The 69,598-nt window shown below is 33.0% G+C and overlaps 4 protein-coding genes across 4 annotated transcripts; 1 reads left to right on the top strand and 3 right to left on the bottom strand.

The window, feature by feature from the left end:
• The first annotated feature begins 16,400 nt into the window (after positions 1-16,400).
• LOC134728213 (protein pelota-like) lies at positions 16,401-42,653 on the top strand. Its single transcript, XM_063592728.1, has 12 exons — positions 16,401-16,558; positions 25,774-25,866; positions 26,331-26,481; positions 26,854-26,944; positions 27,354-27,517; positions 28,293-28,353; positions 33,261-33,301; positions 34,118-34,238; positions 35,475-35,595; positions 36,439-36,510; positions 38,947-39,053; positions 39,686-42,653. Exons 1-12 carry the CDS (start codon positions 16,518-16,520, stop codon positions 39,766-39,768), a joined length of 1,146 nt encoding a protein of 381 aa, XP_063448798.1. The 5' UTR covers positions 16,401-16,517; the 3' UTR covers positions 39,769-42,653.
• A 6,795-nt stretch (positions 42,654-49,448) lies between these two features.
• LOC134681558 (complement C1q-like protein 3) lies at positions 49,449-52,803 on the bottom strand. The gene is made up of 2 exons (XM_063541203.1): positions 52,566-52,803; positions 49,449-49,903 (listed from the first exon to the last, which is right to left on the bottom strand). The coding sequence occupies exons 1-2, from the start codon at positions 52,801-52,803 to the stop codon at positions 49,449-49,451; spliced, it is 693 nt and encodes a 230-aa protein (XP_063397273.1).
• Positions 52,804-54,486: 1,683 nt separating this feature from the next.
• On the bottom strand, positions 54,487-56,967 carry LOC134681621 (uncharacterized). The gene is made up of 2 exons (XM_063541275.1): positions 56,595-56,967; positions 54,487-54,951 (listed from the first exon to the last, which is right to left on the bottom strand). The coding sequence occupies exons 1-2, from the start codon at positions 56,908-56,910 to the stop codon at positions 54,710-54,712; spliced, it is 558 nt and encodes a 185-aa protein (XP_063397345.1). The 5' UTR covers positions 56,911-56,967; the 3' UTR covers positions 54,487-54,709.
• A 3,417-nt stretch (positions 56,968-60,384) lies between these two features.
• Positions 60,385-61,527, bottom strand: LOC134681557 (uncharacterized). The gene is made up of 2 exons (XM_063541202.1): positions 61,197-61,527; positions 60,385-60,839 (listed from the first exon to the last, which is right to left on the bottom strand). Exons 1-2 carry the CDS (start codon positions 61,525-61,527, stop codon positions 60,385-60,387), a joined length of 786 nt encoding a protein of 261 aa, XP_063397272.1.
• Between the last annotated feature and the right edge of the window lie 8,071 nt (positions 61,528-69,598).

Here is a 69,598-nt window from a genome sequence, read left to right as displayed (position 1 = left end):
CTTATACATAATGCTTATTACAGATCAAGTTTAAATAATTTTGGGGTGTCCTTGTTACTGTTTTAGAGTTGTGCCACTTTACCAATTGAAAATTGCTGGATTTTTTGCATTGAAATTTTATGAAACTTCTACGCAGTACTTATTACCACAAAACTCCAAGCAAATAAAAATTTGGGTAGCGTCACATTCACAGTTCTTCAGTTTTTTCCCTTTATAAGTTTAAATGATATGCAAGCGTAAATTTCTCACTTAATGTGAGTAATCGTATAAACATATTTGGTATACAAGTTCCTTGCCAGGTCTGCACGTATTAGATATGGTTAATCCTGACCTCGGGTAATTTTATGGATTAGTTATGTTATATGATTAGATTCCTTTCTCAGATTCTCTTCGCAATAGTTCATTGATGAAAACTACATTTGGTGTATAAAATTATTGTACGGGTACATGTCAGTCTGATAGGATCGATATGGTCTTGACCTCACTTTCAGTTAATAGGTCAATGTTCAGGTTAAGTAGTTGGGTCCGTTTTTTTCTTGTGACAAAAGCAATAGGTCAACTTAATTTGGTATAAGAAAATGACCTCATTTCACGGTTCATTAATCAAGGTTAAGATTCAGTAAAATTGAGAATGGAAATGAGGAATGTGTTAAAGAGACAACAATCCGATAAAAAAATTAAAAAACCCGCACCCGAAGGCATGCATCAGCTGGCCCCTGAACAAATTGTGTACTGGTTCAGTAATAATGGACGTCATACTTAATTCTGAAATATATAAATGAACTATAAAAGAGTAGGTCCGGTAAGGACCGATTTTGGCCTCAAATTTCAGGTTCATCTGACAAAAGATTTTGACCACTTTTTAAACACTTTAGTGTCTATTTCATTTGAATCAATTAGTGTATGTGAAAGATTTTCGCTGATTTAATCATTAAAAACGATCCGATTCAAGCTTAAATATGGAAAATCTACCAAATATGCATAAAAATGTCACTTTTTAGATGGTTTTTGTCCAAAATGAAAGTGACCGCGTCCGTGTTCATCCTCAACCTTTATATATGTTATGTATTCTCATCAAATACAACTTACGTCATAAAGGATGAACATAAATGCGGCCACTTTCGTTCAACACGAAAACCATCTTAAATTTAACTAAAATGCTGGAATTATGAAGATTTCAGTAATTTAGCATGACTTGATGGTGCTAGGACCCGATATATGTACATTGTATTGTCAAAAATAGCCCAGATTTATGTAGCAGAAGCATTCTACTAGTACTGTTCAATAAATAAATAAAAGATTACATTTTAACAATTTTGTAAGACTGCTATATTTTGGGGTCAAAAAGGGGACTTACTGGACCTCCTCCTTTAAAAATCATACAAGACCAGCAAAGGCCAGAGGCTCCTGACTTAGGACAGGCGTCAAATAAATGTGGTGGGGTTAAACATGTTTTGTGAGATCCAAACCCTCCCCCCTATACATCTACCCAATGTAGAAAAACAAACACAAAGCAATACGCACAGTAAAACATGGGACTATTATACTAATATAATAGTCCCAGGTAAAACTCAGTTTAAAAGAAGCCGAAGTCCGATGTCAGAAAAGGAACAACAGAAACTACACAAAATGAGAATGATACATTAATTATCAAAGGAATACTAGCAGTTGCTGACATGCAAGCTACAGACCTCAATTAAACCGATTGAAAGATTGTGTCTTCGTCATATAACTATCAAACACATGTCCTCTCGTTAGGGGTTTGGTATCATTGTATCTTTAAATAAATGAGAAGAATATAACCTTTATCATGCTTGTACGCTTATATACTATAATTTAACAAAAATCTAACAAGTGAATGGTTCGTTCTGGTAAATACATTGCATACAGGGAAACTCCCGAAAAATATAATTTTCTCCATAATTTTATAATGGATCCAATTTTTTTTCCACTTCATTTCGGTCGATAATTGATACTCAGATCCCTTACAGGACAGGCAATTTACGGCCCTGGAAGCAGCCTCGAGGATGTAGCATACTACAATGTTGAAATCTTTGGTTTTACCATGTTTGTCCATCATATTTGAATATATTTTCGGATATCTCCTGACCCATAAACAACTGATTAACCAACTCAACTTGATTGAATAATAACCAATCTACTTAGTATATGAAACGTTGCCAGTGTCACCTACTTGTAGTTAATAAGAGAAAGTATCTTGAATAAGTCGTTACTGGCAAACATATAAGAGAGTCAGACATATACATGCCCTGAAGATAGGAATAATTTCATCGTGAAATAAAGCTTCCCATTAAAATTAAAATCAAAATATATGACCTTCAACTCCTATTGTGTGCACTTAAAATTTGAGGCACTCGTTATGATGTACATGCATACCTGTTACTGATGTATTTAACTTCTTTTAGCACACCATGATAGATCTCGACAAAGGTCGAGCTACATTCCATGTTTCATCTACTTTGATTGTGTGAAGCTAGTTGTGCAGGAATTTTATATAACTTACTGACTAATATGTGTATGCTAATAAATCTTTATAGAGTCTCGTGGATCCTCTGTATGAGGGTATGGGAGGGGTTTACAAATTTAGAGTATAGTGTGCAAAAAAATAGTTTAAAATATGGGCCAATTTAAAAAAAACAACAAAAAAACAATAGTTGAAATCAAATAAAGAATAAAGTATAAGGGTGAGTATGCATAATGGATAGAGAATAATGGACACAAAAGTAAAGCATTCAGAAGGAGAAACCCCATTCATTTCATGTGTCTGAAAACTTTGAAAGTCAGGCCACATACATTTGGTTTTCTTGACTCGTACTATATCAGGCTTCATTTATGTCAGGTCAGTATTAAAATTAAAGTGACTGTCTATGATGGCCTATTTGTTCGTAACTTAATATGGGAATGCATCTTATTAATTTATCTATTACCTATATTAATCTCTGAAGGATGGTTGTAATGTTTACAGGTACCTAAGTTGTTATCTCTCATGAGAACGAGAAGGTTACTCTATCTATACGTATATTAATCTCTGAAGGGTGGTTGTAATGTTTACACGTACCTAAGTTGTTATCTCTCATGAGAACAAGAAGGTTACTCTATCTATTACCTATATTAATCTCTGAAGGATGGTTGTAATGTTTACACGTACCTAAGTTGTTATCTCTCATGAGAACAAGAAGGTTACTCTATCTATACGTATATTAATCTCTGAAGGATGGTTGTAATGTTTACACGTACCTAAGTTGTTATCTCTCATGAGAACGAGAAGGTTACTCTATCTATACGTATATTAATCTCTGAAGGATGGTTGTGATGTTTACATGTACCTAAGTTGTTATCTCTCATGAGAACGAGAAGGTTACTCTATCTATCTATTACCTTTATTAATCTCTGAAGGATGGTTGTAATGTTTACACGTACCTAAGTTGTTATCTCTCATGAGAACGAGAAGGTTACTCTATCTATACGTATATTAATCTCTGAAGGATGGTTGTAATGTTTACATGTACCTAAGTTGTTATCTCTCATGAGAACGAGAAGGTTACTCTATCTATACGTATATTAATCTCTGAAGGATGGTTGTAATGTTTACACGTACCTAAGTTGTTATCTCTCATGAGAACGAGAAGCTTACTCTATCTATACGTATATTAATCTCTGAAGGATGGTTGTGATGTTTACATGTACCTAAGTTGTTATCTCTCATGAGAACGAGAAGGTTACTCTATCTATCTATTACCTTTATTAATCTCTGAAGGATGGTTGTAATGTTTACACGTACCTAAGTTGTTATCTCTCATGAGAACGAGTAGGTTACTCTATCTATTACCTATATTAATCTCTGAAGGATGGTTGTGATGTTTACACGTACCTAAGTTGTTATCTCTCATGAGAACGAGAAGGTTATTCTATCTATCTATTACCTTTATTAATCTCTGAAGGATGGTTGTAATGTTTACACGTACCTAAGTTGTTATCTCTCATGAGAACGAGTAGGTTACTCTATCTATTACCTATATTAATCTCTGAAGGATGGTTATAATGTTTACACGTACCTAAGTTGTTATCTCTCATGAGAACGAGAAGGTTACTCTATCTATCTATTACCTTTATTAATCTCTGAAGGATGGTTGTAATGTTTACACGTACCTAAGTTGTTATCTCTCATGAGAACGAGAAGGTTACTCTATCTATACGTATATTAATCTCTGAAGGATGGTTGTAATGTTTACACGTACCTAAGTTGTTATCTCTCATGAGAACGAGAAGGTTACTCTATCTATACCTATATTAATCTCTGAAGGATGGTTGTAATGTTTACACGTACCTAAGTTGTTATCTCTCATGAGAACGAGAAGGTTACTTTATCTATTACCTATATTAATCTCTGAAGGATGGTTGTAATGTTTACACGTACCTAATTTGTTATCTCTCATGAGAACGAGAAGGTTACTCTATCTATACGTATATTTATTCAAATTTTATCAGCATACCCCCAATCTACGTACGAAGTAGAACGGAGGTATATAATTTTAGTCCATCTCTCAGCCAGTCCGTTAGTGACTGTCCTTTTCATTTCCGGATGCGATTAAGTCCAATTATCGGTCGTCCCACTGTCTATATCACTCTGTTCAGCTCTTAATATTATTCCGTATCATGTCTTTGTGACGTCAAATACGTTGACCCGGCCTTAATAACTTTGACCCGGACATATCAGCGACGTCATAATGTTTGAACCGACGTTAATAACTTTGACCCGAACTTATCAAGTCATTTTTTGTGTGCTGGTGAAACAAAGAAAACACTTCTGAAACACGCAAATATAGCCCGATAAATCGATTATCAGATTATCTGCATATTGATATTGTAAAATATCAGCTGCTTGACATTATATGAAGGCTTTTTGATCTCGTTCGCTACGCTCACTCGACAAAAAGCTTCATATTATGTCTCGCAGCTGATATTTTACGATATCAACATGTAGATAACCTGATAATCGGTACTTATGAATATCGAATTGCTAAATTCACTCATTATATATAGATATGAGGACTGAAATTTTACATATACGTCAGTCGCGTTTCGTCTACAAAAGACTCGTCAGTGACGCTCGAATAAAAAAACGTTAAAAAGGCCAAATAAAGTACGAAGTTGAATAGCACTGAGGGTCAAAATTTCCAAAAAGTGAGTCAAATACAGCAGTATGGTAACAAATTCGGATGTAAGGTCACAAGGAATGAGCGGAAGATCCCTATTGATTTTGAGGTTATTGCTTTTAGGGTCAATGTTATAGTTATTAAGAAAATTTTAAGTCTTTTGCAGACTTTTCCCGGATGCTTAGTCAAAAGCAACATGCAGGATTGCAATTTTGTTAGATTTTTGATCACATAGAATAAGAAGTACAGTATTGTTTAAGAGGTCACCATTGTTCAATGCCATTGTAAATAATGATACTGCTCGAATTTTTACCGAAATATCAATTATTTCATGTAAAAATGCATTGTAAGAAGGTTTTTCATCAGAGTAGTCAGTTAATCCCGACTAATGAGCTTCGAATGTTCCCGTGGTCTCTTTTGTTCCTTTTTTTCGTGTATGTGACATGAGTTGAAGGCAATGTGACTCATGAATGAGAGGGGATAGGACCTTTATCGGGACTTCGGGATCGGGTGTTTTTAAGCTCGGGATTTCGGGATTGATCCTTTCGGGATCCGGGAATCCTTTTTTTCGGATTTCGGGACGTCGGGATTTAATTTATTTATATTCGGGACCTCGGGATTTCGTTTTTTTATGTCCGGGATTTCGGGATCAGGACCCCTCCTATCCCCCTCAATGAATGTGTAAAATATCACTGACGTTGCTAACGGTTAGATTCATGTCAAGTCAAGTTGTATGTCGAAGTCAACTTTGACTGACATTTTTTCAACTTCGTTAACTTTGGTCAAGCGCTGAATGTGACTATGTTAAACATATTATCGCCTATCATTTAACCAAGGATAGTTTTGCTAAAATTTTTGCACATTTTCTCCTTCAAATTATAAAGGGCGAAAACGCAAAATCGCGAAGTCTACAACACGGAAACACGAAAACTCGAAAACGCAAAGTTTAAAATTAACATAATTTAAGACGCAGCAAAATAACTAGCTTCTGTCTATAGAAATGGCTATATAATAAATTTGTTGAAAATAATTTATTTTGGGGCAATTAGGTAAGCAGAAGCCAAGTTAAAAACTATCTTGTTTATACATATGGGGCAATATGCGCAATTGTTTCTCCATAGGCCGTAATGGTAACGTTTTCTTCTGTTGCTCAGTCCATATCGCAAACTTGTATATGTATGATGTCTTGTTTAGAAGCTGAGACATTTTTACATATGTGGTTAAATTTTCGGGGTACGAAGTGCGATTCATTTTTCCGTAATTTAGGAAACCCCGAGTATCCTTTTGCGATGTGGCTCCTCATGGTAAAAAATCCCATTTTTAACACAATAAGTTCTTTGAAATTTTAATACTTTGAACACATTTAATAGCTCCATGGTTTTTACACATTTATTCTGTGTTCCCTTACTTTCTAAATTAACACTAATGGTTCAGCTCAGTCAAATGTGTCAAATATCACTACACAGAGATTTTTTGTTTACACGTGACTTTTGTGTTCCTCATTTCAAGGCGCATTAGCGGTATTGTCCCATATGCAATTCAAATTATTGACTTTTATTTCAAAAGCAAGTTAAATTTAAAAAAAATTGAGTGTTAAAGCTGTGATTGACTTTAATTATTACATTGTATATAATCTTTTATCAAATTTATGATGCAATGAGGTTAAATCTGAGATTTTATTCTTATGCATACATGTAGTATAAGACTGTCACTGACTGATTTTAGATATATAGTCTTAATAACATGTTTAGATATGACTTTATTGCATCAAATGAATGCTCAATATTTATATTTTGTTATGGCCCCGCAACTAAATTGTCGGTTCCATAAAGTTTTACCCTTGTCCCATTGTCCGTCATTCCGTAATATTCCGTCATTCCGCAACAAATCATTTATAATACGGATTTTTTTTCTAAACGCCTTGAGATATTGGGCTATTATTTGGTATGTGAGCTAACCATGATGAGTTACAGATCAAATTTAAGTTTCGTTCCGCTTCGCTATTTTTTGCCGAATTTACGTGCTTTGGACTTTGATAGATTGTTGAAAATCAGTTAGAACATACTCACTCCTTCTCGTCCACTGAAAAGTCAGTATTTTGCCCTCTAATTTTCATAGTACATCGGAATTTCCATGCACTATGAAATGCTATACATGAATGACTTTTCATTGTCATTTAATTATGAAAGCGAACTCTAAGACTTAATAACTGCACTAACAAAGTGTAAAATACGCTGAGGCATTTCCCCTGGAAAAAAGTCTACTGATGAAAGGTGAAAGAGCAAAGACTTAAGATTAAAACAAAACATTTTATATTTTGCAAATTTTCATACAGTTTCTAATGGCACACATACATTATATAGAATATATATACAATTATAAACAAAAAATAATTGGAGTAACTTAAGGATATAGGTAAAATAGTATTCATTTAATTTATATATCTGACATTTAATGGATATTTTTTTCTTTTAAGAAAACAATGCCAGACTGCTGATATATACAGCAAAGGATTTTTTTCAGAGAAACACAATACATGTAAATTTATCAATAGAAAGTAACCATTTAATGTCGAATGGTCTGAATTTAAATATTTATAAGGAGAGTTTTATATTTATAAAAAAAAATCAAATTTCAAAAAGGGAATTTATATAATATTGTGTTGCTTTTTAAAACAAAAAAATCTTAAGATAAATAAATATTCAACTTTACCTGAAGCAGAAGAAAAACAATTTATCCGTTTGGTCCTGACAAACTATGTCAGAGCTATTTCATTCCATCCATTGAATGATGATTACCTATGTTTTACATTTGGTTCATTATAAAAAGTGAACTCTTCTTTAAGTTTGAATATTACAATGGGAAAGGATCCATTTATAAGGTCACTCGAAAGTGTGAATATGTTCTAAATTGGTCAGACAATACTTGGTCATGTTTTATGAAGATTTAAGCCCTCGGCTTCGCCTTGGGCTTAAATCTTCATAAAACACGACCAAGTATAGTCTAACCTATAATTATACGGAATTTTCAGTTTCTAAACGCCTTGAAATATTGGGCTGATTTTTGGTTTTTTAACCAAGTTGAGTTACAGATCAAGTTTAATTTTAGTTAAGTGAAAAGTTCAAGACTTTGAAAATTGTTGAAAATCACAGTTATATGGACTTGTTTTCTACATGTTCTATGCGCTTTCAGATTAAGAGTGATTTTTTATATGTGAGACTACCATCATGTTTGTGGTAAGTGTGTTGTGGTAAGTGTGTTGTGGTAATTGCTAAAACTTTTTGAGACTGCATGATTCGTGTCACATCTAGTTTTTTTCTCTCAGTGTTATAACTTCGTAATAGTTTTTGTATACCTTGACTAATCAATGTTTTTAAACAATTAGATGTGTCTCAAATATAGTTAGCTGTCTTCTTATTTTACCACGGGTACATCAGTACTTATTTTACCACGGGTACATCAGTACTTATTTGATTATTTTATGTTGACACATTTCATAGATCTTTTCAAACTTAGTGAATATTAAATCGTTATTCACTCTTTACAAAGAACCTACAAAATAGCAAATTCACTATCATATATTATGTCGGTAAAATATCAATTTCTTTGTAATAGGTTATTTCTCCACCTTGAATGAGAATAATTTAGTCAGCCGGAGCCGGCAAACTGATAGCCAAGTAAACACAAAAGCCAAGTTTGCTTTTGGGATCAACGGTACTCTCAGATGAGCAAAACAGTATTTTTATTTAGTTTGGTGCAAAAATATATTATTAAAAGTAAACGTTTTAACCCTTGATGTTAATGCTTCATCACTCAATAGGAACCAAAGCATTTCACACTGTATAATACATTACAAGAATTCATGTTTCTTTATTATTATTTTATTTTATTTTTCTCATTAAATTAAATTATTTTTCTTTTTCTTCTTCCACCTTTTTCATATTCACATATTTATTACAGAGCATGCCAGTATTCAAATTATATTTATGTATTGTTCAATAAGTATTATTCTTGTAAAAGGAGACAGATTTGTAAAAGCAAATTGCTTGTTTTTTATTCCTTTATATTATTTCATTTGCATAATATCGTTTAATGATGATTTATCTAAATAAATATTGTTTAAACTAACTGATATAGCCACTGCCAAAAAATATCAAAATTCCAAAGGAGTAGGGGCATTAAGGCCTGATTTTGGCCCAAGAAAATAAAATTTTTGATAACTATTTCAAATGAGCATATAATGTTTAGAAATGCAAAGGGTGAAGAAATATAAATGAAAAACATAAAATTTTTATCTGATGACGTCACAATTACGTCATAATATGTACGGTTTTCACAAAAAAGATGAAAAATACATAATTAATGCAGTTTTCTATCTTTATTTCTATTATGGAAAGATTGTGCGCAGCCGAGAAACAACAAAATAATCTAACAGAAGCTTTATTATAACTATTTACATAATTTCACAAAATATAAAGTTGTTTCTTGGGGGCGCACATACTTTTTCAATCTAAAATGTACGTCAAAATTTGATGAAAAACAGGTAAAATCACCAAATTTTACAAACTATGCAAATTAAGTCATGATTTGTTGCCATGGTAACTTGTTAAAGGTCATATTTGTTTTGTTTTTCTGAATACCTTAAACCTTAGTAAAGTTTTAAGTTATTTAAGAATATGTATGATAACTTTTAAATTTACAATAATTTATGGGCCAAATAAGGGCCTTATTGTCCCTACAAAAAAAAAAATTTTGAAATTTTCACCATAATTAAAATTTGAAAATCCAATTATCGTTGTGTTTGTGTTTTGTTATGTTTTTTTTAATAGTTTAGATATTTTTAAAAAAAGTTTCGCATTTTGAAACTTTTATAATTTGATGGTGTTGCAATCTACTATAGAAAAATATACACAAATAAAAAGTTTTTTGATATAGACCTTATAAAAATGAGAAAGAATGTTGTATCTTATGCTGAATTATATTCTAAATATCCAAATGACCCTTACATTCATGGTAGATTCTATAAATTGTTGAGACAATATAATAAAAGTAGAAAGTATAAAAAAAGAAAATTTCGAGAAGACATTTTAAATCAGTTAGATAATCTAGAGTGTAATAATCCTCAGGTCTACTGGGATTTAGTTAGAAAACTCAAGGAATCAGATAGTTGTGATCCCTCAGAAAATATTGCTGCTGATATTTGGTTAGATCATTTTAAGTCACTTAATTCTTTAGATAATAGATTCAAAAAGCGTAATGAATATATAGAAAAATTAGTCGAAAGCATTGAGAAACACTCGACTTCTTCTAAACTTGATTTTGCAATAACTGATACCGAAATACTTAAAGCTATATCACAGCTGAAAAACAATAAAGCTTGTGGCTTAGATTTTATAACTAATGAAATGCTAAAGGCAAGTGCCAATAGTTTAGTTCCATGTTATAGAAAATTATTTAATTTATGTCTAAATACAGGAAAATATCCTGAATGCTGGGCTGAAGGATACACTCTACCCCTTTTTAAGTCAGGGGACCCAACTGATCCCTCAAACTACAGAGGCATCTCAATTACATGTGCAATTGGTAAACTTTTTAATACAATCTTAAATGATAGACTTGACAAATATTTATTACAAAACAGTCTAATTACTGAGTTTCAAATTGGCTTTGTTAAAAAGTCCAGAACATCTGATCATATGTTTTTGCTTAAAAATCTAATTGACTCGGTACTTTCCACAGGTAAAAAATTGTATGCCTGTTTTATAGATTTTAAAAAGGCGTTTGATTCAGTCATACATAGTGGTATTAAATATAAACTATTACAGATGGGATTAGAAGGAAATTTTTACAACATTATTAAGAACATGTACAATGTTAGCTCAACTTGTGTCAAAGCTGGGAAAATTTTAACTGACTCTTTTAGAGTTAAATTAGGGGTTCGACAAGGTGATAACCTAAGCCCTAATCTTTTCCATCATATATTGATAATGTTGATGATGATCTGATTTTGGGTGATACTAATATTAATTGTTTAATGTATGCTGATGATATTGTTTTGCTCTCTACCACATCATATGGGAGGGTTTCTTATCGTCGAGTTGCGAGTTGCGAGTTAAAAAAGTCGAGTTGCGAGTTATAAAAGTCGAGTTGCGAGTTACAAAAGTCGAGTTGCGAGTTACAAAAGTCGAGTTGCGAGTTACGAAAGTCGAGTTGCGAGTTAAGAAAGTCGAGTTGCGAGTTACAAAAGTCGAGTTGCGAGTTACAAAAGTCGAGTTGCGGGTTACGAAAGTCGAGTTGCGAGTTACAAAAGTCGAGTTGCGAGTTACAAAAGTCGAGTTGCGAGTTACAAAAGTCGAGTTGGGAGTTACAAAAGTCGAGTTGCGAGTTAGGAAAGTCGAGTTGCGAGTTAGGAGAGTCGAGTTGCGAGTTAGGAAAGTCGAGTTGCGAGTTAGGAAAGTCGAGTTGCGAGTTACAAAAGTCGAGTTGTGAGTTACGAAAGTCGAGTTGCGAGTTACAAAAGTCGAGTTGCGAGTTAAGAAAGTCGAGTCGCGAGTTACAAAAATATTGTTTACACCGAATTTTCAGGTTTGATTCACATTTGATAAACAAAACATGCATGTATCCGAACTTAGTTTTTTCCTGATTTTGGGATTTGAAACAGTTATATGTGATACTTATTCATAAGAGTCTAATATAAGTTAAGTTCTGGAAGCATTAAAAAAAAATATGTATCCTTAATGGACGAGATCGATCTTATTTAATCCAATGCGTTTACACTACCACATAAAAAGAACCGATCTGACCATAAATTACCTTTCGTAAACAAATAATCCTAAAAATAGAATAGTAAAGGAAATTCTGCATCTCGGGCGGACTATAACACATTGCAAAATCATTGAGAAAATAGTTTGCTCATTGGAATTTCGTATGGACTTATTAATCATTATTTTGAATCATACATCACAAGCCATTAAACAAAGATATGTGTGTAGACTTCGCTAAATAACGAAAGGCCAATGCGTTTGAAGATGAGGATTTGCAGCAAACAAATAGAACTTATTGATTTAGAAGATAATAAAAAAAATAGCCGAATCTATGTTTACTTTTCGTATTCCATCCATCATTTTTAAACATGCCGAACATGCGCAGATTTATATCCATATCTGATAATAACATTCACTTGAAAAAAAAACGACCGATCTAAGCATTTACACTTGAAAAAATATCGATTCAAATAAGATTGATCTTTTAAAAACTACATCGATATCTGGAAGTAGACTTTTTAAGACCGATTGAAGATCGATCTTTTCCGTTTTCTTTATTCTATCCATCGTTTTAAAAAATGTGTGTTTTTGCCGCCAAACAGAGGAAGTAATTTCCATGCAATCGTGAGAGATATGTACAATAAAAGTGAATTATGTGCTAAAATAGACAATGTGCTTTTTTCCCGAATTGGAGTAAACTAAGGTGATATTTTGAATCCCAACCTTTTCAAGATTTTCATAAATGAATTTTACCGGATGCATTTAATGACACCCCAGATGCTGTTGACATAAATGACCGCAGAATTGACTGCCTCATGTATGCAGAAGATCGTGTTATTTTTTGTCTGGTTCCAAGGCAAGTCTTTCAAAAACGACTTGATAGTTTATCCTGTACTGTAAAATGGTGTTTAGGGGTCAATCTATCTAAAACCAAAGTTAATAAGTTTAACAATTTTTTTCGGCGAGGGGTCTGGGGGCCGCTCAAGAAGCTCTGAGAAAAATAACGCAAAATTGTGCATTCTGATCGTTTCCCGGACTCTTTCTTACATTGCAACGCATATAATTTTTAACTATTTTTTCGACAATATTCTGGTCTCAAATCAAAAATATAGATTTAGTGTTACTCAAGATTTTTCGGTTTTAGGGACAAGATTAAAAGACCAATATGTAGGATAAAGCAAAAATTGCAACTCTCATAGGCATTAATACCGGTCTGTCAGTTCTTGTCTTGTATTGTGCTGACTTTGGTGATTTTTTATGACTAGATTTGACTATATTGAGAGGGCAGTATTATACTTTAAGTTCTAGTCCTGCTAAGGTTGACACCAGGGACCATCTTGAACTTGTTCTACGGTATTAATGATTCTTTTATTATTGAAGACCCTCCAACAGCTATCAAGATGGAGAACAGGAATAAAAACTTTGACCATTGATCATTTGTATTTTTTCTATGCATTGACGCTGTGTGCGATTAGGTTCCATGCACTTTTACTCATATTCCTTTATTTTCTGTTAAAGTCTGACCACGACTTAATGCAAGTTTAACCCTCCAATGTAAAAGGTCATATGCCAATATGTTTGTTTTTTTCAACTAATTTGATACCGGGAAATCGGTGGTCTTATTTTGATTTAAACCATGGCAGCTATCTAGTTTTATCCTATAAGCCCATGGGTATAATTTTATGATACAAATATTTTTGTTATTTTTTATTTTGCTAATTAAAATACTCAATTTTCGATATTTATAATACATATCTATATCACTTCTGTGAATGTCTCGTCTAGTTTCGAGTGATTTAAACGACTCAGAGAAAATACCCAATTTTACCATCCATACTAAGAAAAATTGGGTATTTTCTCTGAGTCGTTTAAACCCGGGACACAGAAGTACAAACAATAGACCATTAACTCTGAAAAGCAAAAGTTAAATAGAAACATGGATCACGAAAACATGCAGGGGCGACACAAGAGAGTGAAGAGAACTTGCTTCTTGCAGGACACTTTCCGTGAAAACAATTTGAAATGAAGACAATCTTTGGTTTCATTTTTTTTTTTATTTCCAACATGAGGCATAATGCCTCATTTGCCGCAATGTAGTTACGGCCCTGATTGCCCGGCTCTGCAGCTGCCCCAAATAGCCCACTTTAAACGAAATCTGCAGAAGGGGTGTTTTACATATCGGTACTATAGTTTAGTTGCTATCTCCCTTTACGTTTAATCAGTCGGTGCTATGTATGAAATTTAAAAATAATTAAACTGCAAGCCATCTGCTGTATTTCAAAAGTCTATCTGCTTCTTAAGAAAATACTATACGTAGTTATAATCTAGTCCATTTTATTTTTACAAGAGACACAGATAAAGTCCAAACCACAAACACTATGTACAATTCTATAAGCAATCATCATTCCAAAAAGTTATACAGTTACACCAAAAAAATAAAATATTTTAGTTTCCACATTTTTACGCAATTCGACTTTTGTAACTCGCAGCTCGACTTTCTTAACTCGCAACTCGACTTTTGTAACTCGCAACTCGACTTTCTTAACTCGCAACTCGACTTTTGTAACTCGCAACTCGACTTTCTTAACTCGCAACTCGACTTTTGTAACTCGCAACTCGACTTTCGTAACTCGCAACTCGACTTTCGTAACTCACAACTCGACTTTTGTAACTCGCAACTCGACTTTTGTAACTCGCAACTCGACTTTTGTAACTCGCAACTCGACTTTTGTAACTCGCAACTCGACTTTTGTAACTCGCAACTCGACTTTCGTAACTCGCAACTCGACTTTTGTAACTTGCAACTCGACTTTCTTAACTCGCAACTCGACTTTTGTTACTCGCAACTCGACTTTTGTAACTCGCAACTCGACTTTCGTAACTCGCAACTCGACTTTCGTAACTCGCAACTCGACTTTTGTTACTCGCAACTCGTATATTGTAACTTGCAACTCGACTTTCTTAACTCGCAACTCGATACTCGACAACAAGTGAATCTCATCATATGGTCTTCAATCTAAGTTAAAAAATGTTGATAAGTTTTGCTCTGACTGGTGCTTAAACATAAACACCAATAAAACAAAAATTTTAGTATTTAATAAGAAAGGTAGACTTATCAATGAAAAATTTACTCTTCAGCAAGTTGAACTGGAATGTGTACAGCACTACAAGTATTTAGGCCTTATATTTTCGGCTTCAGGAGTCTTCTCTCATGCAAGACAGGAATTGTACAAAAAGAGTCTAAAAGGCTATTATAAATTATGCAAAGATGTTATTCGTTCACATCCAAAAATTACTACCAGTCTACATCTATTTGATCACATGATCAAACCTATTTCTTTATATTCCTCTGAAATTTGGGGTACATTTAACCCAAAGAGTAGTAAATTTAGAAATGATATAGTCTTAGATAAAATTTATTCAGATCTTGAACCAGATAAATTACACATGAAAATAACAAAATTTATTTTGGGTGTAAACAGAAAGAGCAGCAATTTTGCTGTACTCTCTGAACTAGGTAGATTTCCTATTTATATAAGTATTGTGAAAAATTTACTGAATTATTATTTTAGAATTGAAAATATGCCTGAGGACTCTTTATTATATAAAGCCTTACAAACCTCTAAAGATTTAGATGATAAAAATCACAATAGTTGGTATAGCAGTGTCAGACACTTATGTAAAATTATTGACCTGCCTAGTAACTTCATTAATTTTAGTAAATACAAATTCAGAAAATGTTTACTTAATTGTTTAAAAGTATCCTATGTTAAATCTTGGGAAAATGCTTATAGCCAAAATAGCCAAGGAAAACTAAGAACATATTGTTAGTTTAAAACATCATTTTGTAAAGAAAATTATTTAAATATCTTGAAAAATTTTGATTTGAAAAAAGCTATCACAAAATTCAGGATTTCATCTCATAGACTTAAAATTGAAACTGGGAGATATTCCAAATTAGAAGTTCATCAAAGAATTTGTGATAAATGCGATTTAAATAAAGTGGAAGATGAACTTCATTTTCTTATAGAATGCCCTGTATACTCTAAGGATAGAGATATGTTATTTGATCTGATATTTAAAGAATGTAAAAATTTTTACTCCTTGGATATGGTCAATAAATTTATTTGGCTTTTAAACTGTGAGTCTATTAATATTTTAAAACAACTTGGCTATTTCTTATCAAAACACCTGCCTTGAGTAAACATTTATATCATATATTTAAAATGTCGACCTTTTTAAAGCATACTGTTTTGTTGTTTTGCTTTATTGTATTTGTAATTGTTTGTAACTATATATTGTCATTGTCATGAATGTATATGCACTATGCCCCTTGTGGGTACCTCTTATGGAAATAAAGATATATTCTATGCATAGAGATAGGTTGCTTCCCTTAGATAAAAAATCCGAAGTTTCCATTTGAGATTTTGATTGGATGATATTGAAACTTGGACCAATTAAAACACTTGTTTCTAAGGATCGGAAGGCCGCCTGATTGCCCAACTTCCTGCAACTTCTGTCAAAAATATGATCACGTTTTCGATCTAAAGAGGATGATTATAGCACCAAACTAAAAATGAAGCAAGTTTTTAGGAATATCGATAAATACTATGCAGGGTATGAATCATATTTTACTGATCATAAAAGATTTGAAAAATTCTACTGTATGCTGACTGCTGTAAATTTTTATGTAGGCCTACAGTTTTTTTTTAACTTTTAGCTTGTGTGAACGTGGCATTAGAATAATAATATCTTTTTTTGTCCTAGATCTTAGATACAAATATAAAATGTAAATGGTACAACATAAATACACTGTGTCAAAAACAATTTGCAGAAAAAGTGTTTTAAAATATATTATCTATCTATCTCTTTATTTTTAAGGGGCCTGAATGGTCTAAGTAGTTAAAATTTACTGTAATAACTAGCCAGTCAGCACTGAGGTTGTGAGTTTGAACCCCTCTTGAGCAGGTGCACTTGTATCTAAATTATCTTAATTGATTAAGAATGTAAGTTTTACAATCGAAGGTGGGTGGTTTTCTACGGGCACTCCAGCTTCCTCCATAGATAAAATCTGGCTGCCAATAAAAAGCCTAAACGCAGTTCTAAAAAGTGGCGTTAAAACTCAAACAAATAAAATCACATTTAAACTTTTTTTAATAGGTTGCATTTTTGGGGACAACCTGTCTTTATTAGAATTCTAGACAGTTCGGCACCCAGACAAATCGGTATTTAAGTATTTGGATGAAGGCATAAAGATGTATATAATCCAAGTAGACTTATAACTATTTAATGGCGACTAGCAATACACAGTATACAAAGCATGTCTTATCATAGCACGTGTAACTCATTAACATAATGAGGTCGTGTTACTGTAGTATAAATATATAAGGTATTTATAGCCAATACTGTTACATCCTTTCTCTTTTAGAAAATAAGATAATGTCTAATCTTAAACTGTCAAATGAGTGTAATTAAATTTACTGTAATATATCAAGCTGAATCAATTATAAGAATATAACAGATATTATCTTTAACATTAATTCATTTTCAAAATCGAATGTCTATTTTCTGAATTAACAAATTACTTTCAAATTATTATATTTAGTTAAAGTCCTTTTTTCTATTCTAATCTATTTCTAAAACTAGAGTCAAAGTACATTCAGTTCATAATAAAGTCTTTGTATTTTGCTGGTCTTTCGATCTTTCTCCCGAAGCGTGTAACCATTGGGTCGGACGGTACCGATTCTGTTTCGTCTCTTGAATTGTTTAGCGTCTCGTTTTGATTGTCTTGATTGTCAGTTTTAGGAACCTCTATATTAACTTCTATGTTCTCCGGTTCATTAAACGGTTTGTATTGTTCATTTGTTGTTCGCACGGCTCGTCGGTTTCGGCGTATCATTTGTCCATTTTCTTTTCTAAGGTCGTATGATCTTGCACTGTGAGTGTTCGTGACAATTCCTTTTTCCCACTGTTTCTTACTTTCTGGCGCGATTCGGACAATATCTCCACGTTTGAGTTGTTTAAGATCACTCGCACCGCGGTTGTAATAATGAGATTGTCTTATTTTACTTTTTTCAATATTCTCGCGCACACTTTCGGCTAGTTCCGGTTTGAGTAAACTAGATTTGGTTGGTAGCAATGTTCGAGTTCTCCTATTCATAAGTTGTTGAGCCGGGCTATAGTTTGTACTTTGAGGGGGAGTGTTTCGATAATTTAAAATCGCTATTAAAGGATCGGATTGCGAATTTTTGGCTTTTTTCATCAAACGCTTTGCTGTTTTCACCGCGTTTTCCACCTTTCCATTCGATTGTGGATGTCTTGGGCTTGAGGTTATATGTCTAAAGTCCCATTTATTACTGAATTCGCGGAATGCCTCAGATGAATATTGTGGTCCGTTGTCTGAGCAAACGAATTGTGGAATTCCGTAACGCGCAAAGTGTTGTTTCAACTTGTTGATTACTGTTTTTGATGTAGTGTCACTTAATCTGTCAATTTCAAAATAACTACTAAAATAGTCCACCGTAATCAAATAATCGTGATCGTTTAAGGAGAATAGATCTGTTCCTACTTTAACCCAAGGTAGGTCTGGAATAGCGTGTGACACTAAAGTCTCTTTTTGTTGTTTCATTCCGTATGATTGACACGTTTCACATTTGCTGATGTAATCTCGGATTTCACTATTCATACGCGGCCAATATACACATTCACGAGCTCTTTTTAAACATCCTTCTATACCGATATGTGTATGAATTTGTTCTAAAATTTCTGTCCGCATGCACTTAGGAATTACACAACGGTCCCCTTTGAATATAATTCCACCTTGTATCGACAGTTCGTCGCGGATGTGATAGTAAGGCGCGATATCCTGTTGAGTATTTATCTCAGTCCATCCTTTAGCTACCTTGTCAATAAGTTTGAGTAATACAGGGTCTTTCATTGTCGCGTCGGCAATATCTTTCTGACGTTTTGCTGATATTGCAAGGTAATCCCCCATGTTGATGTTTTCAAGTTCTATTTCAATGTCCGATCTTACATGACATATCTCGTCCTGCTTTTCCGATTTGTTTTTTCCATTGTTCAGGTACGCACGCGATAAAGTATCTGCTATATACATGTATCTTCCTGGTTTGTAGTTTATTTCTATTGAATATCGTTGTAATCTCAAGAGCATTCGTTGGAGTCGTTTCGGCGCTTGAAACAGTGGCTTCTTGTAGATAATTTCAAGTGGTTTGTGGTCGCTTTCCACAAACACGTTTCTACCGTAAGTGTATTGGTGAAACTTTTCCATACCATATACAACAGCTAACAGTTCTTTTTCAATCTGTGCGTAATTTTGTTCTGTTTTAGTCAACGCTCGACTTGCGTATGCGATTGGTTGGTTGTTTTGCATTAACGTTGCACCAAGTCCGGTTTCGGAAGCGTCACATTGTAGGGTTGTGCTAAGTTTCGGATCGAAGTATCTTAACACTGGCGTTTTGGTTATTGCGTCTTTAATTCGTGCGAATGCGTTATCGTGATCATCTGTCCAGTTCCACGCATTTTCTTTGTGTGTAAGATTTCTGATCGGCTCGCACAAATCGCTTAGATTTTCCATAAATTTCGTGAGATAGTTTACCATTCCCAGTAAACGTTGAACTCCTTTTACATCTTTCGGTTTGTCCATTTGCGTTATTGCAGCTATTTTCTCTGGACCGGGCTTAACACCGTTTGCTGTAAGAAGGTGTCAGATATAGGGCTTTTCAGTAAGGCGTAACTGAAATTTGTCTCGGTTTAGCTTAATATTTCTAGAACGGCATCGGTCGAGAAATGCTTTGAGCTTAATGTCATGATCGGCAGTTGCTTCTTCTACCGTATCTCCTTCACCGTATATAAGAATGTCGTCCGCGACTGTGCGTACACCTGGTAAATTTTCTATTTCGCGCTCTAGAAATTGTTGAAAATATTCAGGGGCGGGCGAGATTCCAAAAGGCATTTTCATCCATCGGAAGCGACCAAAAGGTGTTTCAAATGTAGTCAAGTAACTACTCGATTCGTCCATATTCACATGCCAAAATCCGTTTTTAACATCACATTTACTGAATATTTTCGCTTTATTTAGCTCGGGCAATAAATCATCTATAATCGGAAGAGGGTAGTGACATCTCTTTAACGCTTTATTAAGAGGCTTTGGGTCTATGCATATTCTAAGTTTCCCATTCGGCTTTTTGACGGTTACAAGACTTGATACCCAGTCTGTTGGCGTATCAACCGCTTTAATCACTCCGTTTGTTTCTAATCGTTGAAGTTCACTTTTCAATTTCGGTTTCATCGCGATTGGAATGCGTCTTAACGGTGACTTCACAGGTGTGATTGTCTCATCAATTTCAAGGTGCAAATTTCCTTGAAAGCTTCCTTCTCCGTCAAATATATCTGCATATTCTTTGACAATGTTCTGCATTGAAAAATCGTTCACGTTATCTCCCTTTTCACATGTCAGTATGTTGTGAAACTGTATCTTGATCAAACTCATATGCTGGATTGCCTTTGACCCCAGCAGAGGTGTGTATTCATCACCGACAACTATGAATTTCACATTATAGCGTTTGTTTGTTTTAGGATTTTTCAACCGTAGCTTGCAAATTCCATACGCTGACATCTGCGATTTATTATACATCGTTAGTGTGTTATCAGTTTCTTCAATGAGAGACTCATGCACCAGTGACTTCGGAATTAGATTAGCTGTTGCACCGCTATCTAATTGGAATTTTATCTGCTTGTTTTGATCAATTAAAAGCATCTTAGCGAATATTTTGCTTTGTACCATGTTTATTTCACTTGATTCTACTGAGTTGATTTCAAATTCACTTTCGCTGTCATCTGTGTAAACATTTGCACTAACATGTTTTACTTCAGAGCGTCTTTTCATGTACTTTCCTTGTCTGCATTGAGATGAAAAGTGGTTATATTTTCCACACGAATTGCATTGTTTGCCATATGCGGGGCACTTTCCTTTCTCACATTGCCTTCCACAATAATCACAATTGTTTGCTTTCTTTGGAAATTTCTTATTGTCTGATTGTTTATCATGCTTGTATTGACTACGCTTTTGAAATTTTGTAGTTTTGTGTCTTACCGCTTTAATGTCTGTGCTTTCATTTATCCCGTTAGATCCTGCCATTGTTTGTAGTTTTTTCGTTGTTGACTCGAATGAGCGACACAAGTCTATACTTTTTTGTAAAGTCAGTCCATCTTCTTGAAGTAGGCGCTTACGCGAAGTGTTGTCTCTTACACCACACACGATCCTGTCACGGATGAGGCTTTCTTCAAGTTGTCCATAATTGCACGTTTTCGCGAGTTTTCTCAGTTTTGACACGTATCCATCAATACTGTCGCATTCTTTTTGATCACATATATTGAAAGAGTACCTTTCAAAAGTTTCATTTGTTTTTCCTACGCAAAACGCTTTTTTCTCAATTACTTTTGCAATATCTTTCCTGTCCAGTGTTCTCCCCAGGATTTTTGGATAGCGCTGTGGTAAGCGCGCGATTTTCCACAATTCTCAGTAACTTTGTCGTGTCGCGCGGTTGGTTTGTAATTGATTTTTAATGTGTTTTTCCTATATCATGCTATTGATGTTTTCTCTTGTAATGATGTCCTCATAATGCTCATGGAATTTACCCTTTGTTTGCTAATGTAATTGTCTGGATACAGACATGATAGAAGAAAAGTCTTTTTCTCCATTGTAAATTCATATAATCCTCATATTATTATCTGTCTGTAAAACCTAAGGAGAAGTCTTCCATGGTGGGTCTATACCAGACTGCCTATGTGAAGATTTCTTATTACTAACAGGTGATGTTGCAGAACATGTAGGACCAACAATAAAGTCATTGTCAGCTTCTGTGAGAAGGTTTTCAATGACAAGATTGGTATTTTTTACATTTACTTTTATAAACATTTCTAGCAAAGTGCAACTTTGCAATAAAAATGAGTATAGTATTTCTAAGGAAGAAATGAACTTGCCCTTTCAATAATATTCAAATGTTATCAAATTTGCTTAAAAAAAGGCTAAAATATTCCAATTATGAATTATAAATATAACATGTATGAAAGAAATCCTATAAAAATATTTTAAAGATATTTTTTATTTTAAAGGTAAATTACAAATCAAATACATTATGTATGCCAAGTGAAGCAATTACCACCTTTAGAGGTTGTGTTTGATAATTCTATAAACATTTGAATAAGTGCCACCAGATAAGTTGTCAAGATTTGACAATACTTCTTTTAGGTCTTTCCCTCCCAAATTATCTCCCTTACTGGCTGACATAACTTCCTGTTTACATTTGTGGCCTTTTTAGCATTAAATACTATTCCTAATCCAAGCCATCCTCTGTTTACAATAAGTTTAAACAATATTTAAATAATACATATTGAAATAATACATATTGATGATTGGTTGACAAATATCGATATTTCATATATATCTACACAAAATTTTCGTTTTGTCTTATTCCCTTATCCATTTGAAAAAAACCACGGATGGACAAGTAATCGTAATATACGGGCTTATAATGAATCCCTTGATAACAGGGTTGCCTCCTTCAAACAATTCAGGTTCGACAGTTTGGTAGGAAACGCGAAAAAGTAATGATATAGTCAGATTGTTCAAGCAATGGTCGAGACCACGTTGTCAACGAAGGGAGTAACACTTCCCTTATATTTTTTAGAAATGAACTTTTCAGCACCCGAGACCTGCATTAAATGTCTCTGTCCATTCCTTTCATAAGTAGTTTAGGTATCTTTTAAAAGCGAAAAACTCGAGGAAGGAAAGGTTAATTTGGCAGTAAAAGTTTTGCAAATGGCGCCATTTTGATCATTTATTGAACTGGTCCCTACGATATTTGACATCGTTGGGTGAATTAACGATCTCTCGGATAAATAAACCAGTAGATCACGTGATCGGAATGTGTACAAAATAATACAGGATGTTTGAAATTTGAAAAACAATAGCGCTGATTTTTGATTGGATAGCGCCGCGGTCTGCCCAAATACCACCGCGGTGAATTCAAATAGCGCTGAACATCGCAGCGCTAAAACGGCCTGGGGAGAACACTGCTGTCATTTTCTTCTTCAAACGCGAACCCATCAAAAATGTCCATCGCATCTGATCCGACGCAAGTTAAAAGTGTTGCTGTGCGTAATTTTCCATCTTTTTCTGATAGTCCAGACGCAATTTCGTAGTTGTCCCATGTTCTTTTGAATTTTCTCCAATTCGTCGCAATATTTCCATCAAGATCAAGTTTTTGAGGAAATGGAATTAACGATGGGGCGGCGGCAGCCATGTTTATTTGCGGTTCTTCAAGTTCATGTGCAATTTCTTCTCCGATGTCTGTGTCGCTTTCTGCACTTTCCGTGGACATTAGTTCTTTATCAAAGTTAATTTACCACATCTGACACCATATTTAAGTATTTGGATGAAGGCATAAAGATGTATATAATCCAAGTAGACTTATAACTATTTAATGGCGACTAGCAATACACAGTATACAAAGCATGTCTTATCATAGCACGTGTAACTCATTAACATAATGAGGTCGTGTTACTGTAGTATAAATATATAAGGTATTTATAGCCAATACTGTTACAATCGGTACCGGACAAATCGGCACCTACCATAGACAAATCGGCACCCAGACAAATCGGCACCTAGACAAATCGGCACCTCACATAGACAAATCTGCACCTTATAAATTATTTATCTTTGATCAGTATATAGTGAACCAAAAAATAAAATTTCCTGGCACTGTTTATGTATGAGGGCATGAACTCAATTTGGTGTTCAGTGTTAATAGACAGCAATTATGTTTGAGTGTTATTTATTTGCCTCCTGCACTATTTATAACATTATTAATTTGTCAATATTGTACATTGTTTCTTCGAAATATGTATCTTATTAAGAGGTTAATTCCTTTTAGTTATTTGTTCGGCACCCAGACAAATCTTTGAATATATGTATCTTATTAAGTGGTAATATTCCTTTTAGTTATTTGTTTGTACACAAGACTGTACTGCAGCTTAGTCATTTTGATAGGTGTATTATTTGTGTGAATTCTTTTTCCTGAAACAATGAACATTCTGACTTTATAGATTTTACCACACATGTACTTGGAATGTGCATGTACTAGTTTTAATGTAATCCCTAATTCTGTTATCCATTGTATCCATAATCAATAAAACACATGTAGAATATTAATAATATTTATTTATTATATCTATTATATATTATATTCAACAGTTTATGCATACAATGTACATGCATTTTTGACATGTAATAAATGTAATAAATAGTAAATAATAATAAATGATAATAAATAACCTTTATTTAGAGTCGGCAAAGTATATTTTTAACCAACAAACAAAACATTTTTAACAATACAAAACATAATACACAGCACTAAATAAAGCACTAAAAGCATGGTTCATGGTTGTAATATATACAAGCACTATAAGTCTTAACACTCAAAGTCATTTTGGTGGTGGTCCGTAAACACTGGCACACTCCTTAAGGAGATGCTGTTGTTGCAATACTCGTCCCACAAAGCAAAAAGACGGCCCTGGGTCTGTCTACTCTGTTTGCGCTGGTACCTTTGGAGCTTGCCTTCAGACACTAACTTCAACTGTAGAGGAATATCGGACACTTCCTTAAACAGCTCGGTAACCAAGGAATAGAAAGGCACTGGTCCTCTGGTGCATACTCTGGTGTTGACACTGTTGAGGAATTGTTAGATTTAAACATAACATACTGATTGATGCATAACTACAATTAATTATGATTTAATTATTATTCAATTTAATAATGTGTATTCAAACAACAACTATCAACAACATATCTAACAATCAATTATGATTTAATTAGATTATGTTTATTCATACATAATGAAGGCCGTACTTTAACCTATAATGGTTTAATTTTTAAATTGTTATTTGGATGGAGAGTTGTCTCATTGGCACTCACACCACATCTTCCTATATCTATAATCTTTAAGAGCTTAATTAAATGATGATTATTCTTTTTGTGATGCATATTTTATATACAAATTATAAAATCTATGCAACAATTCTTTAATTTTTGATAATAAGTTTATTTTTAAAAACAAGGTGCCGGATTGTCTTGGTGCCGATTTGTGCGGATACCGAAATGTCCAAATTGGATGCCAAAATGTCTTCGGACTTGGGTGCCGATTTGTCTGGGTGCCGATTTGTCTGGGTGCCGATATGTCTTGTTACCCTTTATTATGGGGAACTATACACCTTATCGCTATTTTCAGCCATTACTGGACATCACACAGGTTCCTACAAATTTTTTACATCATAAAACAAAATTCTAACTCCTCAATGGAAAAGTAATTGTATGACATCAATAGTTCTAGTGGGACAGATTCTTGGATTATCGCTAAAATGAAAGATTCTTTTTATGGGTATTTTAACTCCAAATGTCACAAATTTATTGAAAATGGCACAATTTCTTCTAAAGAACTAAAGTATATATTTTATTATTGGATTTTAGACAGTAAGAAGCATTGAAAATTGTCAATTTTTCGAAGTAAATCAAGGTAGGTCTAATCATTTTACCTCAACTGATTTATTTCTTACTACATGTCAATTGGTAGTTTTTCCTGATCTTATAATTTCCCTGAAAACACTAAAATTAATCTTAGAACCAATAACTTTATTTTATATGGTGTTATACTGCTTTAATTTTGAGATGTTCACATCAGTTTTACTCAATTAATCACAATTTCTCTTCAGGAATTCCACTTGTGTTTCCATCGCTTTTTTGTTTGTTTTAGGTCAGTAGAACTGGTCCCTGAGGAACCAGAGGACATGTGGCATGCCTACAACTTGGTGGCAGTTGGTGATACACTGAGATCTACAACAATCAGGTTAAATTTTGCATGTCTTATATCCTGAAGTATTTTGTCAATGAGGCTGCACCATTTAAAATTTCAAATAAAATATTGGACCATGAACTTGTTTAATACATATAGCTTCTGATAACGAACTGAAATTTATTGTGTTTCAGTCTTTATGCTTTATTAAAAATGCTTACTAGCCTGTTACAATCTTACTTGTCATGCCTGTAAGCCTATGGAATCTTGCTAAAAAAATTGTTCAATGTCTGGTGTTTACATTTAACTACCAAAATGAAAGGATAGTTTATTCAAAATGTATAATACATCATGTGAATTTAATATTTGCGTCCTGATTATATGTTTTACATGTTATATCTGCCATTATATGTACGCATGTTAAGTATTAACTATTTCACTACTAAGTTGGTCACAGACACATTAATTTTATTCATCCCTTTGTTAATATTTTTACAATTTATGTTTTTATTTCATAGAAAAGTACAAACTGAATCAGCGACAGGAAGTGTTAGTGTAAACAAAGTGCGGACAACTCTGTGCATCCAGGTGGAAACTATAGACTTCGACACACAAGGATGTGTTCTTAGGGTCAAAGGTCGAAATATACAGGAAAATCAATACGTCAAGGTAATACATATGGCTTCACTCTGCCATCTTATTGACTTTTACTCTGTTTCTGTGGATTATACATAAATTACTATTATACTCATACAAAATTTCTTTACTACATTGTTGCCGCAATATAGCCTTGTGTTAATGCGGCGTAAAGCAACCAACAATCAATCTTTACTACATTGTACTAAAAACAGTTTTATAAAAAAAGAAGCTAAAACTATAAGAAAACTGAGAAGTGTTAATCAAATGTTATTCATGATTTATACTTCACTTTAAGAAATCAATTTATTATTTTGAAACCACCAGCCTCTCTTATCTGAACGAAGATTTCAGTGCTGCAATAATGGGGTTTTACATAGAATCATGTATTATGATATGTTTCAGATGGGAGCCTATCACACATTAGATCTGGAACTGAATAGAAAATTTGCACTGGGAAAACATGAATGGGACAGTGTAGCACTAGATAGAATAGGTATACTGATAAATGTAGTACTTTCTTTTTAGAGTTGAACCATATATTAAAGTTAATTGTGGTATTACTTGCAAATTTGAATAAAAAAATAATGTTTGGAAATGCTTGATTTTATTTTAATCATGTTCAAGATTGAAATCTACTGACAGAGATGTACAATTAAAAAAAATCAAAATTTGTCCATCTTTCGGCATCATGACATTATCAACAGTTTGTCTTGTCAAAAGTGACAAGTTGATTTGTAGGCCGTTTGTTTTGTTTTAGACCTACTGATATATTGATTAAGACTATACTGTGACTGTTTCATCAAAGTGTCTGATTAATTTTGAGGATTAAAATTATTTCCTTACGTTATTTTAAGAAACAGGGTCTTATTTGTATCTATATGTGTCTTTTTATTTGAAATTAGATATGGCCTGTGATCCCACTCAACATGCTGATTTAGCCGCTGTGATAATGCAGGAAGGATTAGCTCATGTTTGTCTCATTACACCCAATATGACATTGTTACGTGCCAAAATAGAAACAACTATACCTCGGAAAAGGAAAGGAATGTGTGCTCAACATGACAAGGTAAACTCACCAAAAATACATGTACTTGTACCATTGATATGTGATAAACCATACAGATTTTATAGATAAGAATTTCTGTCAAACAATTTTCTTTGAAAACTGAATTGCACTGCTTTAAACTGTAAACTGTAAAAAACCCACCACACAAAATGTAATATTGCATTGAAATTACAATTTAACTAATTGAAGAACACATTTTAAAAGGGCTTTGATATCTGAAATTGGTAACTTTGAAGGCACTTAAAATAATTAAAGTATTATTTTTTGTCAGAAAATTCTTGCTACTGTAAATTTAGAAATTATTGTGAGGTTTCTATTAAAGTGAATAGTGTGGCTAGGCAAATTTTAAATTAATAAGAACTCATTTTCTGATATCTTAAACATACATGTATATCTGTGTGCAAATTTTTCCTAACATTTACAATGTACAGGTTTGACTGAATGCTAAACATGATGAATCAGATTAAATGAAATTTGGTAATCATAATAAATGAACTTTAAATTCATAAAAAATATTGTAAACAATGCTCAAACATATAAATTAATATTTAGTTCCAACTTTCTTGCAATAAGAAAAGATAATTCTTTATAAGGGCTGTTTCAAATTTAAAGGCATGGGGCAAATTTTTTTAAGTGCCTGACCATAAAATGTATAGAAAATGCAACTGTCTATATTTCATTAATTTGAATGCCACCCTCCTAATATGATAAGTTTTTTGAACATCTCTTAAGATAAGTTTTATAATATATAAATATTTTTTGTCTTTTCTAACAGGGTCTTACAAAGTTTTATGATCAGATTATACAGGCAGTACTTCGGCATGTTAATTTTGACAGTAAGTATTGTTACATGCCAATAACTTAACATTCTGTAAAAAGCTTATTTAATATCTAGTCTATATGGATGTATTACTATACTTTGTGTTCTTCCTGTTACTTTTTAAAAAAACATTTATATATCGCTTTCATAATGAGGAAAAACTTTAGAAATGTGTTGTGGATATCATAAGATTGAGTGATTTGTTTGTACTGGAATTTGTGTTCTCTTTAAATTAATAATTCAAGCATACAAGCATTTAGAAAATTTGTATCTCGTTGAACATTCTAATTTGTGTTTCACAAAAATACCTACAAAATACATGAACATTAGTAAACCACAAATGGTAAAAAACCTTCAGTAATTAAAGGAAAAAATAAAATGAGACATAATGACATTCAGGAAAGGATTGGCAAACATTTTGTCAAACATAGAACAATTTGTGATATTTCTACTTCTCAATGTCCTGTAAATTAATTAGGGTCCCGCCAATAGTGTTTCCTACAGGTGGTTTTGGCGTGTAATGGCGCCCTGCCGCGATTTCTCGACGCCCTGCCCTTTTTGGGAAAAAAAATTGGCGCCCTGCCCTAATTTTGTCGAAATTCTAGACGCCATGCCTTTATCGTCTGTGTGCCTTCATCAGCGCCCTTCTGCCCTGACGTCATTTGTGCCGTTTTGGTGAAATTTTTATTTATCGATTTCTGATCTACAAGTTAATTACATATGATACCTGTGTGATTGCCCCCAGGTTAATCATGTCATTACAATCAATTACAATTATAAAGACTTCAAAGGTGTTAATAACTAAGTAATTTAATTAGGACAATGTATCTTTTTGTCATACTTTTGATGAATGTGTCAGCGAGTGTATTTGGCTTGGGTCGGCATTTTCGATCTCCAAGTCACGAGGAGTGTATAAATGAAGACTTTCATGACTTTAGAATTGATTTAAGTCATCAAAATAAAACTATGCCGTTACAGAAATGCCTTCCATCTCGAACACAGTTAACGCAAACGTGGAAGAAATTGATTTCGGAGTTACTTCCCCTGTTTTAGCCTATTACAAATTTGTGCTCTAAAAATATTATCTAGTACCAAAATAAGGAATAAATCACCTGTTGAATGTATAACACCATAATAATATTACCTTAAAGATATTAACTGTCTTTGAACATATTGGGAAAAAAATATTGCAATTTCTACTTTATAATTATACTTTTTATTAGCAATCCATGTTCTAAAACTTATCAAATTTGAATTGTAAAGAGTTGAATAAATACTAACTGTGCAATGGCTGCATAGCCAGTAAATGACTATATAAATTCTTAATGTTGTAATGAAAGTTGTAATTCTTATATAAAATTAATCAAATCATAATCTTTGGAAAATGGGTAGAGTGAAGTTTAAACTCTAAAAACATAATAAAAATTGTATGTTGATGAAGATGTACTATACATAACTACACAAACAATGACATAAAGACTATAGTTGAAATGCATCTTTATTTAAAAAAACAACAACCTATACAGTAAAAACTGGCACCCTGCCCCTTTTGAATTCTAGCTAGAGCTAGCTAGCTAAATTGTATTTATTGTTTTAAATATTTCATGTATACACTTTTTCTTGTTTAACATTTGTTTTAATGATTGATTACAGATGTATATGTCCTTTTTATACGACCGCAAATTTTGAAAAAATTTTCGTCGTATATTGCTATCACGTTGGCGTCGTCGTCGTCGTCGTCGTCGTCGTCCGAATACTTTTAGTTTTCGCACTCTTACTTTAGTAAAAGTGAATAGAAATCTATGAAATTTTAACACACGGTTTATGACCATAAAAGGAAGGCTGGTATTGATTTTGGGAGTTTTATTTTCAACAGTTTAGGAATTAGGGGCCAAAAAAGGGCCCAAATAAGCATTATTCTTGGTTTTCGCACAATAACTTAAGTTAAAGTAAATAGAAATCAATGAAATTTAACCACAATGTTTATGACCACAAAAGGAAGGTTGGTATTGATTTTGGGAGTTTCGGTCCCAACAGTTTAGGAATTAGGGGCCAAAAAGGGACCCAAATAAGCATTTTTCTTGGTTTTCGCACCATAGCGTTAGTATAAGTAAATAGAAATCTATGAAATTTAAACACAAGGTTTATGACTATAAAAGGAAGGTTGGTATTGATTTTGGAAGTTTTGGTCCCAACAGTTAAGGAAAAAGGGGCCCAAAGGGTCCAAAATTAAACTTTGTTTGATTTCATCAAAATTGAATAATTGGGGTTCTTTAATATGCCGAATCTAACTGTGTATGTAGATTCTTAATTTTTGGTCCCGTTTTCAAATTGGTCTACATTAAGGTCCAAAGGGTCCAAAATTAAACTTAGTTTGATTTTAACAAAAATTGAAACCTAGGGGTTCTTTGATATGCTGAATCTAAAAATGTACTATTGGCCCAGTTTTCAAGTTGGCCCAAATCGGGGTCCAAAATTAAACATTGTTTGATTTCATCAAAAATTGAATAATTGGGGTTCTTTGATATGCCAAATCTAACTGTGTATGTAGATTCTTAATTTTTGGTCCAGTTTTAAAATTGGTCTAAATTAAAGTGCAAAGGGTCCAAAATTAAACTAAGTTTGATTTTAACAAAAATTAAATTCTTGGGCCTCTTTGATATGCTGAATCTAAACATGTACTTAGATTTTTGATTATGGGCCCAGTTTTCAAGTTGGTCCAATTTAGGATCTAAAATTATTATATTAAGTATTGTGCAATAGCAAGTCTTTTCAATTGCACAGTATTGTGCAATGGCAAGAAATATCTAATTTCACAATGTTGTGAAATAGCAAAATTTTTTTTAATTAAGAGTTATCTTTCTTTGTCCAGTATAGTAAGCAAGAAATATCTGCAAGAATTTTTTTAATTGGAGTTATCTTTCTTTGTCCAGAATCAACTTAAATCTTTGTTATATACAATATACAATGTATATTCACTTTTTACTACCAACTGATAAATTTAAATAATCTTTACCATTCAGTGATAACAAGCAGTTTTTTTACATCATGTATTTAAATGAGTAGTAATTGTTGCAAACTCCATTAGAATATTTTAATTGAAATTAGTTTTGGAATAAGGGAAAGGGGGATGTGAATAAAAAATTGGGTTAAATTTTTCTCATTTGAAATTTCATAAATAAAAAGAAAATTTCTTCAAACATTTTTTTGAGAGGATTAATATTCAACAGCATAGTGAATTGCTCTTAAGAGAAAACAAAAATTTTAAGTTCATTTGAATACATTCATTCTGTGTCAGAAACCTATGCTGTGTCAACTATTTAATCACAATCCAAATTTAGAGCGGAATCCAGCTTGAATGTTGTGTCCATACTTGCCCCAACCGTTCAGGGTTCAACCTCTGCGGTCGTATAAAGCTACGCCCTGCGGAGCATCTGGTTATAGCATTAAACTAGTATGTTTTAAATGAATCCATTTTATAGAAATTGCCTGTTTATAGTTAGTGCCCTAAAATTGTTGTCCATCGCGCTTAATGTGCCCTCTTGAGCTAACAATTACCCTGCCCTTTTTAAAAGCTGCAGGAAACACTAAAAAAGCGGGTCACCCTATAGTGATCAGTCTGTCCGTCCGTCCGTAACACTTTGTGTTCGCTCCATATCTAGAGAACCATTATGATTTCATACTTTCTACTTTAAAAGTTTATTAACCACCACCAGAGGGTGTGTCATGATCTATGTACAACTTCCTAGGTCAAAGGTCAAGGTCAAAAACTTTGGTTTCAGTTGACAACCCTGTGTCCTGTGGTGAAGATCGTGTCCGCTCCATATCTAGATAACCGTTATGATTTCAAAGTTGATTTCAAAGTTTATACTTGACAGATCGTGTCCGCTCCATATCTAGATAACCGTTATGATTTCAAAGTTTATACTTGACATCCATTTTAACCACCACCAGAGGGCGTGTCATGATGTATGTACAACTTCCTAGGTCAAAGGTCAAGGTCAAATAAACTTTGGTTTCAGTTGACAACCCCGTGTCCTGTGGTGAAGATCGTGTCCGCTCTATATCTTGAGAACCGTTATGATTTCAAAATTATACTTGACATCCATTTTAACCAACACCAGAGGGTGTGTCATGATGTATGTACAACTTCCTAGGTCAAAGGTCTGTTGGTCTGTCCATTGCTAACAAATTTGATTCACACTATATTTTGAGAGGACAGCTGTTATGATTTCATACTTTATACCTGACAAACATTTTCAACTTAAAAAATATATTAACCAACACCAGAGAATGTGTCATAATGTATGCATCCTAGGTCAAAGGTCAGTTCGTCTGTCTGTCCATCTGTTCGTTGTTCTTAACAAATTGTGTCCACTCTACCTCTCGAGAACCGTTAATATTTCATACTTTATACTTGGTGGGTCATAATATATTGAAGGCATAATTCTAAAAATATGTGACAAATATCAATTGGGCAGCACCTTAAAACATATTGTCCAAACATCAATCCATATATTCAGAAGTCACCTTAGAGTAGTCAACAATGAGTTCACATCATGCAGTCATATCACTATTATACTATGAAAGTAAGTTGAGAATATTTATTAGTTTTAACTTAAAATCTTAGAATAAAATCACACATGAGACTATGTAATAACTTCAAATAATGCTTCATATCAGATTATCCATACAACTTATTTACCCCACGTTATTGACAGCGGGGCCCACAGAGATGGCTCCCATCTCAATGGTATCTAGTTGCTCATGTAATTCATTGTTTAACGTTTTAGTTTTCATGTTCCTTTATGGTGAAACAATTTTAATATTTCTCAATTTTGGGCTTAATATTTAAATGAGGTGATATTATTAATCACAGATAAGGGAATACAAATTCTAATTGAAATATATTTCTATTTCCAGTTGTGAAGTGTGTTCTTATTGCAAGTCCAGGCTTTGTAAAGGTAATGTTGACATGATGATTTAACACTGAACAAATAGAATAGAATTGTTGTGAGTAATGGTATATAAATCATGTATTAATTTTGGGATCAACAGAAATATTATTATTTATAAGAAAAAATTAAGTTATGTGTGGGTGAAAAGAGGTGGGGAAGTCAAAAGTTATATATGAATCCAATGTTCAATATATATATTCTTTATTGCCTCCATGAGGAGAGTGAAGATAATAAACATGACAAACACAAAAATTAAACAATTGAACAACATAGGCAAATTAAATCAGAAAATGTCATGATCAGCTGAAGTAAGTTATTGTCAGTAACGGAAATTACAGCTATATTAATCTTGTAGTAAAGTTCCAAAATTGTCATCAAGTGAAGATATTACTTAGTGCAGTAGAAAGCAAGAAAGAGTTTTCTCCCTTACCATAAAAAATTGGATCAAATTTATACTTTTTCATATATATGCAAAAAAAATACATTAAATGAAAATAAAAAATACTTTTTCATTTAAATGCAGCAGATTTAATATTCAATTAAAGTTGTATTATGGGTCAAAAATACATGTATAAAACTGATTTCATTGAAATAATTCAAATATTTGAAAATGTGAAAAAAATGTGATTTATTTTCCATCTTGAGGTTATGGAAAAGATGTATCATTGAACTGTAATTAAAATTTAAGGATGTCTGTCGACCGATATTTGTGCCAATGGCTCTCCTTAAAAATACTTGAAAAGATCATTTGCGTTGACAAATTTTCTCTTTACTTCGAATTTTTCAAAGTAGATGTTAACAATTGATTATCTCCCTTTTTAGGACCAGTTTGCAGAGTATATGTTTACAATGGCAGTGAAGATGGATTGGAAAATACTGACAGATAATAAATCAAAGTTTGTACTGGTACACTCCTCATCAGGGTTTAAACATTCCCTGAAGGGTAAGTACTGGGAATCAGTATATGTCATGTCTTAAAAATCTTTTATTGTCCCGCTGTAGCAGAGGGGACATTAAGTGTTACCCATGTCCATCTGTAAGTCCAAGTTACTTTTTATTCTCTTACTTCAGTTTGCCTCAACCAATTGTTATAAAACTTATACACAATACAACAAAACACAAATCAAGTACAAATTTGGGTAGCATCACATTTACCATTCTTCAGTTATATCCCTTTATATAATATGCAAGCAGAGTGTTATATCTGTGTCCAATGAACACATATGTCATTTACTGTGAAAGTACTTTTATTCGTGGGGTACCAATTTTCGTGGTTTTCGTGGAAGACTTTATCCACGAATTTAAGTGTCCAATGAAATAAAACAACCATTGTCCAAATCAAGACATGGAAAGATCCCCATCGGTAGGTTTGACTACTGATCAATATGATCTAGAGAATATAGTGAATATCTTTGGATCTTTAAATTCTGATAAAAAAAATTTTTTGATCGATGAAAGTCAGATTTCCGGACTTGATCTGCTAGTATGATAAAGTGTTCATTTTTTATCCTCCTAGTTCTCGTACATATGGGAAATAATAATTTCATGCTGGGCTTGATTTTGATAAGCATTATTTGACAATTCATGATACGTTTATAGCCTTTGTTTATGTTACTGTTTTCTTTGGGTGACATGTTTATGGCCTAATTAACACCTTTAATCTGTTGATCACTTTGCCATGGGTTAATTAGTGTTATCACTCCGATTTACACCGGTCAATGTTTACTTTGCAATTTTCTTCAATCCAGACTGTTTGTAACCTTCATTTTTTATAGGTTTTAATTTATTTTACTAAAAATCCACCAATTTAAAAACCCACGAACATGTAAATATTGCTCATACCACGAAAATTGATACCCACGAATTAAAGTACTTTCACAGTATATAGGGAAAAGTCCTTATCATAGAAGACTGGATTCATATTTTAAAAAAATACAATCAGCAAAAATTAAAATAAGAACTATAACATGATGTGTACGTAGTAAAGGCAATTTCAAAGTTTATTTTGGAGAGTAATGAAACTAATTGTAGTTAGTAGCATTATCCTTGGAAATTTTAGAAAATGAAATTTTTTATATCAAGAGTGGTTCTAGTAAATAAAACTTGCATTTATTTAATTCTGGAACAGCCTTGATAAAAACTGAGATATATATGAATTATTTTCTTCATGTTTTAACAGAAGTATTACAAGACCCCAGTTTGGCTCCAAAGCTTGCTGATACCAAAGCGTTGACAGAAGTTAAAGCTTTAGATGAATTCTATCAAATGCTAATGAATGACGCAGACAGAGCGTCTTATGGGTAAACATTTTAATATCTTCTAGCTTTAGACATATTCTATTTTCCATATTTATGTAGAAATGTGCTAATGTATTATACATGCAACTGAGGTGACTACATTTGTTTATTTTCTACTTGTTGTTACAAGTGTTATTGATGTTTTCAAATTTGATTATCAAAATGATTTAAACTATTAAACATATAATGGATTTATCAATGGGAAATATTTTGCAGGCAAATTAAAAATAATGGATAACAAAACACACTTATTTTGCTATTTTCACTGGCTAGAATGAGCAGCTCGTTTAATTCTAAGATTTTTAACCAAATAAAAGTTTGGTAGAGAATATTGAATATTTGTTAAATATGAATGAAAATAGCCAATTTGATACTAAAATATAGTATAATTTATTTCTAGTTTTCCAATTAAGAAAGCACAATACAAAGATTTTTTATCCCAAATCAGACATCTTTAAACTGATGTAATTCCTTTCATTCTTCTTTTTTCGGTTTTGGAGGTCAAGTTGTGTTGTATAAGAATCTATAAAATATTTCGGGATGCTTTGAAGAACAATGATACTAAATTCATTTAAGTGTGGACATCACAATATAGCAACTTATTAAATAACAATTTATTAGTCATAAAGAAATTATCACAATTCAAAAAAATTATCTTTCTTCTTTCTTTTGGTACCTCATTTATGAAATATAAAGAAGGATGAAATGAATTATATCAGTTTAAAGTTGTCTGATTGGGAGTGAAAAAAATCTTTGTATTGTGCTACCTTAAATTGCATATAAATGGCAGTGGAATGCTGATGTTATTTGGTCTTATTGTAAAACTACTATTCTCATTAATTGCAGAGTGAAACATGTTGAAAAGGCTGTAGATTTGCAGGCTGTTGAGATCCTGTTGATATCAGATGAGTTGTTTAGGTATGTGTTGAATACAGTTATTTAATAATATCTTGCTTGGAAGTCTTGACACAAATGAATCACTATTTGAATAAGTTTTCAAAACTTCTGTCTCTAACCAACATACCCTAATTTTCCATTGACAGCCAAAATGGCCTTCATCCAGTTTCAATCTGAACATCCTTTTTAGCTCACCTGGCCCAAAGGGGCCAAGTGAGCTTTTCTCATCACTTGGTGTAGTCCGTCGTTAGCTTTTACAAAAATCTTCTCCTCTGAAACTACTGGGCCAAATTAAACCAAACTTGGCCACAATCATCATTGGGGTATCTAGTTTAAAATATGTGTTTGGTGACCCAGCCAACCATCCAAGATGGCTGCCATGGCTAAAAATAGAACATAGGGGTAAAACACAGTTTTTGGCTTATAACTCAAAAACCAAAGCATTTAGAGCAAATCTGACATAGGGGTAAAATTGTTTATCAGGTCAAGATCTATCTGCCCTGAAATTTTTCAGATGAATCTGACAACCCATTGTTGGGTTGCTCTGCCCCTGAATTGGTAATTTTAAGGAAATTTTGCTGTTTTTGGTTATTATCTTGAATATTATAAAAGATAGAGATGAACTGTAAACAGCAATAATGTTCAGCAAAGTAAGATTAACAAATAAGTCAACAGGACCAAAATGGTCAGTTGACCCCTTTAGGAGTTATTGCCCTTTATAGTCAATTTTTAACCATTTTTCGTAAATCTTAGTAATCTTTTACAAAAATCTTCTTCTCTGAAACTACTGGGCCAAATAAATCAAATCTTGGCCACAATCATCTTTGGGGTATCTAGTTTAAAAAATGTGACCGATGATCCGTCAAACCAACCAAGATGGCCGCCAGGGCTAAAAATAGAACATAGGTGTAAAATGCAGTGTTTGGCTTATAACTCAAAAACCAAACCATTTAGAGCAAATCTGGCTGAGGTAAATTGTTTAAGAGGTCAAGATTTCTGCTGAGAAATTTTCAGATGGATCAGACAACCTGTTGATAGGTTGCTGCCCATGAATCGGTAATTTTAAGGAAATTTTGCTGTTTTGGTTATTATTTTGAATACTGTTATATATAGATAGAGATAAACTGTAAACAGCAATAATGTACAGCAAAGTGATACCTTAAAATAAGTCAACATGACTAAAATGGTCAATTGACCCCCTAAGGAGAAATTGTCCTTTATAGTCAATTTTTAACAATTTCATAAAATTTATAAATTTTTACTAACATTTCCACTAAAACTACTGTTCCAAGTACACTATAGATAAAGATAATTGTTAGCAGCAAGAATTTTCAGTAAAGTAAGATGTACAAACACATTACCATCATTAAAACACAAAGTTTTCATGAATCCATCTGCCTCCTTTGTTTAATATTCACATAGACCAAGGTGAGCGACACAGGCTCTTTAGAGCCTCTAGTTTTATGCCCCATCTACATTAGTAGAGGGGCATTAAGTTTTCTGGTCTGTGCATGCGTCTGTCCCTGCATCTTTCCTTTTGTCTTCTGTAGGTCAGTCTGTCCTGCTTTTAATGAAGTTAAAGTCCAATCAACTTGACACTTTGTACACTTGTTGCTTATGATATGACCTTTCTTATTGTAAAGCCAAATTATACTTTTTACCCCAACTTCACGGTCCACTAAACATAGAAAATGAAAGTGGGAGTTTCAGGTTAAAGTTTTGATTAAGTTGAAGTCAAATCAACTTGAAACATAGTACACATGTTCCCTATGATATGATCTTTCTAATGTTGTGCCAATTTAGATTTTTTACCCGATTTCACAGTCCATTGAACATTGAAAATGATAGTGGGAGTGATCCATGTACTTTGGACACATTCTTGTTTATAGCTAATTTGATCTCATTCTGAACATGCTTAAAATATTTTACAATGGAAATAAAGCAAAATACAATGATAAATCACAGCATGACTTCATCCGATGACAATACAAATACAGTATTTGGTGTTTTGAAATAATATTGAAATAGCTGATATATTTAATGAGCCGATATCCGATTAGGTGTTCAGAGTCTACTATACTCAATATCCAGGCTAAAGATAGGCTAATCCAGTTCATTCGCAGACCCACAGTTTTGCAGGTGTGTCTAAGAAATAACTTGAGACAGAAAGTGAGAAAAGTGTTTTAGTATTCTCAAGCAAGAAATAATTTTAATATAGTCCAAATAAAAGATAAGCAAGATGCCAACAAAAATGGCAAGATTTATTATTGTTTAAAACAAACATAACAGGCATGAGTAAACAAGCACTTCTCTTTTTAGTTTCAAATAGAGAATGCAAAAAATTCTCCCAATGATCCTGAAGTAATGTTAGCGATGAAGGTCACCTTTTATTTTTTTTATAAAAACATGCTCATGTTATAATTTGATATGATTGTACTGGGGATATTCTTATTGTAGGGCTCAAGATGTACAAAAGAGGAAGAGATATATAAAAATAGTTGATGGTGTCAAAGAAAATGGAGGGGAAGTTAGAATATTTTCCAGTCTACATGTGTCTGGGGAACGTAAGTTGAAAATATTGTTTCTTTTTAGTGTTATTTCTTTGGCATAATATTTGAGACCTTCAGACAATTTGTATTTGTCATGATAAGAACATTGCTCAATGGTATCATGTTAGTGTGCAATCTAAAAGTGTTAAGGTAAAATCAATATTCAACTGCCATAATATTACAATGTTCCTCAGAAAGAAAATAAAAAATTAATCCTAGTCCAAGGAAATTAAAAGTTCAAAGTTACCTCTCATTGTCTTCAACTTTTAAACAAAATTTAAAATGATTAAATGGAAAAATGATAACGGCGTATGTGTCAAAGAAACATGTTATTGTACAGTTGTGTCCCTTTGATCATTTAAGAATAACTATACTATAACTATTTTACATCAAGTCCAGCTACTGAAATCTAACTTGTGCTTTTTTGCACATTTACATGAATAAGCTAGTGTAGTAACTACAGTGAAGTCATATTGCTAGTTATGATATAAGAGTATTTATAAGAGAAAGGTGTTTTAAATTGGTTACATGTTAATAAACCTCACTTCTTTTTTTTTTATATTATTTGGTTTTGATATGGAGATGCTATGTATCAATCTAACTTTAACAGGATATATAAATCAACCATATACTATTTATTTTCACAGAATTAGGACAGTTATCTGGTGTAGCAGCCATTTTAAGATTCCCGATTCATGATGACGATGATGATTCAGAAGAGGAAGGATGATAAAAGACTTTCAAACAATATTGTTAACCTGACCCATATCAAGGTTACATGTGCAATGTTCATTTGACCCTTTCAAGGTTACATGTGCAATGTTCATTTGACCCTTTCAAGGTTACATGTACAATGTTCATTTGACCCTTTCAAGGTTACATGTGCAATGTTCATTCAGCCCCTCTTAGGGTTACAATTGCAATGTTCATTTAACTTGCTTCAGGGTTAAATGTGCAATGCTGATTTGACCTTTCTTAGGGTTACATGCCCAATGCTCATTTTCCGGTTTTAGGGTTACATGTGCAATGTTAATTCAGCTTGTGCTGATGCCGGGGATGGCCATGATCATGCTTTATGATGTGATTACTGTCCAGGAACGGTCAAGATGAGAAGAAATATTGGTTTTAGGTCATTGTTAATTCATCAGTATACTTTGAAAACCAAATTTTGTCCCAGTTGACAGAATTCTTTTTCTGCTATCTTCTTCTCTCTCTGCATAATCTGTTTTCATCATGCTTTTTTTTTTATCTACAAATCATACATTAGACTCTTCCTACTTGATGTTATGTTGTGTAATTTAATGGGTGATCTTAATAAGATCAATTTCTGTAGTGGTACATATATCGAATATTTGAAAGTCTTTCATAGGGCATGAAAATGATAATTTACAGATATCATTGGTGTAACCAGTAAAATTAAAACAGCTGGTGAAACCCATTTTTTTCTTATACCAGTCCACCAACAAATAACCAATTTAAAGCCAGTACTCCAAAGAGATTTAAGAATTACAATAAATAGAAATGTGTATCATGTCATATTCTATAAAATAAGGCATTGGAAGGTTCTCTATTCAAATTTGATAGTTGGTTATTTTTTAATGACGATAGCTTAAACAATTGAAATTTTATTCAGTAATAGAGAATGAAAAATACTGCTTTTAGCTTTTTACTTCCTTGTTATGTTATGATTTGTTAATATAGATATTTAGTGTTGTATTTATTTATGAAATACATGGTTTAAAAGACTGCTTTTGAAATACAACATGTGAAGGATTAAATGTAAGACTATGATGAAAGAACTGTTATATATTGTATCTGTGATTGTACTATGCTGCTGAAATTTTACTTTGGTTTTGAACATACATGTATTAGGAGTAATTATAGTTTGTGATCTGATTTACCTTATAATTTTGCATTTGATTTGGTTTGATATATTTCAAAATCTCATGTTTACATTTTAAGCAAAATGATTTTACTAATTATATGTTATAAATGTTAGTCCTATAAAATCCGTAAATTTTTATTTTAAGAAAAATGACAAATTACTTGAAAAGAATTATCCATTTTTGCTAAATTTATTATTCTTTGGTGATTCAATGTTGCTTTCTGTGAACAAAACAAATTAAAATAATTTGATTGCTATTCAATTTTCATCATCTTGATATTAGCTATAACTTTTTTAATTAGATGATCAGTTGAAATCTCTACTGACACTGCATTTAACTGTTAAGTTACATATGTGCTTACTCACCTCAAGTTAAGTTTTCACACAGAAAACATTTTGTTCTATTTATATGAATTTTGGGTTGAACTATTGATAAAAAAATTGATAGTTTTGAGAAAATTTTGAACAGATGTTTTGAATGATAAATTTGAATCTTCCCAGTGTATTCATTGTTAAACTTTATACCGGTAGTATTGTTTTGTTTTGTTTTTAAAGTGCTATTCCACCATTTAAATTTTTATCTGTTGTTTAATTGTTATGAAATATAAATGCAATATTTCTCCTCTTTCCAATGTTTAAATCTTGTATATTTTATTCGTATATTGGTCAATGAAACAAAGGTTGTTATTACCATTTATATACACAACAATTTTACTTCACATGTTCATGGTAACTAAGCTATGCATTGTTTAAAAATGTAAAACATTATTATACAAGGCTTTAGATAAAGTGACGTTGCTTTATGGTCAATAAGAGTAAAGTCATTTACCACTTTTCCTGTATTGAAAGAGTCAAAGTTCATAGTGGCTGATTTTTTGATACTTCTCTAACTTGAGTTCAAATCAACTAAATATTATGAAATTTATACACAAAGCTTATAATCACTAAACCCTGATCAAGTTTGAATTGTGTTTGAGTCGCATTAACTGTTTTAGAGTTATGCCTCTTTCATTACTTTTGTTACCATTCTCTAACTTTAGTTTGCATTAACTAAATATTATGAAATTTATACACAAAGCTTATAATCACTAAACTCTGATCAAATTTGAATTTTGATGGATTCACATTAACCGTTCTAGAGTTATGCCTCTTTCATAATTTTTGTTACCATTCTCAAACTTTAGTTTGTCTCCACAAAATGTAATACCACTTATATGCAAAGCTTATTACAATTAACATACAGTTCAGGTGTGAATTTTGGAGGTGTCACTTCAACAGTTCTAGAGTGCCCATTTACAAATGGTTATATTGCTGAATTTGTATATGCCTGTTCACACTATCCAACTTAAGTTTGCCTCAACTTAATGTTATGAAACTTAAAAAGCACAATACTCATTACCACCAAACTCAGATCAAGTACAAATTTTGGTGGTGTCACTTTTACTGTTCTTCAATTATATCCCTTGATAACTTTATATGATATGTAGGCTGGTGCATCATCTGTGTCCTTTTGGGCACATTCAACATTCATTCAAACAGGTGATATAGTAATTCACAATTTTGACATAAATTGATAATTATAAATTTAAAATCAAAACATTAGGTCTAACAAGTTGTGTATGTTTCTGAATCGAGCATACAATTAATGAATATCAGGATTTTGAGGGTTGAACATAAAGGAGTTCGTTTTTATCTGGACTAAAACCCATGTTATAGCTCTAATTCATTAAAGTTATTCTTTCTGTTATTGTTGTCAATATAACTATTTATTTGAAAAGAAATAAAAATAAGATTTTTATAAAAATGTTGTTTGTTATTCATAGCTTCATGTTACTACATTGTGAAGTTACAATTTGTGAGACCTTTTAATAAAGGCAACAGTAGTATACCACTGTTCAATATTCATAGATCGATCGATAAAAAAACAAATTCGAGTTACAAACTTAAACTGAGGGAAACACATAAAATATAGAGAACTATGACACAACAGAAACACCAACATTAAAATGTAACGCACTCAAAAACGAACAATAATATAACAATGGCCATTTCCATGACTTGGTACAGGGCATTTTAAGATAAAAATGGTGGGTTGAACCTGGTTTTGTGGCATGCCAAACCTCCCGCTTCAATGGCAATGTTAATTATAACATTAAAGTGAGAACATTACATGACAGGACTACAACACAAATAAATGGGAGAAAATATAGGACAGAAACAAACGATTAATAGCCAACAAAAGGTCTTAAGTAAAACTATACACCTTTCACTTCGGTATTGTATTTGTTGAGCTGTAATCAGATTTTTATCTCATGACATATGCCAACAGCCTTTCCAACTGCCAAAATGGAAAAAAGAATCGTTAGTATGCTTTGTGGACAGTGGTTTATATATCACCTCTAGTTTATTATATATTATACTAAAATCAATCTTCATCGCTAAAAAAAAAAACTAAGTCAAAATCATTCCTAAGAGTTATTCCATCAAAACTTGAAAATCAGGACGAAATTTCTGTATATTACCTTTAACATGGAAAAATATAATTTCAAAAGTCAACGGGCCTCAGACAACTTATCCCAGTTACTAGTATATAAATATTTTGAATAAAAAAACTGCTTTTATCGCTAATCTTAATTTTGTAATTGGCTAAGTCTTCAATACTAATTGTAATGTTTTGTAAGTAGAACAATTTTATTGACACTGATAGCTGTATTAAAAAAAACTGATTTTACCTAATAGACATTACAAAACTAGATAACTTAAATCTGGTGCACATTGTGTGTCATATATCAACTTTAAGGTTTATACTGTGGTTAAACTTTTTTCAACAGTAGCATAGTATCAAACTTTCATTCCCCAAGGGTGACTGGGGTATAGAAATATGGTCACTTGGTCTCCTCTTGACCGGCAGTATAAAAACGCCTGCCGAAGTGGGGCGTCCGTTTGGCTGTGCGGGATGTATCAAGTTCGCAGTCACGTCCGGTCAGAAGGGGGACGTTAAATCCGATGCCTCGTGTAAAGAGAGTGCCACGTTCTTTGCACGTTAAGAACCCTTGCAACAACTCTTCGAGGGATCCGTTGGTGGCCTGTTGCAAATCAAAATTTCTGTCCCTATCCAATATACCCTCCTTTTCCGGTGGGAGTCCAAATTTCTCCGACCATCATCCCAGATGGCCTCTATTGTATCAACCTAGCTATTGTATTTATTTTGAACTTGTTCTCGTCCTGAATATGCATAAAATATTTGCCACTGGACGTTAAGCAACCAACCATCAATCAATCAGTCAATCAAACTTTTATAGAATTTTATGAAACTCCTTTGTTATTTGGAAAAAAAACATTTATTTTACTGATTCAAGGTTGTCAAGTTTAAATGACTTTGGCAGAAGCAGTCACGGGTGAACCACAAGGTTCCACAGAACCATTTACGAATTTTATAGATATTTGAATAACCCAGCTCAGGGAGGGAATACCAACAATCTGTAGATCTGGCTGGAGTCATTATTAATCTACAAGTGATTTATACAATTTGCTTTCATATTTGTATGTGCACCCATTTTATTTTCCCTCTGTCTGATAAGTAGTGACAACAAATGGCAGCATTGAACAATTGAATTTGTTAGGCATTGCTATAAAGTTCATTCAGTAGTAATGTTAAATATCTAATTTACCCCATTAATAGATTACCTAGGCTGTATTTGGCAAAACGTATAGTAATTTTTGGTCCTCAATGCTTTCAAACTTCGTAGTTTATCTGGCCTCTTTAACTTTGTTTTCGAGCATCACTAATGGGCCTTTTTAAGAACGCGCGTCTGGCACCGGTGCACATATAATGTTCAATCCTGGTATTTATGATGAGTGATCATGCATGAGTTTATTTGCAGTCTACATGGTCAATTCAACATATTAAAGTGTAAATGTTAGTGCCTCAGATATTCAACAAAAATGGTTTTAAAGATTTGAAAGTATCGTACTTCAAGCAAATATTCATATTAATGCAACCACTATCTTCACATACTATGTAAGAGGTAGACATTGGTTCAGGGAGATAACTCTTTAAATCTGTGATACCAGAGACATGTAATATCACTCTGGTGATACGTTTGTTATAGTCAAGTTCATCAATTTAATTTTAGGCATTTACCTTAAACAGATTGGATATAATCTATGTAATCAAGAAGGTTAGAATAAACTTATGAAAATGGTTGACACAAATGTACTGATGATTTAAAGAGTTATTTCCCCTAATCTAGGTCTAATTCCTAAATTATGTTACTTGCATGCGCATTAACGTTGTACATTTTGTTAATATTAATGATTGATTGTTTCAACTTTTTTTGTTGCTGTTTGTCCGAAGTTTTATAGATTTATGGGACATTGTAGGTTTAATACCTGGACATCGAAATATTAGCAGATGAAAAAAAGGGGAGTATGTCTTCTTTTATTTCACGGTATTGTGCAAAAGCTTTGATTTAGAAATATATATCTATTTTAATTTAGAAGAATACAGAAATATACCACCACATATATCGCACGCTTTAACCACTTCTATTAATTAATCAAAAATTATTTAACTGTAACCTATATATTTTTCAGCCTAACCCCTTTTTATTTCATTATCATGCACTCAGCTGAAATAACCATACAATTATACAGGTAAATCATTTTCTCATCATTCTCACTACATCTAATAATATTTTTTTTAAATAAATTTAAATAAATGTGAATCAAACAAATGACAAAACAAAATCATTTTCTATAACATTTTATAATTTGACCATTAATTGTTCTGTAACAAACAATCTTGCAAATATAATTTATGTTTGTAATAACGATACAAGACATGCACAATCATGACCAGGTGAGTGGAAAAGTGATTTTATTAATCGAACATCAATCATCTAATTATAAAAAGCGAAACAGCATTGAACTGTGCGTTTGTTAGGACATAAAGACAGAGGCTTCTGGGCATCACTTAATTTCCACGTCTTAGCAGTCTTCTCCAATCTCGATAAAAGCACTAATAATAAAATATAAAACAATATACAAGATGAGTACTGTCGGTAAGATTAAACATATCTATCTGATTAATTTCCATTATTCACGCACTCTCAGTATTTTATGAAGACCTCTCGTGACCTATGGTCAGACATCTCTTGATGTTTTACTACTATCAACAATATAAACATATGTCTTGATATGATTACTACCATGAAACATCAGAAATACTCACAATTCAAAACCATTTATCAATGCATTTTTCTCTTTACTAAATGCTTCTTTATTTGCAAGGATTAACCATGTCCGGAATTGCCTTTATCGTGTCAAGAATATAACAGTAACTGTTGTTTTTTACTTGTTCTGTTGGTTGATGACGTTTGATTTTTCAACCTTACATGGACCCCCTTCTTGAATTATACTTGTTAAACGTGACTCAGGTCCGTTGATGATATTTTCCATTTTCCCACATGGGATAATTGTCTGTAATCTGAATAAAGTGTTTTTGACTCGACTGTCATACAAGTGAGAGGTTTAGCTAGCTATAAAACCAGGTTCAATCCGCCATTTTCTACATTAGAAAATGCCTGTACCAAGTCAGGAACATGACAGTTGTTATCCATTCGTTTGATGTGCTTGGCTTTTGATATTGCCTTTTGATTTTGGTTTTCCTTTTTGAATTTTCCTCGGAGTTCAGTATTTTTGTGTTTTTACTTTTTTGTAAAGGTAATTTTTAAACAAAATAGTTAATAAACAGTTACAAATGTCTTTAATTAAAACATTGCTATACTTTTTGCAATGTGTAAATGGAATAGGTAGAAAAGTAATTGTTATCCAAGAACCAGTCATTCAAATTATATATTTTATGCTTTCGATGCAACAGCTATGATTGAAATAATTCTGGACCATCACGTTTGCCTAGTTGATGTCGAAAAACTTGATAGTATATCTTAATTTCTTTAATGCAATGGAATGGTAACTGTAGTTGTTTTGCTAGACTTAATCTTAAATATTGAAATTGCTTTATTAAACACGATAGAAAAAAAAATTAATTGCACACCGGTATTTAAAATATTTCTCTTAACGGAATGACCTATGTCGTAAACTAACATGCTCGATAAACCGAAGACAAACATTTATCTATGTTTCATGATTTCCCTATTTCTGCATTGTCGTCATGCAAATAAACTCATCATAGATACCAGGACTAAATTTTGTACATACGCCAGGTGCGCGTTTCGTCTACAAAAGACTCATCGATTGAAGTTGAAGTTGAATTGAAGTATGATAAACATAGTTTTTGAGTTTTGCGTATACTTGATAAATTTTATTCCACTGCTATATTTGACGAATAAGTCAAATACAGACTGAATTTCGAAAACAAAATTAATGTAAAAATCAGATACCTGTCAGGCAGTTGTGAACCTTATGGATATCCGACATGTCTAAGTTACAAATGATTTAATTAACTAAGCATATGTTTTTGATGATTTACCTCTTGTATGGGTATATAAATTTATTCAATTGTCAGTTTTTGTGCCGGAAGACGATGTTTACTTCAATGCTCATCTGAATGAAAGACATTGATATTAATTTCTATCGATATTTGACGGAGATCAAATATGATTACACGCTTATTAATTACACAGTGAATTAGTTCGCGTGACGACACAGGTGATAAATTGTAATGTTGGTTGATCATATTTGAAATGACCCCGATACCATATTTTGTGATCTCCATTGTTACAGTACTTCCGAACAATATCAGACGTGATAAAAATATAAATGAACTCCTCAAAGATACCAGGATTGAAATTTTGTATATGCAATTAAAGACTCATCAGTGACGCCCGAATAAAAAAAAGTTAAAAGGGCAAATAAAGTACAAAGTTGTAGAGCGATGAGGACCAAAAAGTTCCTAAAAGTTTGCCAAATACAACTAAGGTAATCTTTTCCTCAGGTAGATCATCCTTAGTATTTTAAAAATTAAGTTACGTAAACAGTCAATTTACAATTATGACCATATCGATGATAATTCATATTCACGCGGAAGTGCTGACTACTGGGCTGGTGATACCAGCGGGGAATAAAAACTCAACCCGATGTTTGCAACGATCGACCCAGTGGTTGTAAATAAACTCATCATATGTTATAAAACTATACTGCAGCGGAGTGATAAATAAAGACATTTATATATCACAAAAGTAGGATTATGTAAATCGAATCATTTCCAAAACAATCCATCACCTTGTTACCTTTATGGCAATAGAAAAAAAGCTATTAGTATGCGCATCTCAGAATGATTAGATATGTGATAAGCATTGCTCTATCTAAAAAGCAAGTAGTTTACTAAAATTCCATTTGATAAACTAAAATGAGAAATTCTATAATGGTCGAAAAACACATGGACGAAACATGTAGCAGGGAACACAAAAATGAACATTCACTCATATTACTTTTTATTGTAAAAGTTTGTAGTACGTTTGTATAGATATTATTAAAAGATAACTTTCACATTTATATGTTTCAAAACCCCTCGTACAAAGGATGTTTTCGGATGTATATAAATGCAAACTCTCTTCTATTGTAGTCACTCCAATTATTAGTATGATTATTAAAATTGTTACAAATTTCCGAGGTTCAAATCCGTTTACAAAAAACTGTGTCTACTTTGTTGTTGGTGTAAATTGCATTACGTCTTTTGATACATTTTCCCCCATGATTGGAACACTAGTACTATAAATTTAGAAGTTTTGCACAAGACGACATTTTAATGATTTGGTTACAATGGAGGAGTTCAGAATACATGATACTTTACATAAGACATGTGTTTCTTAAAATATTCGTCTTATCGGAGACTTTCAAAGCTGAATACACAGTTTGAGATTTTCCTTTTGTTTTATCCATCGTGCTCTACATAATAGTCCATATTGTCGATAGTTTGAGTGTCGTGGGTTCGTACGTGGCAACAAAGGGGCGAGTTTAACCTTTTGGTGTGCATTGATATATCGTTGCGACCTGAGAAGAATAACATCAATAAATCACTTTTCCTTTTTTTCTGATTTACCAAGTACATAATCGATTTTTTCCGCAGTGATTCATTTTCAAGTAGTTCATTTTTGGAATATGTTCTCTAGTTGAAGTGTTTTTTTTTCAACGAGAGAGAAAAAACCCTCATAGATGGAAAATAAACTGACAAAGCCATGGCTAAAAATTAAAAGACAAACAGACAAATAATAGTACAGAAGTCACAACATAGGAAATTAAAGACTAATCAACATGAACCCCACAAAAACTGGGAGTAATCTCACTGATAGGGTAAGCAGATCCTGCCCCACATGTGTCACCGTCGTGTTGCTTATGCTATTACAAACTCGGAAAATAGTGTAAGCAGATCCTGCTCAACATGTGTCACCCGTCGTGTTGCTTATGTTATTACAAATTCGGTAAGTAGTGTAATTCGGTAGGTAACATTCGTGAAAAGAGAAAGGGTACTTTGAATGATACCAAAACACCATCCAAAAAATTTAATGTGAAATTAACCATCCAGCAAACATTGATCTTCCATGTGTGCTACTCAGTATCGCACCATGGTGTTGGAAACCTGAGTGTGTTCTAACAAAAATGTCGTCTCCTTTACTTGCCGAAATTATTACGGTCCCGACCACTTGTTGTTGAATACCGGCACCTTCTACAAGACCAATCGCCGAACCAACAGTTTCTGCATTTTTAATAATTTCATATGAACCATAGCTTGTACCGTCTTCCCTAACACTAAACGTAAAACCATACACTCCTTCCACAGGGACTCTGAAAATTCCCGTGTTTGGACTGTAGCCGCCATTAATGTTTGTTTTTACCTTATCAAATAATAAAGTATGTTTTGTTTCCTGCGTTGTAAATGACTGACTCATGTAAGCATAGAACGCTGTAATAGGAACAGGGATCGGAGACGGATGGATTCCCTCCAGTAGGCGTTTATCTGAAAAATCAAATATGATGCATATGATAATTATAAAAAAAGAAGTCAATAGTCATTCTTTTTGTGTAACTTTCCCCCTAATCGTAAACAGCTAAGCAGAAGTTTCGATTGACTGATTGTTAACGCAATTTTCAGCACACTTGGCTACATAATGGTGGCCATGTGTCATTTGTGCAGGTTTCCGAAATTCATGCTGATGACCACTGTACACAGTACTTTCTTATGTTCTTTGTATACAACGCAGATGTTGATTGATTTAACCATATACTACATACTATAGAATACTTTAGCACACATGCTGTAATGTCTCGTCTGCTTTACTTATGATAGTATTTTTGTTGAACGTCTATACTATCAAGGATTTTACTAGAAGTGTCAAATGCGCTAAAGATTGTCAATGGTTCATAAAAAGAGTTCAAGGTCAGAATACCATGCCATACAGATCTCTACAAATATCCTTTACACCAAATAAATGTGTTCCGATTCTTACAGTGCCTTAGAAACTGACAAATGTAAAAGTTATGCTTGACCAATTTATTCGGTACATAAGGTCAAAAGTATATGAATCCTGACCGACAGCCAGACATAGACATCTTACTATCATGCAATATATCAAATACAATTGAAGTCATCATGGTCAAGATGAAACATGCAGACAGACATGTACACCATACACAAAATACCTGGGCGCTATAGCATACAGGTATATATCCAAAAGGCTAAACAACATAAAACGAACATTGCCGAATGATGCATGATAATGAGTTCGATGTTATTTGAAACCTTGCAGAAGTCGGAAATGTACACCTTACAACCATAACAAAAGACAGTTATCCTAAAGCGTAACGAATCTGCGATACGGACTTGACCACAAAATAAATATTCATCCATCAATTAAGGCAAATTCGGGGTCATGTGAATCCTGTCTGACAGACATTTAGTTTATAGGATCCAATATACAAAATGTGTGTATCATATATCTCGTGATAAGTGAGTACTTCACATGACAATAGAAAGCTTCATCCTACAATCTTCCAACTATTTTACATTTCATTTTCCGAAAATATTAATACTTTGAAATGCTTAAACCCATTGAGGATGTTGACCTATCTAGCTTTTATCAATACCAATAACAAATATTAATTATGATATAACTGAAGAATAATTTGAACATCTTCGTAGCATCAGATCTTTCACGATCCTTTTCACGACCTTCAAAAATGCGGTACATGATCTTTCACGATCCGACAAATCAATTTTCATGTGAATAATTCTTTATTTACCAAGTTTCAGATTATGTTTATACAAATTAACTACTTGATTAAATGAAATAGAATGCCCTTATTCGGATAAAAGTAGTTTTTGTAGTAGAATTTGTGAAAAAAATCATGTTTGTTTACATTTTTTATGTCATTGAAATGTCGAGAAACAGTCTGCCTTTTGTTGTTTTGTAATAACTATGTACTTTTAAGTTATTCTCACATACTGATCATAATGTTGAACCATTTTGACGAACAGTTTTATTTTGTCGTTAATTTGTCTGTGTAATTAATTAAATTAGAATATTTATTGACCTTTCATATGTCTTTTCGATTAAATGTCACGATCCGTTACTAGAACTTTCACGATCGTCTCTCAATACTTGACCGCCGTTAGATACTCGTTCACGACCATTTCTCTCATTAAACCGAATGACACCCGTGATCTAGTTTCATTGTAAGGTGTTTAATCATCATTGTATCAATAATCTGCCAATAATGGTAATGTTGACTTGAAATACTTAAGATTGGAGTATACCAAAGTACAATATGTAATGATAACAAGCCAATAACAATCAAAACCAAGCAAGTCAAATGGTATAACTTGAGATTAAGATATTGTCAAAAAGTCAAAAAAAATTCTATGGACGATTTTCAATAGTTCCTAGTAAAGAAGTAGACATCATCCTTTCGAAAATTTTACAGATCCCATCATGTGTTGGTTGACAGTTAAAACATATGCCGGCTGATATGTGCCAATAGAAAACTATCACCGGCTTTGTGCTTAAATATGAAACACAACAGGTGTAAAAGATGGAGCAAGATTTGCAAACTCAACGCCCGTTTACTCAACCAATTCGCATGAAACTTTGGTGAATTGTTTATATCTTTTGACGTGAGATCACGTTTTTTTTTAAATTTTAGACGTTAAATTTCCGAGTTCTCAGGGCTTTTTCATTAGAATGGGTGATTTTCCAGATTTCGGACAATAACTCAAAAACGCTTTTATCAATGTGCAAGTAACTTCGGTGAATTGATTATAACTATTGACATGAGCTCCTTTTCGATTTTATAAATTTTCGATTTCACGTTTCCGAGTGATTTTATTGATAAAAAGGGTGTGTTGCAATTATCAGAAAATGATTTGAGCAGTTATCGTGAACCTTTGGTGACCATTTTTTGTCTATTATAATAACCTTCCGTATTTCAATATAAATTCTGCTTTACCATTGAGAAACTGTTGAACTTTATTCTTCAAAATAGCTCATGGCGCAGTTGTTTATTGTCTTTTAGCCATGTCGTTGTCATTTGGCATTGCGACTTTTGAGCTTGAATGTCCATTTTGTATAATTCACTTAAAATCAGTAAGAGTGTACTAATAACTGTCAATCAATTTCACTTACTTTTATCAAAATTAACCAGATTATCATGCACTTTTGGATCTACTTCCTGTTTCGACTGTTGACGTAATCTTTTCAATACAATTTTCTTTAAAATCGAAATCTGCTCCTGTTTGTCCAAATTCTCCGATTTAACGTCAACTAATTCACCATTCAGATCTTTTATCTCCACTGTTTGACTGGCCACGGTATGTTCAAGTTTTTTGATACGGTCATTCTGGTGCTGCACTATCCTTTCCATGTTTTGAATCCGGGTCTCTAGTTCCTCCAATGATGCATTGGAACAACTAACAAATAACAGAAGAAAAACTACTAAAGACATTCGACCAGGCATTATTTTGGTGGTGTAAATGTTAGAGAATATGTCTGGAATAGACAAGTCAAAGAAACAATAACTTGATTAAAATAGATTTAATCTTTGTCATAGAACAAAGGGGTTATCACTACCAGACAATTATGTCATTATAAGATCTGCTTATCTTTTTATCATAATTTGTGAAAGTGACGTAAGTGTAACATTAAATTCAGTCCAGTAGTGAAATTTGATCGCCATACTTGTCTTCCTTGGCAAAAAAAGTCTGCAACCATCGTTTTACTTGGAATTTAAGTCCCTGGAGCTAGTAGAATCTGCCTTGCACTTAGGATCTTTGGGAAATTTTTTTTTATCTATATTCTTATTTTTGTTCTATGAAAAAGGCTTCTTAAAAGTTTTATTTCTCAAGACATTCTTTCAAATGTATCCATTCTAAAACTAAGAAATAAAAATGTGTAATCATTTAAATTAAATAAGTCTGTAATATCAATTCCCTAGTACACTGAATAAGATTATGGTTTCAATAGATGCTATCCAACAATTTTTTCTTTGAACGTATACATTCTTTCTTCACATGTCTTTTTTTTGGCAATCATGATCAATGATATATAAAAACGACTAGAAGCATTCCGATTTTTTTTTATTAATTGTGGATGTCATTATCGAGATCAAGAGAAACTCAGCTACCTGAATTTTGTGGCTATCAGTTTTAGTTAAGTTCTGACGATCTGTCAATTTCAGTAATGTAAGCCAAGTTTTCACAGCGTGTTATCTAACCACGTATTGTGTACAGTTCTTGTGTTGTTCTGTAGTACCTTTTCGTCAGAATCCTGGAACAGTTGGGCGCCCAATAACATGTTAAACCACGCTACATGCTGTATACGCCCAGCTGTATACGCCAGTCTCAAGTCACGACCCTGTAATTCAGTGGTTGTCGTTTGCTGCTGTGGTACATATTTTTGTTCCGTTCAGTTGGTCTCTTGTATTATAGATAGTTGTCTCATTATGTTTCTCATATCTACCTAGACGTTTATGTTGTGTTTTAGTTTTTGTTTTCTTTAAACCATGAATTTATTGGTTCTTGCTTAATTTTCAGTGACAAATATTACATGTATTTCAGCTTGATACATTTTCCTATGATTTGATAATTAGTTAGTACTCTTTGACAAGACGGGGTTGATTGTGTTGGTAACAGTGTAGGAGTACCCAGGAAGACATGTTATTCTGCATAAAGACATGCACATGCGTTAATTTTAAGACTTGTCGGAGACTTTCAAAGCTAAATATACAGTTTGAGATTTTCTTGTTGATAAAGCCATGATGGTCAACAGAAGAGTCCACAACAAATCCGTACCCCATTCCACTACAAGTATCCACAACAAATAAATATTTCCATAAACAGCTTATGTGACAAGAGGAAATGTCTGACGACACTAAAGAAAAGAGATTGTTGTAGGACGTCAATAGTGAAAGAACCAACGCACGACATGATGGCTTTGGAATAAACAACGTTGCCCGACGAAGTCACGCATTTTCTTTACTCCTTAATTAATGAAAATAATATACGTATGATACTTTTTTGTAATTTTGAATGATGCTCGAACACTATCAGTAAGTAAAACATTTAATGAGATATTAACCATCCAGCAAACATAGATCTGCCATGAGTGTTACTCAGTATCGCGCCATGGTGTTGGATACTGGAATGTGTTCTAACAAAAATACTGTCATCTTTACTTGCCGAGATTATAACTGTCCCGATCACTTGTTCCTGAATATTGGTACCCTCAACAAGACCTATTGCTGAACCTACAGCTTCGGCGTTTTTAATTATTTACGAACCATAGCTACTGGGATCTTCCCTAACACTAAACGTAAAACCATACACACCGTCAACAGGCACTCTGAAAATTCCTGTGTATGGACTGTAGCCGCCATTAATGTTAGTTTTAACCGTATCAAATATAAGAATACGGTTTTGGTCCAGCGTTGTTAAGGTCTGATTCATGTATGCGTAGAATGCTGTGGTATGAATAGGGACCGGAGAAGGTTGGATACCCTCTAGAAGTCGCTTATCTAAAGAAAAAAAAATCCCATAATATATATTTACGACACATACGATAATTATCAAAACGAATAAGTAAAAAAACTTCTGAAAACTTCTATGTTGTGTTATCAAAAGTTAAAAGACGAATATTATGTTAATATTATTTTTTTTATTATTATTTTCAGTTCTTTAGTCCGAAAAGTAGTGGATGTACAAGGGTTACATTGTGTCCTATTCTTATTGTGAGACTTCTTAGAATGAAAACTAACGAGCCAAGGCTCCGTTTTAGGCCGTACATTGACCTATAATGGTTTACCTTTTTTTTAAATTGTTATTTGGATGCAGATCGAGAGTTGTCTCATTGGCACTCACACCACAACTTCCTATATCTATATAAGCAGAATAATTTTACATTTATTGATGGTTGGTGTTTAATGCATCATTTAGTACACTTGGCTACATCATGGCGGTAATTTGTGGAGATACCAGAATACATGGAGTTGATAATACCGATAATTGGTAACAATACTGACAGTTTAGATCGGTCTAATTCGAAACCTGTTACGGTTGATCGGCTTGTAGTCTCCTTAGATGACTACTTACACCATTTTTCCACATATGTCCACATAATTGTTGAAATGGCGAATATTTAATCATATTAATCGTTAAGTCTTTAGTCCGAAACGAAATGGATGTAAACAGATTTCGTTGTATCAATATTTCCGACAATTTTCGAGATACTATTGATTTGGATTAGTCAGATTGGCTAGGACTGAATGTAAAAAATGAGCGTAACAACAAACAAGTTAAAGTTGTATAACTTTAAATTTAGGTTTATGGAAAGAATCGAATAGCAAAACCGAAATACTAATATTCAAACTTAATATATAACTTCTGCCGTTATCTAGCATGATTTCCAAGAGTTCTAAGAAATAAAGTTCCCATTGAAAATTTAACGATCACCGCTAAAAATTTGATCGACCGTCAAACAGATAACAGCATATATTTCCCAATAGCCATTACCACATTAAGGTAATCTTGGTCTCGATAGTGACCTACCGAATTCGACTTGTTACCCTTTAAATAATATCACGAGCATCTTGACAAATGTGGTACATTTCCGGAACATCTGAGGTCATATTTTTATAGGGTTCGTGTTGCTTAATCACTGCTGGTGGACGTTTCGTCCGGCCCCGAGGGTATCACTAGCCCAAAAGTCAACATTTCAGTGTTGACATGAATATCAATAATGTGGTCATTTATATAAATTTCCTGTTTACAAAACTTATTTTTTTTCGAAAAACTAAGGATTTTCTTATCCCAGGTATAGATTACCTTAGCCGTATTTGGCACAACTTTTTGGAATTTTGGATCCTCAGTGCTCTTTAACTTTGTACTTGTTTTGCTTTATAAATATTTTGATTTGAGCGTCACTGATGAGTCTTATGTAGACAAAACAAGCGTCTGGCGTTCTAAATTATAATCCTGGTACCTTTGATAACTCATTAGTCTTCAGTATTCAATGTTGTGTTGTGAGTTTCTTTGGTTGTTTTTGGTCATGTAATTTCCAGTTCGGTTTCGAGTTTAAATGTTCATCTCGTTACGGTTGTCTATCTATTGGTAGTATTTTAGAGAGCAGACTTAATGATAGCTATCATTAAATTTCACTTACTTTTGACAAGATGAACTAGATTGTCATGCACTTTAGGATGTACGTTTCTGTTCAACTGTTCACCGAAACTTTTCAATTCTATTTTGTCAAAATTCTGCATTTTAACGTTAGCCAATTCACTATTTAGCTCATATATCTCCATTTTCTGACTGGCCACAGTATGTTCCAGTTTTTGGATACGTTCATTCTGGTCCCGCAATAGCCGTTCCATGTTTAGAAATTTTCTGTTCATCCGAACCTCTAGTTCCTCCAACGACGCATTGGAATAAGTAACAAACAACAGCAGACACACTACCAAAGACATGCGACAGGACATTTTTAAGAGATGTTAATGTAAAATTGGTCTAGTATAAACAAGTCAAAGTCGCAATAAATTGATTAGAATAGAATTAATCTTTGTCATTGGACAAAGCTGTTATCATTACAAGACAAGAATGTCATTCTTATCTTTCCGTCGTCCTAGATAATCAAGTCCGTGACCATTATTTGACTTGGATTGTAAGTCTCTGGAGCTAGTAAAATAACCCACTTTTCGTTTGTTTTTGGAAAATGGTTCACTGAATTTAATTTTTTCTCGAGACATTTGTTCAAATTAATCAATCCTAAAACTAAGAAAGGAAAAATAGACTTCAGGTTAAAATGACTTAACAGTCTAGGTCAAAGATATATGATGTTCGACTAAAGAAACAGAACAGTTCTGCATTCGTTTTAAACTAGTGTTGTCAAATCGTACACTTTTCCCTAACCGGTTACTCGAATAATCGTTCGACCGATTAACCGGTTAACCGATAGTTTAATTTGCTGTTTGAAAGCCTTATCAATAGTACCCGTCACATAGATAAGATGTGGTATGAGTGTCAATTTGACAACCTTTCATCAAAGTCATACATTTGCGCTTATGGAATTAAAGTTTGTCCTTTGGCATTATAAAACTTCAGATTGAAAAATAAAAAAACACCTTGATCTCGTGCAATTGATTAAGTCTGAAACCAATTATTCTTTCCTTTTCTCTTGTTGTCTCCGAAAAAAGGTGGAGTGTTTCAATTTTAAATGATTAATTATTAAAAAGAAGATGTGGTATGATTGCCAATGAGACAAATCTCCATACGAGACCAAAATGATAAACAACTATAGGTTTCCGTACGACACGTAAATCTTTACTTTGTTTGCTTGTTTCTTTAAGCATGTTACTCGTACTATCACGTATACATTGAGAACATTATTCACATTGGTTTGCATTTCCCAATTTTTGAGTTAACATTTTTTTTTAAAGTAAGTCTAAGCCTTGCACTAAGGAGGTTGCACATTTAGATGTAGGTTTACACAATATTAGATCAAAAACAAAATAATGAAGTAATTAGTAAAATTAAATCGCATTACTCATTGAAGGTTACTGTTAAAAAAACCATGTGTACTAATTCTGTTTCTGTAAGATCCTGCTCCGAGCTCTACTTAACTTTTAAATTATTAGGATTTTTAGGATTAACAAAAGCAATCAACATACTGGACAATTAATCTGTTGAATTGATTACCACGACGACATTTTTTATATAAAACATAACTATTTAATGATTTCAATACAAAATATCAAATCTATCAAAATTGGAAAAAAGTCCGGTTAACCGGTTAGCGTTTTTGGTATTCGGTATTCGGTCGTTCGACCGGTTAACCGGTTAACCGATTAACCGTTGACAACACTATTTTAAACTACGAACCACCAAATAATCAAGACATCAGCAATATTATGATATGGACGTTTGGACAATGCGAAATGACTATGATAACTGTTACCTTTACATCATAAAGATTCCTCAGGTTCTTTGGGAAAGTTTCATATCTCTATTCTTATTTTTGTTCCATGAAAAAGGCCCCTTAAAAGATTTATTTCTCAAGACATTCTTTCAAATGTATCAATACTGAAACTAAGAAAGGAAAATGTGTAATCATTTAAATTATAAAAGTCAGTGATATCAATTTCGTTAGTACACTGATTAAGATTATGGTTTCAATGTATGCTATTCAACCGTGTTTTATTTAAACGTATATATTCTTTCATCAATTGTATTTTTTCTCTATGATATATTTTTTTTGGCAATGATGGTCAATGATAAATTAACGACTAGAAGCATTCCGAAAAAGATCAAATGTTGTATAGTATCAAGCGAAAATCAGTTACCTGAATGTTGGGGTTATCCTAGTTAGTTAATTTCTGGCGATCTCCCGATTTCAGTGATACATTTAATTTGTATTAGAGAAGTTATCACAGTGGGTGATTTAAACATGTATTTTGTACAGTTGTTGTGTTGTTGTGTAGTTCTTTTCCCCAAGCATCATTGGCAGTTTGGGCGCCCATTGACATATATAATCCCGCCAAATCCTGTATGTGCAAGTCGTTCCAAGTCAGGAGCCTGTAATTTAGTGGCTGTCTTTTATTGTTGTGTTACATATTTGTTTTCCATTCATATAAAAAAAAGAAGATGTGGTATTATTGCCAATGAGACAAATATCCACAAAAGACCAAAACGACACAAAAATTAATAACTATAGGTAACCGTGTGGCCTTCAACAAGGAACAAAGCCCATACCGCATAGTCAGCTATAAAAGGCCCCGATGAGACAATGTAAAACAATTCAAACGAGAAAACTAATGGCCTAATTTATGTAAAAAAATGAACGAAAAACAAATATGTTACACCTAAACAAACGACAACCACTGAATTACAGGCTCCTGATTTGGAACAGTCACATACATCAATAATGTGGCGGAGTTAAACATGTTAGCGCGATCCAAACCCTCCACTAAACCTTGGACAGTGGTATAACAGTACAACATAAGAACGAACTATAAAATTCAGTTGAAAAAGGCTTAACTCATCTGATGGACAAACATACAAGTGGACGTGGCTGGGTACTTATACATCCCAACACAATAAGACAACATAAACAGATCTGAGAGTACTCGCATATTTATTTTTACATAAATAAGGTTGTAGTTGTTATAGTCATGATATTCTACTGAAGAGACATAAAGGTAAAGACGGTAACAACAAATTCGTACCCTATTCCACTTCATGTATCTGCAACAAAAAAACATTCCAGTAAACTGCTTATGTTACATGAGAAAATGTCTGATGACACAAAAAAGATTGTGGTATGACGTCAATATATAAGTGTCGCAGTTCCTGATTAGTAATAAAGATGAGAGCTGAACCTTGTGGTAAACATTGAGGTTCTAAAACGATTAGAAGAAAATTGATCGATTGTTGGTTGATTAACGTCCTGTTGCAAATATTTCATTCATGTTTAGGAGAAAAACAAGAACAAGTTAACAATAAATACAATTGGTAGGTCTGGTAAAAGAGGCTATCCGGGATGATGGTCGGGAAAATTTGGACTGCCACTAGCATAAGAAGGTATATTGGATGAGCACAGAAATTTTGCCGTGCGGACCCAATATTTCTATTCCCAAGTCACTCTTGGGGTGATGTTTAGAGGAAGAACAAAAACAGCATCGGTGCTCCATCACTTATTTGTAATTGCTTCGTAGTTATGTTAATATTTATGTCGTTCGTTATAGGATTTTTGTCGAGTTGATGTTAATCTAAAAACATGCGCCTTTTTGTTAATATTACAAGAGTAAAAAAAGCTCGACATACTGTCTATGGGAGAAAAATGTGGCTCGGCTGAGTTACGCATTTTTTCACGCCTGAGTCAATAAATCGACCTATAACAACATATACATTTTTGTACTTTTCAATGAAAATTAAACCATCATATAGTTAAAAAATCTTTAATGTGATATTAACCATCCAGCAAACATAGATCTGCCATGAGTGTTGCTCAGTATTAAACCATGATGTGGGAGACTTGAGTGCGTTCTAACGGAAATTTCATGGCCTTTTTCTGCCGAAATTATAACTGTCCCAATCACTTGTTGCTGGATATTGGTACCCTCAACAATACCTATCGCTGAACCTACAGGTACACCATTGTTCATTATTTCGTATGAACCATAGCTACTGCCGTCCTCTCTTACACTAAACGTAAAACCATACACACCATTAAACGGTACTGTGAAAATTCCGTTGTGTGGACTGTAGGCGTCATGTATGTTTGTTTTCACTATATTGAATATTAAGGTTCGGTCTTGGTCCTGTGTTGTTAATGCCCCACCCATGTATGCGTAGAACGCTGTGGTTTGAACAGGAACCGGAGAAGGATCGATACTCTCAAGAAGTCTCTTGTCTGGAAAGTCACATATAAAGGCAAAACGTATTATCAAAATTAATGAGTCAATAAATATTTTAAATGTGCAACTAAATTTTCTTAATTATCTAAGTAGTCCTGGTAGTGGTTTTGTACCTACACGAGTAACATGACGATACCAAATAAGGAACAGGATCTGCTTATTCTTGATCTGATATCACACACGGTTTTTGGTAGGATTTGTGTTGTCCGTTCTTTATATTTTTCTATGTTCATTTTTCATGTCATTGCCCTGACGTTTTTCTATTTACTGTTCAATGCATTTCGTTTGTCCCCCTGTTCCAGTGCTTTAAAGGGCAAGCTTATTATTATAGTTAATCAATTGATTTCACTTACTTTTATCAAAATTAACCAGATTATCATGCACCTCAGTATCTACTTCTTGTTTGGACTGTTCATAGAAACTTTCTAATACCATTTTCTTTAAAATAGAAATTTGCTCTTGTTTGTCCAAATTCTCCGATTTGACGTCAACCAATTCACCATTTAGCTCTTTTATCTCCACTGTTTGACTGGCCACGATATGTTCCAGTTGTTTGATACGGTCATTCTGGTGCTGCACTATCCTTTCCATGTTTTGAATCCGGATCTCTAGCTCCTCCAATGATGCATTAGAACAACTAACAAATAACATCAAAAACACAATTAAAGACATCCGACCTGTCATGTTTCGCTAATGCAAATGTAGAATAGGTCTGAAATAGACAAGTCAAAGTCACAATAACTTGATTAAAATAGAAATAATCTTTGTCATTGAACCAGAAGGTTATCACTTTTAGACAACTATGACACCGAAAACTATTTTCAAACATTTCTTCATAACTTGTAAAAGACGTAGTTTCTACGGCCAAAAATGAAATCATTGCAAAGATCTAAATCTTCATTGATAGGTAGGGTTTTAAGTTCTGAAAATGTGTTAAAAGAATCAAACAAAGGTTATAATTAATGAAAAGTCTACGTGAAATATATATATGTTTTTCAGACTAAAAGTGAGCAGGATAATTCTACATTCATTAAATAACCAGTTCAAAGAGGAACCCCTTTTTGGCCCATCAAATATAACAGTTTTACAAAATTGTTTAAATGTAACCTTAAAGTTATTTATTGGACAGTTGAATGCTTCTGCTACATAAAAATGGGCTGTTTCTGACAATACAATTGTCATTTATCGGGTTGTAGCACCATTAAGTCATGCTAAATTACTGAAATCTTCAAAATTCTATCATTTTAGTTAAATTTTAGACGGTTTACGTGTAAAACGAAAGTGGCCGCATTCGTGTTCATCCTTAATATTGAAATGTAAGTTGTATTTTATGATAATACATAACATATATAAAGGTTGCGGATGAACACGGATGCGGCCACTTTCATTTTTGACAAAAACCATCTGAAAAGTGACGTTTTTGGCATATTTGGGAGATTTTGCATATTTGAGCTTGAATCGGATCGTTTTTAATGACTAAATCAGTTAAAATCTTTCACATTTACTAATTGAATCAAGTGAAATAGTCACTTTAGTGTTTAAAAAGTGGTCCAAATCTTTCGTCAGATGAAACTGAAATTTGAGGTCAAAATCGGTCCTTACCGGACCTACTCCTTTGCCCCGCACAACAACTCGTGCCAAAAAGCGAGCCAAAAAAAAAAAAGGCCCCTCAAATGACCAGTGCACCTTGTTGCAATAATTCTTTAGTTTTTATAGAGCATGGTTTTGCCTCCTTACGAAGCACTGAATTTTATAACCCCATTACTACCGAATATGTTTATTTACACATGGTTTATTGCCGGTTGGATAGGTAACCTAAATGACAATCTTTCCATACCCACTAGTCTGAGGTTTGTCATGTGAAAGGATATGACATCATATTGTAAAACAAAAGTATTTTATTATTGTATAGCAATATAATATTTCCCGAAGAAAGTAACCAAAGTTAGCATGCAATAAATTCCAATATTGCACTAGTGCAATAAATCTTCAAAACTCATGACGTCATCAACGACAAAATCTTGTTTAAAACAATTTTTACTTTAAAATATTATATGACCATACAATAAAAGGGTAATTGCATGAATATTGGGGAATATTGTCCCTCGTAGAACATATATTGCACTCGCAAGCTCGTGCAATATAAATTTCTACTCGGAAACAATATTCCCCTATATTATTGCTTTATTTTCTGGTACTAGTATTTAGCATTGTTTTTTTGTGTTTTCAGATTATCGGGTATGTATCTTTGATATGTTTAAATACATTGTTGTTGCTAGTAATGTGATAAAATACCTTATCGTTATATCTCCATCATAAATGGACATAACACGCGTTCTTGTTAAATGATTTGATCGCAAGAATCATCTCGAACGCCACAAAAAGAAAATGGTTCTGAATGAAGTCAATAGTGCAAGTGTCACCGATTTCTAAATTTCAATAATGACGATTAATTTGAACTGAACTATTTTTTTATTACTGTCATATACAACATGTACAATGTAGTGTAGAATGTGAAATATCTAAATTCTGGTCGAAATGATCACCTTTAATTTTAAGTTCCTTTAATATATTGTTCTCGGCATTCAGTTACAAAGGTCAATCAAATCGTTACAAAAAAAAATAGCTTGGGAGTGCAATTTTGAGTGAATTGAGGTCACAATATCCACTATGAGATGAACAACGCAATACAATTACTGTTCCTTGGCATTCAGAAGTTTCATGTATGAATATCACCAATTCGTATTTCCTTACTTTTTCAATTTTTTAGTCGTTCATTATTGAATTGTTGTCTAGTTAATTTAAACCACATGATATAAAAGAAAAACAATTTGCGACCTGGTGTCTATGTAAGTGAAGTTGTTCCTTATTGAATTAATGCCAAGATGATTTTATTGTTACCACAGGATATAAACTGAAAAGAAAGAACATCCAAAAAGTAGTTTGGTATATCGTTTATGTTAAGCATCTACAATCTGCCTCAATAAATAAATCTGACATTTAATTTAGAAGCCTGATCAAGCCCAACTCCGGGTTGGTAATATTATCGCTGCGTATGCTTGTTGTCTCTTTGACCTATTCCACAATTTCATTCTCAATTTTATCAGATACTTGTCAATGATACTCAAAAACAATACGTAAGCTCTTTATTTTAATTAGAAATCAACCATCCAGCAAACGAATTTCTTCCGTGATCGTTGCTCAATATCGCACCTTTGTGTTGGAGAGTTGAGTGTGTTCTTATGTAAATGACGTCTCCATGAATTGCCGAAATTACGACTGTCCCAATCACGTGTTGTTGCATAGTGGAACCTTCTAGAACGCCAATTGCCGAACCCACAACTTCGGAGTTTTTAATTATTTCGTATGAACAGAAGCTGGTACTATGGTCTCTTATACTAAACGTAAAAACATACACACCATCAACAGCGACTGTGAAAATGCCTGTGTTTGGACTGTAGCCTCCATTTAAATTCGTGATTACTGTATCAAATACTAAAATATGGTTTGGTTCCATCATGGTTAAGTGCTGGCTAATGTATGCATAGAACGCTGTTGTATGGACTTGGTTTGGATAAGGTTGGATACCCTTAATACGTCGCTTATCTAAAACAGACGAATAAAACGATAATAATTTAATTGCCAAAATAAATAAGTCAATTACTTTTCTAATTGTGCAATTTTGTCTCAATTTTGACTGGTGCTAGTCATATATGTATGTAGCAAGGCCACAAACTGTACAACAGTTGTCAATTATTGGTAACATATAGCCTTTGTACTCCAAATCCTAAAATGTCAATTTTGTTTCAATCGTTGAAAAAGGTAAGATTTGCGTGAAACAGAAGTACTTATTTTATTTATTTAATTCTACCATTTTCAGTTTATTTACTACCACTGGGTCGATGTCACTGCTGGTTGAGATTTATTTCACCGAGGGTATCATCAGCCCAGTAGTCAGCACTTTTTTTGCTGACAAGAATTATCATTTATATGGTTATATTTATAAATTAACAGTTTACAAAATTTTGAATTTTGGAAATACTAAAAATACTAAGGCTTTTCTACCTCAGCCATAGATTACCTTAGCTGTATTTGGCAAAACTTTTAGGAATTTTGGTCCTCTATGTTCTTCAACTTCGTACTTTATGTGGCATTTTTAACTTTTTGGGGATTCGAGCGTCACTGATTAGTCTTTTGTAGATGAAACGCACGTCTGGCGTATTTACAAAATTTAGTCCTGGTATCTATGATGAGTTCATTTACAATTCATTTAGATGCAAATTCAAATTCCTCCTGGTCTACACTGAAGTTTTGAATAGACACAAACATAATATTCTTTGGTTAATGATATGTGAAAATCATCTTACTGATTTAACATCTCAACACGAACAATAGAGATTTCTTTTACAATCTGTGATCACAGTTTGTATTTCTCATGCTTCGGAGGGACAATGAATCTACTTACCCTTGACAAGATGCATAGCTTGTTATGCATTTCATCAACTGCCTTTCTGATAAAATGTTTAAAAGCACTTTTCAATACGATTTTTTTAAACTAGAAATCTGCTGTTTTCTGTCTTTATTTTCCTTTTTAGTGATAGCCAGTTCTCTTCTCACTGCATTCATTTGTGCAGATTGACTGATCACGACTTCCTCCAGTTGTCGAATACGTCCAAAATGGAATTTCAAAATGAACTCCATGCTATGAAACTTGCTATTCATTTGGGTCTCCAATTCCTTTAATGACGCACTGGAATAGCTGATCAACAACACCAGGAAAACTACCAAAGACATTTGGCCAGACATCTTGATGCCTTGCACTACTTTTTGGCAATGGAAATAGAAATGTGGTTCTAAATAGATTAAACAGAGACAGGGCCCTTTATATCTTGTTGTTCGGTGTGAGCCAAGGCTTCGTGTTGAAGGCCGTACTTTAACCTATAATGGTTTACTTTTTAAATTGTTATTTGGATGGAGAGTTGTCTCATTGACACTTACACCACATCTTCCTATATCTATATACAGATAAATAACTGGATTAAACTAGAAACAACACTTGAATTTTAATTTCCATTAGTAAATTCAACATGGTAAGCAGCATATATAATTGATCGCTTTAGTTCTCTTCGCCTCTGTTTATCAAAAATTTCATCAAAACCAGATTGAGCGAAACACGTCACCTTTAAATTACAATCCTGGTGCCTTTGTTAACTACACAGCTACTTTTGCATAGGTACTATTTCTGTACTGAAAAAAATGCAGAACTGGAAATTTTCTTTTAATATTAAGCACTATTTCTTTACTTTAAAACTATTGTAATATTTAGGTACTAGTATTTTACAGTACTTGATTTGCACTAAATATTTTGGTACAGAATACTATAATATTCCATGTTTGAAAATCAGAACTTTGAAAGATTTGAAATAGAAAAACTTTCAAAATGCTGAAAATGTAACGGTAGTAACCAAAAATCTATAATACCAAAATTTCAAGTACAAATAAAGTACTGTTATTTACAGGTACCTAAATATTACAATAATTTTAGAGTAACAAAATAGTACTGAATATAAAAGTAGATTTACAGTACTACAATTTATTAGTACAGAAATAGTACCTATGCAAAAGTAGCTGTGTACAGTGTGTATTTACACAATTGAGTCGATGCCACTGCTGGTTTGATGTTTCGTCCCCGAGGGTATCACCAGCCCAGTAGTCAGCACTTCGGTGTTGGCATGAATATCAATTATTTGGTAATTTTTATCAAATTTCCTGTTTCCAGAACTTAGAATTTTTGGAAAAACTAAGGATTTTCCTACCCCAGAAGCCGATTACCTTGGCACAACTTTGTGGAATTTTCGGTCGTTAATGCTGTTCAACTTTGTACTTGTTTGGCTTTTTATATATAGACGAAACGCATGTCTGGCGTATCAAATTATAATCCTGGTAATTTTGATGACTTTCAATTATGTTAGCATTACGATATAGATGTAAGAAGCTTCGAAACGGCTTAGGACAGTTTGAAATGATAGGAAAACAAATTTTAAACAAAATATCAGAAAGCACAATTTAACCGAAGAAATAAATCCTGATAATCGTCATTTTGCTGTCCTATGGTGGTGGAGAAAAAGCAAATATAAAGTTTGTAAAGTGTTTTGTTTAAGCTTGCTTTAAAAAAGATAACATTCAACTGAAACATCATATGACGTGTACAATTTTCTTTTCTTTTGTTCATTTTGTTTCGACGTAGTAGTATTTGTTCTGTAATGTTGTGTGTATCATTTTGATCATGTTAATGTGTGAACAAAGGGAGAAACTGTGTAATACGACAATAAAATAGTAAACACATAAATAGTTTAGACTTCAAAAGGTCAACATGCAAACTAAAGATAAGACCAGTCCCAAAATGTTCGGCTAGAAAAACAAACAACAACAGTTCACAAACACAAAATAGAGTAACATATTAACACGAACCCCCTTAAAACGGAGATGATCTAATGTGTTCTAAGTGGTAAGATAGGAGATCCTGCTTCAAACTTTGCTTCCGCTGTGTTACTCGTGTTAGAAAAATTATATCCTGGTTTCCGATACTACGATATGGAACGAGTGTAGTAAAATCCCGGCGGAATTCTTATTTAGTAGCTGTTCACATTCTATCGAAATTGTTGACTGGCTGCTTACTTCGGAACTACTAATAGAAGAAACGGCGGGGAAGGTGGGCTTAAATACACGAAATCCCAAGGTCCCGAATTTAAATAAATTTGAATCCCGACATCCCGAAATTCGAAAAAAGAATTCCCGGATCCCGAAAGGGTCTGTCACAAAATCCCTAGCTTAAAAACACCCGATCCCGCAGTCCCGATAAAGGTCTTATCCCCTACTAGTATTTTGCTCAGTCTTTAGCATTGTATTTTCATTCATGTCTCAAAGTCAGAAAATTACTGAAATGCGAACCTAACTATCAACTTCAGCAAAAATATTAGAAAAGACATTCGGCCAATTTTGTTTTATTGGATTCATAATCTAACACAGAGTCCATTTTATTAATATGTTACAATTTTTAAAGGAAATTGTCATATCCGTACATTTTCCTGTGTTTATTATAATAGCACGTCTCTTTCAACAATTTGATTATATATTCCTATGTTTGCTTGGATTTGTATTTATATAAGCTTTTTAAAATCACCTTTTATATACTGAAACTAAAATATAAGTATTGCAGAGTGTTTTTGTTATTGTCATTTTAACAAACAGTTTCCATTTGATAGTTTAATATTCTGTTTTTAGCGTTCCTGGTGAAAGCTCATCCAGAAATGTACGTCGTACACATGAAATGTGTAACTTGTTGTGTTTTCTCTTTTTTTGTAATTTATATATATTCGGTATATAAAACAGTGTGTATGGATCTGCATTGAAACGTTTTTACTTAATTTTTCAATTCTCATTTTTTTTTTGTTCTGACCAAAAATTTCCATGTAAATCTTTTTCAGATATTTCCATTTATTTCAGTTAACTTTTTGGAAATACGTATTTATTCAATAACGTGCGATTATGTTTGAGCATTGATGTTTTTCTTGTTTGACTGCTTAAGTTCATAATCTCATTTGATAGTTTTGAATGCATTGATAATTCAAGCCCTGGAATGTCGATTCATGCACCATGTTTTGACAATGTTAAAGTCAAATCGGGTTTAAACAGATAAGATAAATACGCAACACGTTCCTACTTACTAGATCAAAATGAGACCAGCCTTGAACTGCGTGGTACAATTCAACATGTTGGTTATAGCTATAAGGTTTTAATTCCATTTATGTTTATTATCAATTATTTCATAAAAAACCTGTGTAAGGTACCCAGTTCTGTATGAATTTGATTTAAAAATCAAATAGCGTAGAACAGTTTGAAACGGATGGCAAATACGCGGAAGTGATTGAAAGGATACTTACATTTCATATGGTGAATTCTAATCAAAATATGTTGATTAAAATAAAGCTATTGAACCAAATGCTCCTTTTGGTACCTTTGCAAGGCATACCTTAGAACGTTTTAAAGATAACATAATGAGTTGATTGACGTTCGACAATATGCATATCATAGATATTGACGGATATGATCAATTTTGTGAAGTCAAAACCTCACCCTCTTCTCATGAAAAACATCGACTGCGATTAAATTTATTGTAGCCTTTATGCGTGGCATAATTAACATGACGGGTATTACTTGTGCATTTATAACTTGAATGCATGCATTGTTTTGCAATAAAGTGATAACATTGCTCTAGTTTTCAGTGTTCTTTTCAGGAAATTGTCTCTCTATTGTTTATCCTGCCAAAAACTTAACGTAAATTTTTATGATTAGCTAGTTTGCATGAACCTTGGTCTGCGAGTTTCATGTCTCGTGGTTACAAAAAGGGGCACTTGGTAATTTACAATTCTATGATGCGTTATCACTGGATATGACCCGTGAACATTTCAACAAAAGTAGACAGGTTGAGGTTTACTAACCGAACTGCTGGATATGCTGACCATTATTAGGCATCCTATTAATATTGTTGTAAATTTAATTGCTCCATCACCGACTTCAAACGTTTTATATTGTAAACTAGATTAGTCCCAACACCTGCAGTGTTGTAGTAATATTATATTTCAAGACTTACTTACAGAATTGAAGGAAGAGATATGCTTTATACTAGTTTAACAAACACTTAATTGCACTTATCATTTCTCACAATGGATGTAATACTCCTCTGCAGGATATC

The sequence above is a fragment of the Mytilus trossulus genome, chromosome 8 (genome assembly GCF_036588685.1).
Source record: "Mytilus trossulus isolate FHL-02 chromosome 8, PNRI_Mtr1.1.1.hap1, whole genome shotgun sequence".
Lineage (NCBI taxonomy): Eukaryota > Metazoa > Mollusca > Bivalvia > Mytilida > Mytilidae > Mytilus > Mytilus trossulus.
The sequence above is the reverse complement of the archived record's forward strand: the minus strand, read 5'-3'. Positions and strand labels throughout refer to the sequence as shown.

Bases quoted from the DNA above. Each gene is read 5' to 3' on its own strand.
- LOC134728213 (XM_063592728.1), top strand. From the start codon at position 16,518: ATGAAGCAAGTTTTTAGGAATATCGATAAATACTATGCAGG. The intron at 26,945-27,353 runs GTATACTGATAA...ATTTGAAATTAG, and splicing joins TGTAGCACTAGATAGAATAG to ATATGGCCTGTGATCCCACT. The intron at 36,511-38,946 runs GTATGTGTTGAA...TTCTTATTGTAG, and splicing joins ATATCAGATGAGTTGTTTAG to GGCTCAAGATGTACAAAAGA.
- LOC134681558 (XM_063541203.1), bottom strand. From the start codon at position 52,803: ATGGAAAGGATAGTGCAGCACCAGAATGACCGTATCAAAAAACTTGAA. The intron at 49,904-52,565 runs GTAAGTGAAATT...TTGATTTTTCAG, and splicing joins TCTGGTTAATTTTGATAAAA to ATAAACGCCTACTGGAGGGA.
- LOC134681621 (XM_063541275.1), bottom strand. From the start codon at position 56,910: ATGTCCTGTCGCATGTCTTTGGTAGTGTGTCTGCTGTTGTTTGTTACT. The intron at 54,952-56,594 runs GTAAGTGAAATT...TTTTTTCTTTAG, and splicing joins TCTAGTTCATCTTGTCAAAA to ATAAGCGACTTCTAGAGGGT.
- LOC134681557 (XM_063541202.1), bottom strand. From the start codon at position 61,527: ATGACAGGTCGGATGTCTTTAATTGTGTTTTTGATGTTATTTGTTAGT. The intron at 60,840-61,196 runs GTAAGTGAAATC...GTGACTTTCCAG, and splicing joins TCTGGTTAATTTTGATAAAA to ACAAGAGACTTCTTGAGAGT.